The sequence below is a fragment of the Chiloscyllium punctatum genome, chromosome 11 (assembly GCF_047496795.1).
Source record: "Chiloscyllium punctatum isolate Juve2018m chromosome 11, sChiPun1.3, whole genome shotgun sequence".
In the NCBI taxonomy this organism is placed as follows: Eukaryota; Metazoa; Chordata; class Chondrichthyes; order Orectolobiformes; family Hemiscylliidae; genus Chiloscyllium; species Chiloscyllium punctatum.
Genome location: NC_092749.1, coordinates 114,393,048 through 114,465,136, shown reverse-complemented (window position 1 = coordinate 114,465,136; position 72,089 = coordinate 114,393,048). Strand labels below are relative to the sequence as shown.

At 48.7% G+C, this 72,089-nt stretch overlaps 1 protein-coding gene across 1 annotated transcript; it reads left to right on the top strand.

Moving 5' to 3' along the window:
* The first annotated feature begins 17,021 nt into the window (after positions 1-17,021).
* Positions 17,022-47,225, top strand: slc1a4 (solute carrier family 1 member 4). Its single transcript, XM_072581558.1, has 8 exons — positions 17,022-18,127; positions 26,681-26,723; positions 27,523-27,600; positions 28,237-28,403; positions 29,284-29,517; positions 33,127-33,321; positions 39,114-39,248; positions 43,755-47,225. Exons 1-8 carry the CDS (start codon positions 17,592-17,594, stop codon positions 43,987-43,989), a joined length of 1,623 nt encoding a protein of 540 aa, XP_072437659.1. The 5' UTR covers positions 17,022-17,591; the 3' UTR covers positions 43,990-47,225.
* The last annotated feature ends 24,864 nt before the right edge of the window (positions 47,226-72,089 follow it).

The window sequence follows — 72,089 nt, the reverse complement described above, 5'->3', positions numbered from 1 at the left end:
CTTTTTTCCAAAGTGCAAGACCTCGCATTTGCTCACATTGAATTCCATCAGCCATTTCCTGGACCACTCTTCCAAACTGTCTCGATCCTTCTGCAGCCTCCCCACTTCCTCAGTATTACCTGCCTGTCCACCTAACTTCGTATCATTGGCAAACTTCGCTAGAATGCCCCCAGTCCCTTCATCCAGATCATTAATATATAATGCGAACAGCTGCAGTCCCAACACTGAACCCTGTGGGACACCGCTTGTCACCGGCTGCCATTCCGAAAAAGAACCTTTTATCCCAACTCTCTGCCTTCTGTCAGACAGCCAATCCTCAATCCATACCATTGGCTCACCTCGAACACCATGGGCCCTCACCTTGCTCAGCAGCTTCCTGTGTGGCACTTTATCAAAGGCCTTTTGGAAGTCTAGGTAGATAGCATCCACTGGGTTTCCCCGGTCTAACCTACTTGTCACCTCTTCAAAGAACTCCAACAGGTTTGTCAGGCACGACCTCCCCTTACTAAATCCATGCTGACTTGTTCTAATCCGAACCTGCTCTTCCAAGGACTTAGAAACCTCATCCTTAACGATGGATTCTAGAATTTTACCAACAACCGAGGTTAGGCTAATTGGCCTATAATTTTCCATCTTTTGTCTTGATCCTTTCTTGAACAATGGGGTTACAACAGCCATCTTCCAATCATCCGGGACTTTCCCTGACTCCAGTGACTTTTGAAAGATCTCAACCAACGCCTCCACTATTTCCTCAGCCACCTAATGTCAGCTGTCAGTGTAATTGCTCACACCTTCAGGATTATCAAGTGGATGTTGTCTAATTGTAGAGTCACTCTGTATGACGTGCACTGTGTCCCAGGTGTCTATAAGTGCAAGTTGGGTGGTTAGAACCAGTACCTTATACGATGCAAGCAGCTGAAGAGATGAGCTATTTGACCAGATTCACAGGTGATTGGGGCAATGGGGCCTATTCATCAGGTATCACACTGCACTGAAATTCACACCCCATTTTACTCCCCAATGTGATCTCCTTCGATATCCTCTGACTTGGTGGCAGGAGCAGACGAGGCATACACCAGACAAGCAACAGCCTGATATAGTCATTCTGACAGAATCATACCTTAAAGACCATATCCCAGACACCACCATCCCACCAGCAGGACTGACCCAGCAGAGGGGGGTGACACAGTGGGACACAGTCAGGAGAGAGTTGCCCTGGGAGTCCTCATTGTTGACTCTGGAAGTCTGACATGAAGTCTCATGGCTTCAGATTAAACACAGGTGAGGAAACCTCCTGCTGATTACCATATACCGTCCTCCCTCGGTGTTGTTACTCCTCCATTTTGAACAACACTCGGTTAAAGATGAGATCTAATACTGAGGGTGGCTAGGGCTCAAAATGTCCCCTGGGTGGGGAATCTCAATGTCTATCACCAAGAGTGGCTCAGCAGCAGCACTACTGATCAAGCTGCTCAGGTCCGAAAGGACACAGCTGTTAGACTGGGTCTGCAGCAGGTGGTGAGGGAACCAACACGAGGGAAACACATACCTGATCTCATCCTTATCAATCCCCCAGCTGTAGATGTATCTGTCCATGACAGTATCGGTAAGGGTGACCGCCACACAGTCCTTGTGGTGATGAAGTCTTGTCTTCACATTGAGAATACCCTCCATCGTGTTGTGTGGCACTATCCCTGTGCTAAATGGGACTGACTTCAAACAGATCTGGCAACTCAAGATTGGGCATCCATGAGGCACTGTGGGCCATCAACAGCAGCAGAACTGTACTCCAGCACAATCTGTAACCCCATGGCCCGGCATATCCCCCACTCAACCATTACCATCAAACCAAGGGATCAACCCTGGTTCAATGGAGAGTGCAGGAGGGCATGCCAGGAGCAGCAGTGGGTATACCCTGAGGATGAGATGTTAACCTGGTGAAGCCACCAAACAGGACTTACATGGCAAACAGTATAAGCAGTAAGTGATAGACAGAGCTCAGCCCATCCCACAACCAGCGGGTCAGGTCTAAACTCTGCAGTCCTGCCACATCCAGTAGTGAAAGGTAGTGGACAGTTAAACAACTCCATGTCCATCATCCACGTACCTAGATCCCTCAAAGTTGCCACCCAATTTGATAGGGTTGTTAAGAAGGCGTATGGTATTTTGGCTTTCATTAACAAGGGGATTGAGTTTAAGAGCCACGAAGTTTTGCTGTAGCTCTATAAAGCCCTAGTTAGACCACACTTGGAATATCGTGTCCAGTTCTGGTCACCTCATTATAGGAGGGATGTAGATGCTTTAGAGAGGGTGCAGAGGAGATTTACCAGGATGCTGCCTGGATTGGAGGGCTTGTCTTATGAAGAGAGGTTGAGTGAGCTTGGACTTTGCACACTGGAGAGAAGAAGGAAGAAAGGTGACTTGATGGAGGTGTACAAGGTAATGAGAGGCACAGAAAGAGGAGATAGCCAGAGACTCTTCCCCAGGGCAGAAATGGCTGCCATGAGGGATCATAATTTTAAGATGATTGATGGAAGGTCTAGGGGAGATGTCAGAGGTAGGTTCTTTATGCAGAGAGTGCTGGCTGTGTGGAATGTACTGCCAGCAGTGGGAGTAGGGATATTTAAGTGACTGCTGGACAGGAACATAGATGGCAGTAAATTGAGGGGTGTGTAGGTTAAGTTGATCTTAGATTAAGGTAAATGCTTGGCACAATATTGTCGGCCTGCACTGCAGGCACGGGCGGCACGGTGGCACAGTGGTTAGCACTGCTGCCTCACAGCGCCAGAGACCCGGGTTCAATTCCCGCCTCAGGCGACTGACTGTGTGGAGTTTGCACATTCTCCCCGTGTCTGCGTGGGTTTCCTCCGGGTGCTCCGGTTTCCTCCCACAAAGATGTGCAGGTCAGGTGAATTGGCCATGCTAAATTGCCCGTAGTGTTAGGTAAGGGGTAGATGTAGGGGTATGGGTGGGTTACGCTTCGGCGGGGCGGTGTGGACTTGTTGGGCCGAAGGGCCTGTTTCCACACTGTAAGTAATCTAATCTAATCTAATCTAATCACTGTGCTGTGTTCTAACTGACTGGAGGAGGAAGCTCCACACGTCCCCATCCTCAATGATGGCAGAGCCCTGCACATCAGTGCAAACGATAAAGCTGAAGCTTTCACTTCAGCCAGAAGTGCTAATTGGTTGATCCATCTCTGCCTCCTCCATTGGTCCCCAGCATCTCAGATACAAATCTCCAGCCAATTCGATTCACTCCACATGATACCAATAAACAGTTGGAGACACTGGATACTGCAAAGGCTATGGGCCCTGACAATATTCTGGCAATAGTACTGAAGGCTTGTGCTCCAGAACTTGCAGCTCCCCGAGCCAAGCTGTTCCAGTACAGTTACATCACCGGCATCTACCTGACAATGTGGAAAACTGCCCAGGTATGTCCTGTACACAAAGCAGGACAAATCCAACTGGGCCAATTACACCGCATCAGTCTGCTCTCCATTGTCAGTAACATGATGGAAGAGGTCACTGACAGGGCTATCGAACAGCACCTGCTCAGCAATAACCTGCTCAGCGACGCCCAGTTTGGGTTCCCCCAGGGTCACTCAGCTCCTGACCTGGTTCACTGCAGTTGCCATCTCCCTGGCCTGACACTCATCCCTAGAATGTCTGGATAACAAGGACACCTATGTCAGACTCCTATTTATTGATTTTAGCTCCACATTCAACCCCATAATTCCAACCAAACTCTGAGACTTAGCACTCTGCTCCCCCCTCTGCAACTAGGTTCTTAACCCGCAGACTACAATCAGTAAGGATAGGCAACAGCACTTCCTCCACAATAATCCTCAACACCACGGCCCTGCATGTCTGCAAACTCAACCCCTTACGATGCTCCTTATACACTCTCAAACGTGTGGCCAAATTCAGTTCGAATGCTATTTACAAATTTTCTGATGATACCATCATAGTGGGTCAGAACTCAAATGATGACGAGACCGAGTACAGGAAGGAGATGGACAGCTTTGTGACGACATGATCTAAAGACAACAATCTTCCCACCAATGTCAGTAAAACCGAAGGAGTGGGTCAGTGACTTCAGGAAGCAGAGTGGAAGACATGCCCCTGACTGCATCATTGGTGCTGAGGTGAAGATAGTCAGGAGCTTCAAGTTCCTGGGAGTAAATATCGCTAACAATCTGTCCTGGTTCATCCACACCGACTATATCGCCAAAAAAAACCATACCACCATCTCTGTTTCCTCAGGAGGCGAAGGAAATTTGGCATGTCCACAATGACTCATCAATTTTTATAGATGCACCATGGAAAGCATCCTATCCCGGTGCATCATAGTGCAGTATGGCAACTGCTCTACCCAAGGCTGCAAGAAATTATTGAGAGTTGTGAACACAGCCCAGTCCATCGCACAAACCAGGCTTCCATCCATTGACTCTGTTTACACTTCCCGCTGCCCGGGGAAAGCAGCCAAAAGGACCAAAGAACCCCCTCCAACCCCAGTTACACACTCTTCCAGAAAAGGTCGAAAACACATACTGACATGTTTTAAACACAGCTTCTTCCCCACTCTTCTCAAAAGTATCAACAGACCCCTTGTACATCTGAGCACATCATTCCTGATGAAGGGCTTTTGCCCAAAACGTTGATTTTCTTGCTCCTCGGATGCTGCCTGACCTGCTGTGCTTTTCCAGCACCACACTAATTTTGACCCTTGTACATCTGAGTTGATCTTTCTCTGCATCTTCTCTGTAGCTGTAACGCTATATTTTGCATTCTGTTCTATTACCCTGATGTACTTAGGTAAGGTATAATTTGTCTGGTTAGCAAGCAAAACAATTACAAACAAAAATCAAACCACCACAGCCTTGGTTCAAACACGGACAAGAGAATTCCAGAGGGGAGGATAGAGTGACATCACCTTGGCATCGAGGCTGCATTCGACTGAGTTTGGCATCATGGAACCCTAGTAGATCTGGAAATCAATGGGTATTGGGAGGCAAACTCTCCACTGGTCAGAGTTATACCAAACATGTAGGAAGATGGTTGTGGTTGTTGGAGGGTCAGTCATCTCAGCTCCAGGACATCTCTGCAGGAGTTCCTCAGGGTCGTGTCCTCGGCCCAACCATCTTCAGCTGCTTCATCAATGACCTTACCCCACCACCCCCTCCCCTACACCCATCCCAAACCCTCCCCCAGTAAGGTCAGAAGTGGGGATGTTCGCTGATGATTACAGAATGTTCAGTACCATTCGCAACTCCTCAGTTACTGACGCAGCCCATGTTCAAGTACAAGATTTGGATATTATCCAGGCTTGGGCTGACAAGTAGCAAGTAACATTCACACCACACAAATGCCAGGCTATGACCATCTAACCCTAACCCTAACCCTGTCCCCTCCCCCCACCTTGTCTCAGTCCCAACCCTCGAACTCAGCACCACCTTCCTAATCTGCAATCTTCTTCCTGACCTCTCGACCCCCACCCCCACCCCCACCCCCACTCCGGCCTATCACCTTCACCTTATCACCCTCACCTTAACCTCCTTCCACCTCTCGCATTTCCAACACCCCTCCCCCAAGTCCCTCCTCCCTACCTTTTATCTTAACCTGCTTGGCACATTTTCCTCATTCCTGAAGAAGGGCTCATGCCCGAATCGTCGATTCTCCTGTTCCTTGGATGCTGCCTGACCTGCTGCGCTTTTCCAGCAACACATTTTCAGCTCATCTCCAATAAGAGCCTATCGAACCATTTGCTTTTGACATTCAGTAGCAATATTATCACTGAATCCCCCACTATCAACATCTAGGGAGTTATCATTGACCAGAAACTGAACTGGACTCACTACATAAACACAATGGCTACAAGGGCAGGTCAGGGGTGAGGAATCCTGCAGTGAGTAACTCACCTCCTCTCTCCCCAAAAGCCTGTACACCATCTACAAGGCACAACTCAGGAGTGTGATGGGATACTCCCCACTTGCCTGGATGGGTGCAGCTCCAACAACACTCAAGAAGCTCGACACCATCCAGGACAAAGCAGCCACTTGATTGGCACCACATCCACAAACATCCCCTCCCTCCACCACCGACACTCAGTAGCATCAGTGTGTACCATCTACAAGATGCACTGCAGAAATTTACCAAAGATCCTCAGACAGCACCCTCCAAATCCACAACCATGTTCATCTAGAAGGACAAGGGCAGCAGATACATGGGAACACCACCCGCTGCAAGTTCACCTCCAAGCCACTTACTATCTGGACTTAGACATATATTGTCATTCCTTCATTGTCACTGGATCAAAATGCTGGAATTCCCTCTCTAAGGGCATTGTGGGTCAACATACAGACTGCAGCAATTCAAGAAGGCAGCTCACCCCCACCTTCTCAAGTGAATAAAAAATCATTTGCTGGGTAGGCATTGACATGAGAAATTACACTGACAACAGTTCTTGTCTATTGGTCAGACTTGGAATGTGCTTGTATGTACTGGAACTATTACTATTAATAAGGCCCTAGTCTTTGCTGACAGAGAGAGCGAGTATACGCACTGCACACTGTTTCAACTCAGCAAGGTGGGTGACAACCATTTCCAGCTATGTTCTTCAGGGCAATGTCCTAACCAATCAGTGTCAACCTGACTGCTTTCAAATTTAAACAAAGACTGACAGTTAACTGTCAATCATCTTTAACTGGCGCATTCTCCATTACAGCATCTCGACAAATCGTTTTCCCACCAATTGGTACTCTACTCTCATTAACATAAATGTTGGTGTTCCCCTTAAACTGGTATTCATGTGAATTGTCCAGATGAGAGTAAGCTGAAAAGCATTGATAACATGTCCCTTTTACCACAATGCTCAGGATTAATGTTAGCATTTAGTAAGGAAAGAAGCTTGTAAGCTCTGCTAAGGTGAGAACCGTGTTGTGGATCTGGTGCAACCATCCCCATCGGTGAGCCAGAGAACAATGTGCAAAAATCCACAACCGAAAACTCCTGCACAAAAATGAATGAATCGAACAAGGTTTAGAGAAAGTAATGGGATTCAAGATGACATTGTTACTGAACTACTTTATCACGTTAAAACGAAACACACAAAATCATCTCTTTTCTGCAGATGTCCAAGGGGGTGGCTGACCAGGAACAAAGAGTTATTGTGACACGCAGCAACAGTAAGAACATCATCAGGAATAATCACATATTTAATAAACTGGGAAAACTACACTGGAGCAAGTTATCTCCATGGAAACCATGGTACACAGAATCCAGCAGTCTCCTGGGAAGGACCATGCACTGAGCACTGACCCTGTGTCTGTACAGAAGGGCTCATGTAAATACACACTCTTTCAAGAATTCATTAAACAAATTTGGCTTTTTCGAGATTGATGTCACAAAAGTGAAATTGTGAGCTTTATTGCATCAGCTGGTGAGGTGTTGATGAGACTCCTTTGTCTAAATGATCAGACTGAGGTCAGGGATGGGTCCAAAGCTGACAGCTCACTGTGTTTCCATTGCAAGGCTGTGAGGTTTATACACAGAAGCACTTTCACTCTGAAGTCAATGCATCCCCTTAGCTCTGTGTAACCTTTCACCTTCATTCACCACCCGACCTTCCAATGCATCACATTATCTGCAAAGACCATCAGGGACAGTGCAATAATTCTGTAGGTGAGGAAGAGGTAGAGAACTGGGGAAGGGGCTCACTCAGGATGGAGTGGGAGGGGAATTAAAGCACTGTACCCTTCAGTGCCCACCATTGGTGGACATGGTGTGCTCCCTTTCCAAGGACACCCAGGCACAAAGGTAACTGCAGAAGACAGGCAGGCAGTTGGCAGGGATGACCACCCCCTCCACGGCTCGCTGCCTGGACCTGTTTATAACCAGAGCTGAAAATGTGTTGCTGGAAAAGCACAGCAGGTCATGCAGCATCCAAGGAGCAGGAGAATCGACGTTTCGGGCATGAGCCCTTCTTCAGGCTTATGCCCGAAACGTCGATTCTCCTGCTCCTTGGATGCTGCCTGACCTGCTGCGCTTTTCCAGCAACACATTTTCAGCTCTGATCTCCAGCATCTGCAGTCCTCACTTTCTCCTGGTTATAACCAGCCTGGCCAGGCCCAGGAGCAGACCCACAGGGAGCTCCTCCGATCTGCCCTCCCCCCATCTCCTCACTGGATGCCCAAAGATCAGGAGTGTTGGGCTGAATTATGACCAAAGGCACAGTGAAAGGATTTTTTTCTCAGAAAACCAAAGAGGAGGTGCAAATACCCAGAACCAACACAAGGTTCAAAGACTCTCCAGCTCACTGAACCAAATGCCTGTTCCTTTGGGAATAAATATTCAGGTATGTCTGATGGTAATTGACACCATGTTTTGAAGTTACCCTGTTCATGGATATTATTACATACCTCTGAAGCAGGTGGGACTTGAGCCTGGGCCTCGCGGTCCAGGGGTAGTAACACTGCCACAAGAAGGCCCTGAAGATCTGCTCTAGCGGGCCCCAGCTGTGAATTCTTGTTTGCAGTGTCTGAGATCTGCAGCTCGAGCTCCACATTTTTAATCATTTTACCTCCGTTTTTTCAATCCTCTTTTTCCAGGCTGGTCTCCCTGTACTTGATTGTAAGAGGACACTGTTCTGTCAGCATATGCTCTCCTCCAAAAGTCCCATCCAAACAGCGGCTCTTCAAAAATGGATGGAGCAGGAGACCTGACATCTGGCTGTGAATCTGAATCAACACATCACGCTCCATGCAGACTCCAAACATTAGCCCTGTTCCTGTCCCCACAGATGCTGCCAGACCCACTGAGTTTCTCCAGCACGCTCTGATTTTGTTTCAGATTTGCAGCAGCTGCAGTATTTTATTTTCACACTACATTTCCTCTGTCACCCTTTGTGTTTGTGAAGAAGCAACAAATCAGCAGAAAGTAGGAAATGGGAACAAGTTGAAAAGGGGAGCGACGGGGAATAAGTCCCCCGGGAAACCGATAACAGTCTGAAGAAATCAGAATGAGTGTTTTGATGGTGGAACAAGGGGAAAGTCTCATCAGATACTCTGTTCATCCACATGTCTGTCCACAACAAAAACTGGGACATTAACTTACAATCTGTGCAAGAAAAGAGAAATGTTTTAAATGTCAAGGCAGACTTTAAAAAAATCCTATACAGAACTTGAGATGAGTGAAGAGGCGTTTGAGATTGCAAGAGGAAAGTGAACTTAATAAAGTGACATTCTGAAAAGAAAGTGCCAATATTTCACAGTGATCTCCACGAGAGGGCAAAGGGCAGCAGGACATGGGGAGGTGGGGACCCAGGATGATGGCTGTTACAGAGTGGATTACTGACAGAGTACAGAGTTTGTATGACATTGGTGTGAGGCAGACCAGCAGGAGCAGCAGTCTGCCTGTTGGTGGCTTCCAGGTGGGCCCTTGTGCTGAGAAATTCCCGTGCTGGGAAATTCAATCCTTCATCCCAGTTTGAGAAGATGCCAGTGTGCCCTCCTCCCTTGGCACATGTACAACTTGCCACCCAATGACAATGCTGGAAGGGGCTGTGGGTGCGATCGCTATGGAAACATTTGAATATACCTTGGGTTATGATGGAAACACAGAGTCTGTGTGGTTTCTATGGTGATTAGGGACATTGCTATGGAGCAGCAGAATGTGGGAAGCATGTTCCAGTGTGTTTCCCCAACAACCCTCTGCTGCCAGAGCCTTCCAGAAGTTCCACAAACCTGCCCCCTCCCTTGTACAAACAGACAGAATTGGAGCCGAACTAAGCCATTCGGTCCATCGAAACCGCTCAACCCGAACAGCACAGTGGGTGCCCCTCAGCCCATGGACTGCAGTGTTTCAATGTGGCACCTCAACAGCACCTTCTCAGGGCAGCTAGGGACGGGCAATAATTGCTGACCCAGCCAGCGCCACTCCTGGCCTGTGGGTACAATAAGAGAAGTGTTTCATAGTAAGACGCTAGGTATTGTTCTCAATAAAATTGAAAATACCTCTATTGTTTTTTTTCAGGGAACAAATGACACTCTTGCACAAAGTCCCCCAAAGCACTGATCAAGAATTGTGTATAACTGTGGGTAATGTACATCGCTGGACTGTACGATATAGGAGCAGCAGTAGGCCATTCAGCCCATTGTGTCTACTCTGCCGTTCAATGAGATCATGGTGGATCTGATCCCCCTCAACTCCACTTTCCTGCCCTTTCCCGTAACCTTTGCTTCCCCCTGACTGATTAAAAATCGGTCTGTCTCAGTCTTGAATATACTTGATGACCCAGCCTCGACAGCCCTATCTGGTACAGAATTCCATGGATCCACCCCTCTCTGAGAGAAGACATTCCTTCTCATTTCTGCCTTCAACATGCAAATCCCGATGACGCCCTCTGGTCCTAGACTCTCCCATGAGGTGAAATAACCTCTCCACATCTCCCCTGTCTCACGTGTTCCAATAAGGTCACCTCTCATTGAGCACAGGCCCAACCTACTCAATCTCACCTCATAACAGACCCTCCATCCCCGTGATCAACTGAGTGAACCTTCTCTGAAACGGCCTTGAATGATCCTTCCTTAGATAAGGGGCCGGGATGACATGTTAATTGGCCGATCTGAGAAGACAGCCCATGGGGTCAGGTTGTGAAATCGATCCCAGCGCTGGAGACTCCTCCAAACTGAGAGTTGCAAACTATTTGAGGAGATGGTGATGAATGGAACAATCTACCGCCTGGCTGAAGCAGATTATTTGTGGTTTAACAGTTTGAAATAGCAGCATCCTTCCTGTTTTTAACCATTTTAACCATATAAGGTAGCTATAGTAACACAGCAGAAATGTTGCATCATCCTCAGGCATATTACTTGACACTGAATTAAAATGATGATGAAATATCTGCCGGGTCCTAACTGGAAGATCTGAACTAGATGCTGGTAAAAGTCAAACTTACTCATTCATTTGGTTGACATGACATCACAGCTTCAGGATAAAGCCATATCAACAAGGATCCATGTTATGGGATCAAAACTGCACAATTCTCATCAACTGGCACCAATTCCTGAGATACAAACAGTTATTAGCTTCTACAGAGCTTGAGCTTTGCTGAAAAGAAAGATCCATTTTATCAAACCTTTTCATCTTGTACTCTTCAGAAGAATATGCAAGAAGTTTTTCACTGTACCTCAGTACACGTGACAATAAATTCAATTCAATCATTCTCCCACCAGAACTAACACTGAATATGAGTGCTGGCGTTGGAAAGTAGATTTTGATTTTTCAGAGTATTGCCATGGAGGCATGAATGATGAGTATTCATCAGTCAATGATGATTGACAGTTAACTGCCAGTTTTTGTAGAATTTTAAACCAGGCAGGTTGACTCTGGGTGGTTGCACATTGGCCTGGGAAAGTACATGGTGGTGGTGGGGTGAGGGGGCCTGGCTCCTACTTTGTTGAGTGAAGCAAGTGCAGTGTGGATACATACTCTTCCTGTACAGGGCCCTGTAGTTTGCAGCACACACAGGCACACACACACACACAGGCACACACACACACACAGGCACACACACACAAACACACACAGGCACACACACACACACAGGCACACACACACAAACACACACAGGCACACACACACAAACACACACAGGCACACACACACACACAAGCACACACACACACACAGGCACACACACACAAACACACACACACACACACACTCAGACACACACACACACACACAGGCACACACACAAACACACACAGACACACACACACACAGGCACACACACAAACACACACAGGCGCACACACACACACAGGCACACACACTCAGACACACAGACACACACACACACACACAGGCACACACACACACACAGGCACACACACAGATACACACACACATAGATATACACACACACATAGATACACACACACACACACACACGCACACAGACAGACACACACACACATAGATACACACTCACACACACACATACACATACACACAGACATGCCATGCTGAAGCCTGACCAATATTAAATTGATTGTCAGTGTGATTCTTTGCCTACTCAGTCTCCTGCAGCAAATGTTATCCAAATGCAGAATCATGTCTAATATTGGACACCGCATTGTAAATTTTGCCAGGGGTTGAGTGTGGTCAGTACCTTTGTTATTGCCAAAGGGGCCTGCTGGTTGATACCATTGGCCAGTCTTTAGGACAGATAGCCTAGACACTTGGAGCCACACCAGCAGTGAACCTCAGACCCACATTATCAGTGTGAGAGACTTCAAGGTTTGATGGTAACCTCCTGTTGGTGGTGAACACCACTCATATGGCTACTGCATAATAGCAGTGTGAAGCAACTCACTTAAATGTTTTCAGAGACTTTAACCTTTAAGGGCCATTGGAGGTATACTGGGCTCTATTCAGAATCAAACATGGGCCTAAGGGCCAATTGGACGTGTATTTTATTTAGAAACGTTCTTAGATAGAAACTGCCCCCTATTGCACAAAGGTTAAAAGGGGGTTAATCCCTCAAGATTGTGTGGGTCTTTATTGGATTAGAGAGGGAGAGAAATTGTTTTCACTGACAGGAGCGTCACTAAAGGAGGGGGCCACAGGATTTTGTGGAAATTGACAAATATGACGAAATGTGCCTTTAAGAGGGGTTTGCCTGTCCTTTCTTGGGGTGGGGGAGGGGTGCTATGCAGAGGGATGATGTAAACTTGGTGCCAAGGTGTCTGCCCCATGGAAAGCAGAGTAAATAGCTTTGGTTTTATTTTTAGAGAAAGCAAGCATGGGTGGGTGGAGTCAGGCTCACACCGAGCCCAGGGTTTTGGTTTTGCTTTCAGTTGAAGTTGGGGTTTTGGAGTTGAAGCTGCTAGATACAGCTCTCTCTCTCTCTCTCTCTGCTGCTGGATTCACTCTGTCAGTGTTCCTTCACCTGGACTGGGCGGGATAGCAAGCGAAGGAAATCTGTTTTGCCTTTGCCAAGGGTGTGTTTATGGGATGCTGCTATATTGGAACAGTTGATAACTGGTAGTATTATTTTGTTAATTATTTCATTAGAATTAAAGTTATGTCAATCCTTTGTTTGTTTGTGTTTTAACTGTGCGCTAAGAATAACGTGGGTTTTGCTTAAAGCCGAGTAGTGCGACCAATTGAATCATATCTGGAACACAGCATCTTACACTTGCCTTTAGATAACAGTTACGGTCTAACTTATCTGGGGTGGCACGGTGACTCACAGCGCCAAGGATCCAGGTTTGATTCTAACCTCTGGCGATTGTCTGTGTGGTGTTTGCACATTCTCCCCGTGTCTATGTGGGTTTCCTCCGGGTGCTCTGGTTTCCTCCCACAATCCAAAGATGGGCAGGTTAGGTGAATTGGCCACACTAAATTGCCCTTGTGTTCAGGGACGTGTAGGTTAGGTGCATTAGTCAGGGGTAAATACAGGATAATACGGTAGGGGAATGGGTCTGGGTGGGTTACTTTTTGGAGGGTTGGTATGGACTTGTTGGGCCGAAGGGCCTGTTTCCACACTGCAGAGAGCCTATGATTCTATCTCCTTGATAATTTGAGGGGGTTTGGTCTGGCCCCTAACACACCAAAGGCTGGGTGAAATGACACAGTGAGTTGTGGTGATATGGAACGTGCAGTGGGAACAGGACCAACAGGAATGTTTAAAGTGGAATTGGAGAAATATTTGATTACATGGATATCTGAGAATACACTGATTATAAACAGTGGACAGACTGGAAATGAAAGGGTTATTTTTACTGTTGGACTGCAGTTCATTTTTGCTTTTTATCACTTTTCAACCTCCACTGGAAATAAAATTTGGAAGACATTAGTTTTAAAGTTGAATGTTGTCCAAGATAATGACTGTTGTCCTTCATCCTGTAAATACTTGGAACTAAATGATTGGTAAATTGCTTCAGTTTCTAAATCCGTGTGGACACAGTTAGCTCCAGACTCCTGCAATCCTCTGGATGAAAACAATGTAACCTCATCCCCTTCTCATCCTCCCACCAATCAGGTTAAATCCATTCTCCCTAAACACTGACCCCTCCGCTCAGATCCCTCACAGATATCGTTTGCAGGGGTTTGCATCATGCCTCAGAAAAGCACTTTCAAAACTTTCACTCTCTGTCTTCCTCACCAGCATTCACCATTGCCTCAACTTCCTGTTTCTGCTGCCTTTGGGTAATTTCTCCCACTATCTGTTTCTAAGATACAATGTCCCAACTCAGCCCAAAGTTCATAAACACGTCCTTCCAACAGGGACAACCCCCAGTGACTCCAGGTCTCCACTGAGACATAGTCAGAGTTACAGTACACATTGTCTGGGTCACTGCTTGGAGATCTGGGATAACACGAGGAGGACTAGGATACAACAGGAAGTCTGGGATAGCACAGGGAGGATAGGATGCGTCTTAGACAAAACAGATAGAAACTCCAGGCTTTGCAAGAAAGTGCTGGCTCTGAGCACAAAGACACATCACAAGGCCTGTCCATCAGTCTCTTTAGGGGACAGCAGAGGCTATCCCTTCCAGCCTGCCTTCCCAAGAGGGGGCTGCTGGATAATCAGAGACCAGGGAGGGGGTATCCTCATGGGGGGAGGTGAAGTGGGGGCAGGTGTGAAGGATAAATCTGATCAGAGACAAGTTCAGGTCTGTTTCTGAATCACAGCATTGTTACAGCTTACACGAGATCATTCAGCCCATCGTGCCTGCACGGAGTCTTCAAATGAGCAGCTGTCACTAGTGCCAATCTCCTGCCTCTTGCCCATATCCCTTCACACCATTTCTATCCAAATACAGCCTGTTCTCTCCTGATTGCCTCAATCGAACCTCTCTCCACCACATTTCCGGGCCGTGCACTCTAGAGCGTTCCCACGTGCTGGATGAAAAAGTCTTTCCTCACATCACTCTTGCTTCAGTTGCACATCAATTTAAATCTTTGCCCCTCTCATTCTTGTTTTTTTTCTAAGCTGTTTTATATTCAACTGTTACAACTCTAGCATCACAGAATAATTGAGACAATCAGGGAAGAATGAACTTGCACTGTTGTTCCACTTGGAACAGTGGGATGAGGGTTCAAGTCCTAGCTTTCTTTCATTATAGAATCCCTACAGTGTGGAAACAGGCCATTCAGCCCATTGAGTCTTGAGTCCGAAGAGCATCCCACCCAGACCCACCCCCTACCTTATTTCTGTAACCCTGCATTTACCCATGGTTAATCCACCCAAGTCTGCACATCTTTGGACTATGTGTGGAAACCACAGCACCTGGAGTAAACCCACACAGACATGGGGAAAACGTGCAGACTCCACACAGTCACCTGAGGGTAGAGTCAAACTCAGGTCCCTAGTGCTCTGAGCCACTGTGCCACCAAGGTCAATCAATAGCACAGTGTCGCTAACAGAGGTTGCAGTGCAATCATTGTCAAATTATTGGAGATTTGTGAACTGTGACTCCCAATCTCACCTCCTCACTCATCTCTGCAAACCCCTGCAATGGCAACACCTCATTTGTCAAAAGCCTACAAGCAGCCCAGGGAATGGTGCTGTAGTGGGCAATGGCTCTGGAATTATTAACCTACAGACCCAGGTTAATGCCCTGGGGATGTGAGTTCAAAGCCCACTATGGGACCAGGTGGAATTTCAGTTCAATTACAGCCATATAATGACCATCACATCTATCGTCAATGGATATGAAACCCCACCTGCTTTTCTAATGGACAACAAACACTGGACTTGTCAGTGAAAGATTTTTTTTTAAACTGGTCTTTCCTGGAAATTCCAGACAACTTTAAAATGATGTGTGGACAGTGGAAGGGATTCAAACCTACTGCTAGCTTGTACAATTTTCCAGAGGTCCTTCAAGTTATTGAGACCTTCTCTATCACAACTGCCAGGAGGTTCTGGGTTTTCAGAGGCCTCTGCACTGAACCCAGTGAGGGATACTTCAAGCAGCTTCAGTACAACTATACCCAAATATGGAGTCATAGACTCATACAGCGGTACAGCACAGAAACAGGCCCTTTGGTCCAATCGTCCATGTTGACCCAGTTATCCTAAATTAATCTAGTCCCAGTGCCAGCACATATTCTTTTAAACCCTTCCTGTTCATATACCCAACCACATGCTTTTTAAATGTTGCGTTTGTCCCAGCCTCCACCACTTCCTCTGGCAGCTCATTCCATACACGTACCACCCTCTGTGTGAAAAAGTTGTCCCTTAGGTCTCTTTTCTATCTTTCCCCTCTCACCCTAAACCTATGCCCTCTAGTTCTGGACTCCCCCACCCCAGGGAAAAGACCTTGTCTATTTATCCTGTCCATGCCCCTCATGATTTTATAAACCTCAGCCTCCGACACTCCAGGGAAAATAGCACCGGCCTATTCAATCTCTCCCTATAGATCAAATCCTCCAACCCTGGCAACATTCTTGTAAATCTTTTCTGAACCTGTTCACGTTTCACAACATCCTTCCTGTAGCAGTCTGCCGCATTGGGAGACAAAAACAATAACTGCAGATGCTGGAAACCAAATTCTGGATTAGTGGTGCTGGAAGAGCACAGTAGTTCAGGCAGCATCCAACGAGCAGCGAAATCGACGTTTCGGGCAAAAGCCCTTCATCAGGAATAAAGCTTTCCTTCATTATTCCTGATGAAGGGCTTTTGCCCGAAATGTCGATTTCGCTGCTCGTTGGATGCTGCCTGAACTACTGTGCTCTTCCAGCACCACTAATCCTGCATTGGGAGATGCCAATACTTTCTCACACCCCCCCAGTAAATTCCAACTGGTGATGATGACAGACGATGTGTCCCATTCAGGATGGTCTGCATCATTCCCCGAGAGCAAGCAGTGGGTATGGGGTGCAGCCTCTTACTCTGGATTTGCTGATTTCTGTTGGAGTTCAGAGTCAGATTAAGAAGTGGGCAGTGGTAATTTATTTTCTCAGCAATAGCTGAGCTGGGTTGCATCATCTCAGAGCCCCTCCTGCACCATTATCTGAGTTTCCCATCCTGTTCACACACTGCACTTAGAGACAATCTCTGACAGACACTCTCTCTTATTCTCTCTCTCTCTCTCACACACACACACACACACATATTTAGACACACACTCAGAGAAACACACACACACCCTCACACAGATACACACACACACACCCTCACAGACATACAGAAACACACACACACTCCCTCACACAGACACACACTCACACTCTCTCCCTCACACAGACACAGACACACACTCACACTCTCTCTCTCACAGATACACACACTCCCTCACACAGACACACACTCACACTCTCTCCCTCACAGAGACACACACTCCCTCACACAGACACACACTCACACTCTCTCCCTCACAGAGACACACACTCCCTCACACAGACACAGACACAGACACACACTCACACTCTCTCTCTCACAGATACACACACAGATACACTCACACTCTCTCTCACACCCACCCACCCTCAGTCTCTCCCTGACTGTCTTGCAGACTCCGGCCTCAGGCAGATACACCTCCCTGTTGCCCAGACACGGACAGGGCTCTGCCTGCAATGGGGAAGGACTTGGAGGCCGGGCAGCAGCTTGCGAACGGCAGCCGCCGAGGATGCAGCCTGAGCGGCGTGGGGATCCGGCCGAGCCCCGGGGAGAAGCGGCGAGCCCCGGCTAAACTGTGGGCTTTCCTCCGGAGGAACTGCCTGGTGTTGCTGACCGTCTCCGGGGTGTTGCTCGGGGTGGTGGCTGGACTAGCGGCCAGGAAGCTGCAGCTCTCCCGGACCCACATGCTGCATTTAGCTTTCCCCGGAGAGCTCCTGCTCCGGCTCCTCAAGATGATCATCCTGCCCGTGGTGTTCTGCAGCCTGGTAGCTGGAGCTGCTAGCATTGACCCCAGAGCCCTGGGCAAACTGGGGGGCAGAGCCATCCTCTACTTTGCACTGACCACCCTGATTGGATCAACACTCGGAGTCACCTTGGGCTTGACCATCAAACCAGGAGATCAGAGCGGCCAACTACGGCCCATGGACCAACCTATTGGCAGCTCCAGCCTGCCCAACAAAGAGGCAACTGATACCTTCCTGGACCTCTTCAGGTAAGGCACCCCCTGTTCACTCATCGCAGTCTGAGAGGGGGATCTGACTGAAACACACTGGATTGTCAGGGAACTTGCCAAGGTAGATGTGGGAGAGTTTAGGACCAGAATTTGGGGGCCACCGTTTTCATGTCCAGGGAGGAATCTCTTCTGTCAGAGGAGGGGGGGTGAATCTGTGGAATTCGTTACCGCCCAGGGCTGTGGAGGCTGGGTCCTTAAAGGCTGAGATAGATCAGTAAAAGAATCGAGGATGATGAGGAAAAGGCAGGAAAGTGGACGCCAGGATGATCAGATCAGCTATGGTCTCATTGATTGGCAGACTAGACTTGATGGGCTGAATGGCCTACTTCTGTTCCTACCTCTGATGGTCCTCACATTGGGATGCAGCATCGGTGGGTAAAAGATGGTTTCAGGGAGACTAATGGAGGAGTTTAACATCACCAGGGGTTTAGAGAATTCGCTGAGAGTGGGATATAGAGAAAAGCTTGTTTCTGATACAGTTGTTGTAATGTCTGATTGGGAATGTTTTAGCCTCAGACTGTGTGCCTGTCAGAAAATGAACGTTCCTAATATTAAGACTGTTACAACCGTGAGTGGACCATGATGTGTGGGGAGGGTAGATTGAATTTTGCTGCTCCATCTGTAACTTTCACATCAAAATGTTTTGTAATACACTTTTATAAATCTTATGAGTAACTTAATTTTTTTGTGGAATGTAATAAGGAGAAGCAAGTGAGTTGGCAAGTGAGTTAGTAACCAGAGATACTCCGATTAGATTAATAGGCAGGGAAGCTGAGGGGAGTGATTTTGATGTAGCCAATTGTGTTCTGGAACACACTGACTGAAAGGGAAATGGGAATCAATTCAACAAGAACTTTCTAAAAGTGGATTGGAAACGTGGGAAGTGAAAACTGGTGGAGCTCGAGAGTGGTGTGTGGGACAACTGTGACAGCTCTTTCAGAGTGCAAGTGCATGCACAATAGGCTGAATGGCCTCCTCCAGTGCTTACTATTGGAGAAGGGGGTCCACATTTATTAGTTAGGCCTGTAAGTGCTGAAGACGTGTGAGACATCCCCTGCAGTGGGAAGGTGGGATTGACCCAGAGGCAGGCTGCTCATGCTGTTTGTGGATAATTGGTTGTGTTTTTGTTTGTTTTTGTTTTGATTGAAATGACAGTGAATGCACAGGGTTCAGGCTGTCAGTCACTTTGAGGGGAGTATCTGAACAGGCTCTCCCCAGAACTGGAAGTATTGACTGTAATCTCAGGCTCAGGAGCTGGCCTGGCCAGGCAGATTCAACTGAGATCAGTCTTCATTTGGATCTCTTCTCACCCTCAGGTTCACTCACTGTCTCACACTCTGCCTCACCGTCACACTGAGTGTCTATCCCACTATCTCTCACAGCCTTGCTCTCTGTCTCACTCTCTGTCACCCTCTCTGTCTTGCTCACTGACTCACTCTTAGGAGATGATGGCCTAGTTGTATTATTAGACTATTAGATCATTAATCCATAGACCTGGGCAATATCTGAGGACCCAGGATTGATTCCCATTGTTGCAGAGAGCAGATTGGAGTTCAGTAAAAACCTGGAATTAGAAGTCTATTGATGACTATGAATCCATTGTCAATTGTCAGAAAACCCCATCTGGTTCATTAATGTCCTTTAGGGAAGGATATGGCTATCCTTATCTGGTCTGGCTTACATGTGACTCCAGACCCACAGCAATGTGGTTGACTCTTTATTACCCTCTGGGCAATTAGGGATGGGCAATAAATGCTGGCCTAAGCCAGTGATGCCCCCATCCTGTGAGGCTGAGGGGTGACCTAATGGAGATTTATAAAATCATGAGGGGCATGGATAGGGTAAATAGACAAGGTCTCTTCCCTGGGGTGGGGGAGTCCAAAACTGGAGGGCATGTTTAAGGTGAGAGGGGAACTATTTAAAAGGGCCCCAAGGGGCAACATTTTCACTCAGAGGGTGGTGTGTGTATGGAATGAGCTGCCAGAGGAAATGGTGGAGGCTGGTACAATTACAGCATTTAAAAGGCATCTGGATGGGTAAATGAATCAGAAAGGTTTAGAGGAATATGGACCTATTGCTGGCAAATGGGACTACATTAATTTAGGATATCTGGTTGGCATGGACCGAAGGGTCTGTTTCCATGTTGTAATTCTGTATGATGCTATGATTTTAAAGAAAACATCACTGTCATGCTCTCTGTCTCACTCTCTGTCTCTTTCTCTCTCACTCATTGCCTTGTTCACTGTCCCCATCCCTGTCTCTGTCTGACTCCATCTCTGTCTCTGTCTCAGTGTCAGGCTTGGTCACTTGGATTTTGGAAGGAAGTGTTGGAGGTGGAGGGTGATAGACAGAAATGGTCCCAGTATGAGAGGGAGTCTGGCCTTAAAATCACATCGAGTTACCTCAGGAAATGTTTCTTCACACAAAGGGAGGTTGATGTTTGTGACTTGCTGTCACAGAAAGTAGTAGACACTGAGTCTCAGTTAATAATCTTTCATCCTTGTTGGTCACGAGGAGCTGAGGTGTGCAGATGCAGTTAGGTCCCATGTCAGCCATGATCACATTGACAGGATCAAGTAGTTGAGTGGCACAATCCCCATATCCTACACAATGCGGTCTGTTCAGAATTCCAGAAGGGATTTATTTGTGACTGTCTTGTGTTTGTGAAAGCAGCTTCTCTACGTCCCATCCATTCACCTTCCACTTTGGAATAGACAATTCCAATCTTCCTGATGATTAAATTCTCTTGGGGTTCCAAAGGTATTGCCTTTGTAAGTTTTCTTTTGCCTCCTTTTGAGAGTGTTGATGTTCTCAATGCGGTGTTTTTTGTGATACAAATCCAGACAGCTTTGCAATCTAACCAAGATTCAGTTCAGGTTGAAATTCATTTCTTTGCTTTTCAATCTGTCTCTCTGGAATTTAAACTTTTTAAAGATGCTCCTATTAACACATATCATTACTTCTTGATTTGTGAATGTATTTCCATGTACTCTTTCAATCTCTATCCCATTTATCCATTTTCCAAGCATAATGTAACTTTGAAAGTAAAAACAGATGACCAAGTGGGCTGAGTCAGCAGATTGATAACTATCAGATCAATTTACAGGATCTCCTGTTCATTAGAGGCAGAATTTATCCCCTGCCCTTTGATCAGAATTTTACTAATGACAGAGGCCATTATCTGGTCTTTTCGGCCTCCCCAGCTTTTGTAACTCAGTGCCAAGTAAGAGCTGCTGACACACTGAAGGGTGTCCAATGAAGCGTTTTCAGAAGCACATTCACTGAGCTTGAACATGTGCAGTTACTCAGAACAATGTTCTCAAACATCGTGATCAAATGCATCTTATTGATTGGATGTGATGCCCTGACCTTAATGCAGGAGCCAATTAGGTTCACATTGTTTAGTAGCATGGACAATATTCCAAACTTTTCCAACATATGAGATTCCGATTCTGTGTTCGGTTGGCCTTTCTGTCTGGAGTTCTGCAGTAGAATGTAACATTGATGTTTGTTGTAATCATCTGCAGTTTTTCTTAAGAAGACTTTTATCGACGCTATAGCTCTGAAACATGAACTGGAAGTTAATGTTTCGAGTTTAGTACAACTGTTGTTTGGAACTGGTTCCTTCCGTTCCAGAGGACAGTCACATTGAACATGAAATGTGAATGATGTTCCTTTTGGCAATGATGTGGAGGTGTTGGTGTTGGACTGGGGTGGAGAACGTTAGGGGAGAGGGCTCCTGTGGGTGGTGCCTTTGCTTTTATACTCCAGCTGGGGCCTGTTTCTTGTTGTGTCTTTAGTCACCATCGAGACTTTGCTGTGTAAAAGTTGGCATTTATTGGAAAAGATATCCTCATTTAAAATTATTCACTTGGACCCCTGAAATTATGCAAATCTCTACATCTTAATTTCATCCAATGCCTGATTAGTTTTTTGTTGTGTGGGCTTTGGTTGGGAAGGCCAGGGTTTAGGAGCTGTCCTCTAATTGCCCCCTGAATGAGGTGTTCTCTGCTTAAGCCGCTGCAGTCCATGTGATAAGGATTAAGGATGAATCCCCTGGCAGCTACTCTCAGTGATGAGGAGGTACTTGGGTGGACAAAGTTAAAACTCACACAACAAAAGCTATCAGCGATGCTGCCCTTATGTTTGTGGAATCAACACATTTCTCGGGTGTGACAAAAAGTAAACAGTGAGGGAGATACTCAAACTGAGCATGGTGCTAAAGGCAGACACTCTTATCCTCTTAGACAGTGGTTCTATATATAACCCACTGATCCTGTAAATACTGGGTGCTGCATTTTCCCTGTCTTAGCTTTCAATCCCAGTTATCGAACATCTGAATAAGAAAGTGGCCGTTGTTATTTCTGTTTGCCTGTTTTTGGTATCAGTGTTAGTGTTAACGTTTTGCCCTCTCTCTTACTCATTGCCCACTTTGTAACTAGAAGCTGAAGGTGATCCTTTATCATTGTGACACCGCACGGCCTGAGCACAGAACATTCTGCTTTCTTGCTCCAACACTTGGCAGATATTTTGAAATTTATTTCACTTCCTTATATCTAAACTGCTGTCATATAAAACGTCCTTTTTTCCAGCTAAAAGTTCATCAAACTATAAACATAACGGTTGTTACTAAAATCAAATCAGACACCTGGTCCTTTCATTCGTGTAAGTATTCAGAAATGTCCAACTACTATTTTGTGTGAAGGCTTTTGGGAAGTTAAACTGTGCCTCACTAGGAACATTTAAATCAAAATGATTTAAGAAGCATTTATTTATATCTTCTCAACAACAGGTTCATATGTTATTTATGGTGCATAGTCTCAGACATGAAAGGCCTTAACATTGTTTCCCATTGTGCTGCCACGTCTGTATTTTATCTTTAGTTGGGCCCCTACCGTCCCTCTCTGAGGGGAGACAGTGACATGACGGTAATATCACTGGACCCAGTGGTCCAATCACTCTGGGAACATGGGCTCAGATCCCTGCATGGCTCTTGCTGAATTTAAATTCAATTCATAAGATTTGGAATTGAAAACTAGTCTCAGTGCTGGGGATCCTGAAACCAGTGTGGATTATGTAAAAACCTATTGGGTTCACTCCCCCCCTTGAGGGAGGGAAATCTGCCATCCTTACCTGGTCTGACCTACATGTGACTCCAGACCCACAGCAACGTGGCTGACTCTGGACTGCCATCTGAAATGACCAAGTGAGACACTCAGGTCAAGGGCAATTAGGGACAGGGCAACAAATCCTGGCCCAGCCAATGTCACCCCCATCCCATGGAGAACATTTCGAAGTCAGGTATTACCATGTTCCTTAACTTAATCTGGGGCTATAATATGACACAATAAAACCCTGGTCACCAAACTGTGGGAATGGATTGAATAACTGGAGGGCAGTTTGAAGAGTTAGATTCATAATTGAATTTTTCCTTCTTTATCATTGTAATATAGAACATAACTCCACTTTTTCTGCTGTTTCAAATGTGTATACCGTGCAGGGAGGCTGTGAGTGGGTTAAGCTCAAAGCCTTGATCTGAAGTTGTTTTCGCTGTGTGTGAGTGTATTTACAAATACTTTCCCATGGACTATAAAGGAACTTGGTAAATAAACCCGAGAGCAGGCTGCTGGGCTGTGGACAGGTAGAGACACACTCTGGGGCTGCGGGAATGTGTGGAACACAACGGAGGGTACAGTTAACAAATGCATGAAACGGCCCATTCCCCCCTTGCCTATAGGCTGCCTTTAGATTGAGATTTTGGGAACTGCCCTGCTCATTCATGGTTTAATTGTGTTGATCAGCTGGAGCTGAGTTGTGGGATAGGGGTCGAGTTATGTTCTGAGGTGAGCTAGGCCCAGCCAGAATCCATTGGAGGTTAGAAGAATGAGAGGTGACTGCTTTGATAAATATGAGATCCTATAAGACCATAAGACATAGGAGTGGAAGTAAGGCCATTCGGCCCATTGAGTCCACTCCGCCATTCAATCATGGCTGCTGGGCACTTCAACTCCACATCCTGAGAAGATTTGTCGGGGTGACGCTGAAAGAATGTTTCCTCTTGTGGAGGGAGACTCAATCAAGGGGACAATGTTTAAATGGAAGAGATCTCCCAGTTATGAAGGAAATGAGGATTTTGTTTCTCTGAGCTTTGAGCTTTCTTCTCCTGAGAACGGTGAGGAGGGCCATTGAGTATTTTTGAAGCTGAGGTAAAAGATTTTTTCTTGAATGTGGAGTTGAGACTGCATAAGATCAGCCATGGCCTTATTGACTGGCAGAGCAGGTGAGAGGGGCTGAATGGCCTGATTGTATTTAATGTGTATATAGGAGTCAGCTCCTTCAGCAGGCTATGGGAAGGGCTCGGGGGGAATTGAAGGAACAGAAGTGAACTGCGCTCTGAGTCGTATAATTTGAGTTAAGCTGTGATCTGTAAACATTTTAACTCCTTGCTTATAATAACTGCGTCAAGGTCATTGATGTTCTTGCAGCTTTCTCACGGAGTATAGCAACAAACTGTTTCTGATTAAATAGGTTAAAGACTGGCCTGAATTTTCCCACCGAGGTGGTCGGGTGGAGGTTGCTGTAGAAAGCTGTGTCCCCTCGATGTTGTCCTGCCCTGCAGTGAGTTGGACGAGCAGGAGGCTGGTGACATAGCCCAGGCCTCAGAGGAGACGATACCTTCCACAGAGGCAGGAGCCAGTTGAGGCTAATTTAAGACCCTGCTCATTTTAAAATCCCGTCTGCATTGTGCCTTACATACGCAGGGAAGTGCAGCCATTTTGGGGGGGGGGGCGCGGGGAAGCAGTGGTGGGGTGGGGATTGGGGGTTGGGGGTGAGGAGGTTCTTCTCCCAGGAAGGTGAAGATGGAACATCTGCCTTTTCTGGAAAAAACTCTCAAAGACTGCGTACTTCCCAAGGCAGTGAGATAGTTGGAGAAAGACGCACTGAAGCCAGGAGCTGTGGCTGGCTCTGATCCATCTGCTAAAGGTGTGTGACCAAATACAGACACTGCCCCCATGGCAATTACTGACTTAATCCAGAGGAAGGAGAGGTGATTTTACTTTAATTATTCATTCATGGGATGTGGGAGTCACTGGCTGGATGATGCCCAGTGCATCCTGTAGATGGTACACACTGATGCTACTGAGCGTTAGAGGTGGAGGGAGGGGACACTTACGGATCAAGTGGGGGCTGCTTTGTCCTGGATGGTGTCAAACTTCTTGAGTGGTGTTGGAGCTGCACCCATTCAGGCAAGTGGAGAGTATTCCATCACACTCCTGACACGTGCCTTGTTTTTAGATTACATTAGATTCCCTCCAGTGTGGAAACAGGCCCTTCGGCCCAACAAGTCCACACCAACCCTACGAAGAGAGGGTCCACCCCCCCCCCCCCCCCATATTTACCCCTGACTAATCCACCTAACACTTCAGGCAATTTAGCATGGCCAATTCACCTGACCTGCACACCTTTGTGATTGTGGGAGGAAACTGGAGCACCCAGAGGAAGCCCATGGAGACATGGGGAGAACATGCAAACTCCACACCGACAGTTGCCCGAGGCTGGAATCGAACCCGGGTCCCTGGTGCTGTGAGGCAGCAGTTCTAACTACTCAGCCACTGTGCCACCCATGGTAGGGAGTATTCCATCACATTCCTTGTTGATGGTGGGGCAGTGTGCCATCCTAAAGCTTGATGTACATTATTGTTCTCTTTCTGGGTGTTCCTATCACTCTTTTTCTAACCAAGCAGCTTCTAACTGGTTCTAAAGAGGTGTCACTGGACTCAAAATGTTAACTCCATTTTCTGCCAGAACTGCAGAGTTTCTCCAGTAGTATCTGCTTTTTTTTGGCTTCTGAATGAACTAATTAACTTTAACAGTGACTACACATCCAGATAGCCAATAGCCCACCAATGCATGGTCAGTTATATCATACTTTCGGCCATGATATTCTGAGGGCTATTTAACTTATCAAACCCCCTTGTGGCTTGTAATGAAATGTAAATAGTTTCTGGTCATCTTTAGGAAATGTTCTGATTTTGCATTTGGATGAAGGCCCCTAACTTGTGCAATGCTGAAATGAGAAATTCAATATTTTCATTGTATTTTCTGTAACATCTGACTTGAACTGTTTTCGAATGTACTTACAGATAACTCATGAATAAAGTGTGTTTTTGTGAAGAAACATTCTGTTATAGTTACAAGTTTACCGAGGAACTGCGTCTGGAGATTGCAGCCAGAATAATGTGCTTCAAAACTAACCTCACGTAACCTATTTCACAGAACGTTTGCTGCAACTTTCTGACACTTGGGTTGTCTCAGAATAAAATCACTGGGACCCGAAATATTAGCTCTGCTTTCTTTCCACACATGTGGCCAGACCTGCTGAGTTTTTTCAGCAATTTCTGATTTTGTTCCAGATTCTAGTTGTTGCCTAAAAGGAGGCTACTGTTTATTTCTTTTTGCTGCAGATGGTTTGATGAGTAATGATTGGATTGGATTTGCTGTGAAATTGTTGTTTCTTTTTGTTTGTTGCAGGAATCTGATTCCTTCAAATCTTGTTGCTGCAGCTTTCCGCTCGGTGAGAATTACTCCTTTAAAACCTTCAAACTAATCAGGGTCTGACAGGGACATTGGTTAAGAGCTGAAGCAGATGCTGTGCTTTCCATACCTGTGCTTGTTCTCCCTACTGCACCAACCAAACTCTTTATCACACTGCCATTTGTCACCAGGGCACATTTAGTAATTCCAGTTGCTCAGCGTCCATCAAATGTTAGGAAAAGATCCATAATCAAAATAACATTTGGGAAACGCTTCCTTTGCTTGTGTGAATTAAATTGTGGTGATAATCTTTAAACTCCCAAACAGTGAACAAGTCAGAACTTTGACATTCCTGGTGCCAACACAATACACATTGCTGCTAAAAGGACAGGAAGGCTGCTGGCAGCAATGGCCCTGTCTCTTGGCTGGAAGTTCCGGGTTATGGGTCCCACTCCAAGAATTTTCCAGCTGTGCTGATTGGTTGTCAACAGTAAATCCTTCCAGGTGGCTGGACAGCAGGTGGTAAGAGGGGGAGAATGGCCTTCTCAGCTACCCCTGCAGACGGCCATGGTGAATACCACAATGCATTACCCGTAAGCCTGCACCATCCAATGGCAGTGCTCGACCCTATCCTCAGGAGTGGAGACTGGGGAAAAGCCAGGGGACATAGTGACAGGTGACCTCATGGTGACAGGCTCCAGAAGTGGCCAATTATATTTGCCTTTAGTGGAGTTACACAGCTCAGTGTGCTGGTGTTGTTGGTGAATCACACTTGATGCGCAGGTATTTGTTCTGATTGACGAACCATGGCAGGATCTAACACAAGCTTCCTCTCTCAGTATGCCACAGATTATAAATGGGTACATACTGCAGCCCCGGGTGAAAACGTAACATCCAGAAACACAACCCTCGAAAAGGTAAGAGATGTTCAACTCTGGTTGCCAAGAGAGCTCTGGAGTTTGTTCTTATGAACATTTATTTGCAGAGGTACACAGTCAAGCACACACCTCCAAACCCAACCGCAGGGAGAGATGGTGGGGAACTGGAGGAGGTAATAACAGGAGATCTGTGTGATCCCAGGTTTTCACCTTCCACTGCTTTCTCTGACTCACATTTGAAAGTGATCATTGAATCTGCTTCTGTCATGATGCAGATCGCAGTAATTCACCACCCCCGTTAGAGAAATACTTTCTCATGTCAATCCTGGACATCTCTGTCAACTGGGTGAATGCATTTCTTATTCAAGAGCAAAAGCTGCTCCCTGTCTGATGAAAGGAGGTTGGCTGGGGGAGGGTGGGGGGAGACCAGAGTGGGAGGGGGTCTGGGGTTGTCAGGGTGGGGTTGTGCAGACCAGCATGGGAGGGTTGGGTGGGGTTTGGGTGGGGTGGGGTGGGGGGGTAATCTTTGAAAAGCAAACACAGCCATTGACTCCCTGGGGCAGGAATGAGTCAGTTTTAGCATGACCCTGTTTGTGTGAGAGCTCAGTCAGGGTGGATCGTCTTGCTGTGGTTGTCTCTGATCCTGTGGCCTATGTTTTCTGTCTGTGATTCCAGGTTCCAGTTGGCACCGAGGTGGAGGGGATGAACATCCTGGGACTGATCCTGTTTGCGATGACCTTTGGGATTGCCCTTCGGAAGCTGGGCCGTGACGGAGAGCAGCTGATTCAGTTCTTCAGCAGTTTCAATGATGCCACCATGATCCTGGTCTCATGGATAATGTGGTGAGGGTTCAGCAAGGAGCTCGCTCTCACAGACCCTTCCTGAACGGGTTGCTGCTACTGCCATCACTCCCCCCCCACCCAACACACCCTGCCAACATCCCCACAGACCCCCACCCATCCTCACTCCAGCCAATACCCCCCAACACTCCGATCCAATCTTCACCCCCATCAATACCCCCCACACCCCCACCCATCCTCCCCCTCACCCCCTCCCCTCCAACCCACTTATCCTCCCACACGCCACCCAACCTCTCCTTCCCTTCACACTCACCTCCCTCATCTCCCATCCCCAAAACCCCTCACCTCAATCCATCCTCCCCCTCTCACACCCTCCCCATGCCCCAACTCATCCTTCCCCTTCCCCATCCCCCACTCATTCTCCCCTCCTCCTCCACACCCCACCCATCATACTCCCTCCCTTCACACTCATCTCCCTCACTCCCTCACACTCACCTCCCTCATCCTCCACCCCTTAATCTCACCCCACCCCATCTCCCTCACCTTCCTTACATCCTCCCCCTTTTCCCCCACACTTACTTCCCTCACCCCCTCGCCCTAACTCACTTCCCTCCATTTCTTGTCACCCCTTCACACTCATGCCTGACCCCCCCCACCCTCTCACCCAAACCCTCACCTCCCCATACCTTCACCCCTTCACCCTCACCACTCTCACCCAACTCCTCACTGCTCCCCAACCATGTCCTCCCCCTCACCCCTACCCCACACTGCACCCCTAAACCATGCCCTCACCCCGCCCCCTCACCCATGCCCCCACACAGCCCCCCAACCCCTCACCTCTCTGCTCCCCACCCACCATTGTGTGTTTGACTGAGCCCCAGGGTGTCTCCCTGATGCTGACTATCCATCTTGTTTGAAACAGGTACGCCCCGGTTGGAATCCTGTTCCTGGTTGCCAGCAGAATCGTGGAGATGGAGGATGTGGTTTTGCTAGTAACCGGTTTGGGGAAATACGTCCTTGCTTCTATACTGGGCCATTTCATTCACGGAGGGATCATACTGCCCTTGATCTATTTGCTGTTCACTCGCAGAAACCCGTACAAGTTTCTGTTGGGCATTATAACTCCGTTAACCACAGCATTCGGAACGTGCTCCAGGTCTGTGACTCACTGTTTTCTCGTCAATGTGACTTCAAGAGGGGTGGCATGAGGGTGGGGGTTACATATTTTTCCTTATGGTTGGTGAGGTCATCAAGTGACTGCAGTTCCCAAACAGAAGACTAGTCATCAGATTGGTCAAAGAGCTGGGATCTTAACATTGCTTTATATTACAGGGGGTTCAGTCTCATTCCACTCAATCTCTCCTCCCACGTATAGCCGTGTCATTCAGGGAATCAAACAGCCACCTGCTCAAAGGAATTGATTTTCAAAAGGCTTTCACAGACTGGGAGTGAAGAATGGAAGCAAAGTGATCATTGGGAGAGTTCCAGAGAACAGGGGATCACTGGTGGACAATCAGCCCATAATATGAAAGAGAAAATCAGAGTGGGAGCATGGGGGGAGTTGCATTCTGGGAAATCTCTGTGGATGGGACCTGGAACCATTTGGTGATGGGAGCAGTCAGACCTCTAGAGAACAGTGATCTCATGCAAGTCAGTAAGGAAGAATAAGGTTGAAACATTTTGCTCAGAAGAGAGCTATCGAATTCTGGATTGGCTAGAGGGCATGGAATATTGAGAAGGGAAGATTGACCATGAGACTATTTGACAATCAATTTATAGTTTCCATTTGGAACATGTGGGTCACTGGCTGGGCCCAGTATTTATTGCCCATCCCTAGGTACTTTTGAGAAGGTGGGGGTGAGCTGCCTTCTTGAACCGCTGCAGTTGGTGTGCTGTGGGTTGATTCACAATGCCCTTAGGAAGGGAATTCCAGGATTTTGATCCAGCGAAGCAACAGTGATATATTTCCAAGTTCAGGATGGTGAGTGTCCTGAAGGGGAATTGCACGGGGGTGGTGTTCCCATATATCTGCTGCCCCTTGTTCTTCTGGATGGAAGGGGTCGTGGGTTTGGAAGGTGCTGTCTGAGGATCTTTGGTGAATTTCTGCAGTGCATCTTGTCATTCGGGCACACTGTTGTCACTGAGCGTTGGTGGTGGAGGGATGGGGTGTTTGTGGATATGGTGCCAATCAAGTAGACTGCTATGCCCTGGATAGTGTTGTTGGAGCTGCACTCACCCAGGCAGGTGAGAATTGTCGAGACAATTGTGAGTGGAGGTTTCAGTGATGGAGAGTGACAGACATAAGCAATGAAGTGTTCTGTTTCAGACTTGAAGAGATTTTAATTTTCAGGAATAACTAGACTTTTCCATCTTTGGAATTTTACAAGTAGGGAACTTGACCAAAACCTTCCCTTGGGGGAAGTTCTGCGAGTGGACTGTCCTGTGGCAAACTGCTGTTTACTCTGGCCAGCAGCATCGGCAGAGAGAGAGAGAGCAGAGTTTTGGTTCTGAAGAGTCACTGGACTCAAAATGTTAACTCTGCTCTCTCTCTCCACAGATGCTGCCAGGCCTGCTGAGTTTCTCCAGCACTTTCTCATTCTGTTTCTGATTTCCAGCATCTGTGGTTTTTAGTGTTTGTTTTTGTGCTGTTATTATTTTGTGTTATGTGGGAATCGCTGTCACCTGTTAACATAGTCAGCACATTGTAAGCTAATAGTGAAGGGCTTTGCAGAGTTGCTTTTAGCAGATGCGAAGGACATCTGTTAATATTTCCCAGATTTGTGCTGCCATTAGGAAGGTAAATGATAGAACTGACATGTTAATGGACACTCTGCTAATGGAGTATTTGCTTTGCCATCACCTAAAGATTCTGAAATGTTTGCTTAGCCCGGATGGCTTTGGGATAAAAGGTTACAATTAAAAGGATGGCAGAGAAAACCCTGCAGGAGAAGAGTCCGTGTTCATTGTTGTTGGTGTGAACAGTAAAGAGGGAATAGAGTCATCGAGTCATACAGCACAGAAACAGACCCTTCAGCCCAACCAGTCCATGCCAACCATTATCCCAAAATAAACGAGTCCCACTTGCCTGCTCCAGTGTAACACAATTTGTTCATCTCCATCGTGCTGCTCATGGGGAGTTTGTGCTCGGGGCAAAGAGGGTTAGAAGGTGGGGGCAGGAAGGGGGGAATAATTGGGATCAATGAGTGGGAGGAGCTGTTTTGGAAAGGGAGATGGGGAAACCTGCGAGTTAAGGTGAGAGTGATAAACAACGGAGTGGCTCTCATACAGCGTTAATAATAATGCTGGACGAATAATTCCCCGTCATGAGCTCAAATCTCAGCAGTGTAGTTTCTAGACTTTGATTTCAGGTTAAAAGAATATCTGGAATATAATCAAACCCTGTATTTTAACCTCGACTGTAAAATAGTTTGACCATTGTTAAAATTCAACCTCCCTTTAAGGCCTGGTCTGTATGGGACCACACCACCAGGGCTGCCTCTTAATTACCCCAAAACTGGTCAGCACACCACACTGCTGTCTCCAAGGAGAGGGAGATTAAACCAAAAGACTGCTTGGCATTGAACCATCTTAGCTGACCCTGCCAGGCTCCTCCCTGACATTTGGGATTGGTGCCAATGTTGGCAGAGTACTGTGTTCTCAGTAAAATGTTTCTGTTCTGCCCAGTTTCCTGAGTTCTCTGCAGGGATTCCAACTCCTGCTCCATACCTCCGGGCAAAATGAAAGGACGGCAATCGAATCGGTCTTTGCTAGCTGTGGGACACAGCTCCAGGTTCGAGTCCAACTCCAACTCTGGTCAGCCATGGAGGGTGTGTTTGTAACCTGGCCAAACAAGATGATGTCAGCCTGTCGATCTATCCAATCGGCCGATGATAGATGGCAGGAGGGACAGAGAGTCTCTTGGTCAGCTCCTCTGCTTAAGGCAATGACAAACCAGGAGTGTGCACAGAGCAACCTCTGAAACAGGGGCTGTAGAAAAGAAAGACCATGTTACAGAAACCAGACATTTGTTCAACTGGTCTTTGGCCGTGTTTAAGATGCACGTCATCCTGCTCCCACCCTACATTATAACCATGGCAACATAAACCCCTCTTCCTCTGTCCCTCATGTGCTCATTCCAGCCTCATGTTAAATATATCTGCAGTATACAGTATACCCTGACACCTCTCTCTGGGAGCCATGTTCACATTCTCCCCATTCTCTGGAGGAGGGGGAAGAGGTTTCTTCTGAATTCTCCATTGGATTTATTAAGGACTCTCCTTTTGTTAATGGTCCTCAGATGGTTCATACCAGGAGAAGGGTCTCACTTTCTGGGTGATTTTGTTTGGAAGTTGGAGCCAGGATCATTTCAGCCCTGATTGATCAGAGTTAGAGATCACTGCCCCCAGCCCTGGAGGTAAAAACCAGAAGAAAGGTCTCCCTCAACCCTTACTTTCTCTTTCCTCTGTATCTCTCTTTATTTCTCTCTCTCTCTCTCTCTCACTCACATCCTTTCCCAGTAAGAGTCCCTGCAAAACTCTGACCAAGTTGTTCCCTGAAATGTGATTTGGAGTGAAGTCTTTATTGAATAATTGCTCCAGTGACTTGTGACCTTCTACTGCTTGAAGGCACTCAATAAATGCAAGTTGTTACAAAGTGGAATTGCTGAGGCCAGATCCTGAGCCATATGGGTACCATGCTGTGTCCAATAGAGTGCCCTGATTTGGAAGGTGCACGTTTGACTCTCTCTCCTTACGGTACATTGCAGTTCAGCCACTCTACCTTCAATGATCAAGTGTGTGGAAGAAAACAATGGAATCGATAAGAGGATCTCTCGGTTTGTTCTCCCCATTGGAGCTACAGTCAACATGGATGGAGCTGCTTTGTTTCAGAGTATTGCTGCTGTCTTCATTGCAAATTTGAACAGTGTCACCTTGGATGCAGGACAGATCTTCACCATTATGTAAGTATCAAGTTCTCATTTTTTGTTATTTTATGATGATGTGTCAGAGATCTCTCACTCTCTGCCACACTCTCTTTAGTTTATCTGGAGAGAGCAGTCCCTATTAAACTGGTGTGGAGTTCCCCAGGTCCCACTCTAAGAACACAAGCAGAACACTGTATGACCCTGGCACCTACCCTGTGACTGTATGGGCCCTGGAGCCGGCCCTGTCACTGTATGGGCCCTGGAACCCGCCCTGTCACTGTATGGGCCCTGGAACCTGCCTTGTCACTGTATGGGCCCTGGAACCCGCCCTGTCACTGTATGGGCCCTGGAACCCGCCCTGTCACTGTATGGGCCCTGGAGCCGGCCCTGTCACTGTATGGGCCCTGGAACCCGCCCTGTCACTGTCTGGGCCCTGGAGCCTGCCCTGTCACTGTATGGGCCCTGGAGCCTGCCTTGTCACTGTATGGGCCCTGGAGCCGGCCCTGTCACTGTATGGGCCCTGGAGCCGGCCCTGTCACTGTATGGGCCCTGGAACCTGCCTTGTCACTGTATGGGCCCTGGAACCCGCCCTGTCACTGTATGGGCCCTGGAACCCGCCCTGTCACTGTATGGGCCCTGGAACCCGCCCTGTCACTGTATGGGCCCTGGAACCCGCCCTGTCACTGTATGGGCCCTGGAACCTGCCCTGTCACTGTATGGGCCCTGGAACCCGCCCTGTCACTGCAGGGCCCTGGCTCCTGCCCTGTCACTGTATGGGCCCTGGAGCCTGCTCTGTCACTGTCTGGGCCCTGGAGCCTGCTCTGTCACTGTCTGGGCCCTGGTGCCTGCCCTGTCACTGTATGGGCCTGGAGCCTGCTCTGTCACTGTATGGGCCTGTAGCCTGCCCTGTCACTGTATGGGCCCTGGAACCTGCCCAGTCACTGTATGGGCCCTGACTCCTGCTCTGTCACTGTATGGGCCCTGGCTCCTGCCCTGTCACTGTATGGGCCTGGAGCCTGCTCTGTCACTGTATGGGCCTGTAGCCTGCCCTGTCACTGTATGGGCCCTGGAACCTGCTCTGTCACTGTATGGGCCCTGACTCCTGCTCTGTCACTGTATGGGCCCTGGAGCCTGCCCTGTCACTGTATGGGCCCTGGAACCTGCTCTGTCACTGTATGGGCCCTGACTCCTGCTCTGTCACTGTATGGGCCCTGTAGCCTGCCCTGTCACTGTATGGGCCCTGGAGCCGGCCCTGTCACTGTATGGGTCCTGACTCCTGCCCAGTCACTGTATGGGCCCTGACTCCTGCCCAGTCACTGTATGGGCCCTGGAGCCGGCCCTGTCACTGTATGGGCCCTGGAACCTGCTCTGTCACTGTATGGGCCTGGAGCCTGCTCTGTCACTGTATGGGCCTGGAGCCTGCTCTATCACTGTATGGGCCCTGGCTCCTGCCCTGTCACTGTATGGGCCCTGGCTCCTGCCCTGTCACTGTATGGGCCCTGGAGCCGGCCCTGTCACTGTATGGGCCCCGGTGCCTGCCCTGTCACTCAGTGAGAGTGGAGCTGATCTGGCTGTCACCTCAGCTCCACTTCCCTTTCCCCCAACTCCTCCCACAGCCCTGAACCTCCTCACGTCTCTAACCCAGCTTTGACCCAGCCTCCATTGAGAATTCCACAGAGTAATGAGCATCTCAGAGAAAGAAACATCCTCATCTCTGACGTAAAAGGGAGAACTCTTAGTCTTAAAATTTGTCCCAATGTGGCAACGTTCTTCATCAAGTCTCTTCCTCAAATCTTTCCATAAGATAACCTCTCTTTCATCCAATCTCCTGAAGATGCAGCCCAACCTATCCACATCGGAATAACTTTTTAAAAAATTCATTCATAAGGGTGTCACTGGCCAGGCCAGTATTTATTGTCCACCCCAAAGAGTCAACCACATGGCTGTGGGTCTGGAGTCACATGTAGGCCAGGCCAGATAAGGATGGCAGTTTCCTTCCCTGAAGGACATTAGTGAACCAGATGGATTTTTTTTCCATTTTTTGTGTTTTATTAAGCAATTACAAAACAGTTAACATTTACAGCTGTATACAACAGCAATTTTACAAGGGAGAGGAGCAGCAAAACCCAGCCCCAAACCCTACCCTTCAACTAGTTCACAGGGGAAATGAGGACAAACCTCAAATCCCAGTTTAAATATGAAAGGACAGCGACAATGACATTTGTACATGAGACAATCGTGTTACCAGATGGATTTATTTCCTGACACTCAGTAATGAATGAATATTAATGACATCATTAGACTCTTAATTGAATTCAAATTCTACCAGCTGCCCTGGCAGGATTTGAACCTAAATCCCCAGAACATTACCTGGGTCTCTGGATTAAGAGGCCAGTGATAATACCATTAGGCCATCACCTCCCTTTGATTGCCAGTTAACTTCTAATCAATACTAATTTAATATGATGGCCCTCTAAGAATCACAGATTGATACAGTAAATGATGGAACTGTTCAGTCCAGAGATAAAAGAACAATGTTCTAACTTGCTGTATCCCCTGGCCTTAGAAATAATGAACTTCCAAAAAGGAACACAGGCCCTTGCTTTGAAACAAGACCTTTATTTCTCTCTGAGGAATATCCATAACAAGCCTGCTCTGAATTCATTGTGCTGTCCATACCTTAACATGAACCAATTCCTGTTTGCCTGTTGCTCCTGGTCTCCATTGCCTCCCTGTTTGGTACAATGCCTCGATTTTAGACATTTCATCATGTTTCATTCCTCTCCACAACGTTACCCTCCCTAGCTCTGTCATCTCCTCCAGACCCATAACCTTCTCCCACTCTTTACCCCTCCAGTTTGGACCACCTGAGCATCTCACGATTCCCATTGCTCCATTGTTGGTAGCTAGGCCCTCAGCTTCCTGGCCCCAATCTCAGGATGTCCCATCCCAACCCTATCTACCCCACCACCTCTCCGTCACTTTGCAAAATTAACGCTGATTGCAATGTCCTCAAATTTATATTTCGTTTGATTCTGGTCTCCTTCCTATTGGAAAGATGTTGTGAAACTTGAAAGGGTTCAGAAAAGATTTACAAGGATATTGCCAGGGTTGGAGGATTTGAGCTATAGGGAAAGGCTGAACAGGCTGGGGCTGTTTCCCTGGAGCGTCATAGGCTGAGGGGTGACCTTATAGAGGTTTACAAAATTATGAGGGGCATGGATAGGGTAAAGAGGCAAAGTCTTTTCCCTGGGGTCGGGGAGTCCAGAACTAGAGGACATAGGTTTAGGGTGAGAGGGGAAAGATATAAAAGAGACGTAAGGGGCAACTTTTTCACGCAGAGGGTAGTACATGTATGGAATGAGCTGCCAGAGGATGTGGTGGAGGCTGGTACAATTGCAACACTTAAGAGGCATTTGGATGGGTATATGACTAGGAAGGGTTTGGAGGGATATGGGCCGGGTGCTGGCAGGTGGGACTAGATTGGGTTGGGATTTCTGGTCGGCATGGACGGGTTGGACAGAAGGGTCTGTTTCCATGCTGTACATCTCTATGACGCTATGATTCTGTGACTCCCCAGAGGTGCCTTGGAATATTTAGGTTAAAGGTGATATATGAATGCACATCATTCTTGTTTTATGAAAACACAAAGCCCTGGAGAAATTCAGCCAGTATGTTATTGTCTGTGGAGAGAGAAAACAGCATGGCTTCTTCAGAGCAGCTGGTATCTTCAGTTTCTTCATTGGCCTGAGGGAGAGTCACTGAACTTGAGGCATTCACTCTGTTTCTGTCTCCACAGATGCTGCCAGACTTGCTGAGTTTCTCCAGCACTTTCTGCTTCAGGGCCCATAAGGACCGACCTGACCTCCCAGTCACCGCCCATTTTAATTCCCTTTCCCCCTCCCTTTCCAACATGACCAACCTTGGCCTCCTCCATTGCCACAACGATTCAGACCGCAAATTGCAGGAACAACACCTCATCTACCACCTGGGCAGATTACAGCCCGGAGGACTCAACATTGAGTTCTCCAATTTCAAATAACCTTCCTTCCCATCCCCCGACTTCCTTCCCAAACCCTCCCCCTCCCTTCCATTCCTCTGATCGACCCTTTCTTCCAGCTACCAACTGGATTCATTCCTCCCATCGACCAACCAGGACGTACCTACCACCTGTACCACCTGTCACTACCTCACCACTCTGCCCCTCTCCACATCCATAACCCTCCCCCCCCCCCTCTTTATGTGCAACTCCCCTTTATCCACACCCCCAGTCCTGAAGAAGGGTTACACCTGAAACATCAGAATTCTCCAGCTCCTGATGCTGCCTGGCTGCTGTGTTCCTCCAGCCTCCTGCCTGCCTACTTTACAATGTTGGAAGCAGGTGGTCATTGAGTTGGACAATGTGACAAACTGCTTATGTCAGGAGCAGGGTTAGAGTCTCAACCCCGATTACAGCACGAAATCAGAGACAGCAATGTGATATAATTGCACCTCATTTGTCTGAAAGCTGATCCAGTATTTGCTCATCTCCACAAATCAATTGTCATTTTTTATTTGCGTCTCCACATTAATCAAACCGAGAGCTGATGCTAATTCAGCAAATCCCTCTCCTGAGCATTAAAGGTGAATCAGACCAGCCTCACTTCGACAGTTCCCAGGCAACAATAGCAGAGTCCCTCTCCGTTTTCCCATCAGTTTGTGCTGCAGCACACGGTCCTCTATAAACAAGAAATCTTTCCAATTTGGACAGAGCCTGCTGACCAGTGGGTTTCACCTGCCGCTGTGTTTGCAGTGAAGTTACATACTCAATCAATTTCTACACACACTCCATTAATTTTTGCATCATCCCAGAGGTTGGGGATATTTGGTTCAATGAATCTGCCATTCCTTGTAAACTCTGTTGGTTAAACCATTCCTCCTCATCCACCTTAATCTGACCTGCAGCTTGTGACAGAAATAACCATCTCCTCATCCTCCAACCCCACTCCACTGGCCTCCAGCTGCCTGCAGTTTGCTTTTATCCTATTCATCAGAACCAGGGACTCTCTTCCAGTGGCTTCTCTTCCTGCTCCATCTGATGCCCCCTGCCTATATTTCATCTACATGTAGCCCATCAGCAACACCACCAGGTCCAGGGTTAGCTTCCCACACGTACTTTGACATATACCACCACCTCTGTCCATCCCTCTGCTGTGCCCTACATTATCCAACTGCATATCCATTTTCCTCCACTTTGGTTAAACAGATAGTTCCATCAAATAGATATTGGGAAGACTGAAGGCATTGTCTCTGGTTCCTGCTCCAAATGTCTCCATTCCCCTGTCCCCAGCCAACCTAACCTCTGTCTGAAATAGCTTTGAGAGCCACTCAGTATGAGGCAACTAGAGATGGACACCAATACCCACCTTACCAGTGCTGCCCACATTTGTGGAATTCTATCCCACAGAGGAGTGTTGTGGCTGGGTCATTGAGTATATTCAAGGCTGAGGCAGGCAGGATTTTAATCAAGAAGGGAATTGAGGGTTATGGAGGAAAGGCAGGGAGTGGAGTTGAGGATGGTCAGATTAGCAGTGATCTTATTGAAAGGCAGACCAGGCTCGATGGGCTGAATGGCCTAACTCTGTTCCTATGGCTTATGGTGTTTGGGGAGCAGGGTAGACATGAGAGAAAGTGGCAGAAGGATCAAGCGATGGGTGAGATAAAGAGGGGATGGGAGTGGGGCAGAAACAGAGTAGGTGGCCAGAATGGCCTGTCTGTAGAGTCACTGCAGCGAGATGATTGGTGAGAGAGTGTGATTATTGTTGAAGTGCTGCTGCTTGTAATGACAGATTGACGGCTACAGCTTCGAGTGTTGGAGCAGCTGGAATTCCAGCTGGTGCTGTGCTGACTATCGCCATCATCTTGGAAGCTATTGGACTCCCCACCAATGACCTTTCGCTCATATTAGCCGTTGACTGGATTGTGTAAGTATAAAAGATCTCACTATCAGCCACAGTCCATTTTTTTAGCAAGTCGTTTATGTAATATGTAAATGTTTCCTTGTGTTTGGGACCTCGCATCCTTCATTCAGATGCGGTCCCGGGAATGATGGGAAAGTAGGGATGGACTAATATCCTGGAATTGCTGACATGTGGATATTTTCCAAACTGGAGAGTTAATTGGATAAATGTGTTACTTCCTGCTCAGTGAGCAGGGAGCTTCATGGCTTGGCCTCACGTTAATCCCATCAGACAAGTTGCCACCCAGGAACGTTCACTGTGTAGCAGACGCTCATAAGCCCGAGGTAGTGGGCTGGAACGCTCAGACCTGGGGTATTAACTCACAGGAGCCCCCTTCCCCCACCAACCCTCCTCTTGCTGACTCCACTTGTTCCAAGCCAAGCAACATTTTCATTTCAAAATTCTTCTCCCTGTTCTCACATTCCTACGTAGTCTCCCCAGCTCTGTAACAATATTCGATTCCCCACCCTACCCCATCACGGAGATTAACCCCCCCCTTCCAACTCTGAATCTTGTGTGTTTCTAATTCCCATGGCTTTGCTGTTAGTGGATGTTCCTTCAGCTGCCTAAGCCCTAACCTGGGGAATTCCCACCATAAACCTCTCCACCTGACTGTGCCACTGAAGGGGAAGGGGAGGAACTCACTCCCACTTGCTCAGGGGCAATTAGGGATGGGCAATAAACTGTTAAAGTCCCTATTTGTTACGGCTCAGGGAATCCCTGATGTACTTGACCTGTAAACCTCTCTTGGTGCATCCCAGAGATCATTCTCTGTGGTAGTCTGGAATATAAAACTCTTGCAGGCAGTTTAGTTTAAATTATTATCTTTATTTACCAATGGCATTAATATTACACTATAACATGGAAACCTATGAGCCAGGCTTGAGTTAAGGTTCTAAAACCATTAGCAGAGTAGCGGAGCCAGCTGTTACCCCTAACAGCTCTCTCAGGGTACTCTCCTTATTGCTGCAAACAGGCTGTCTTCATACGGAATTTGATATTAAAATTCCAAAACGCCACATGTCCTTAATCAGATAAGCGGCAATAAAATGACAAAAGTTTGCAGAGGAAGAGAAACTCATTGACAGGTCTGTGTACGCTTGGCTAATTAAGATATAGGCACGTCAACGTGGGACACCATGATCCAGCCAGGTCCCAAATGGCCGATTGCTTTGGCTCGATAACCTTCCCTTTTAACACTACATCGCAACGAGGGACTAGTCTGAACTATGTGGAAAAGGTCATGAGGTAACCTCGCTCAGCTAACATGTGCAGTATCACTGTCCTACAAGATGGTTTTTTCTTTTAAAATCATCTTAGATTCCCAAAATACAAATTAAATTCATAACATTTCTGGATCTCGAGCTCCTGGGAACAACACACAAACATTCAATCCATGACAAACAAGTGTATGCACAAATCAGACCACAGAGCGTTAACATTTCCACCAGCCTCCGTCCTCTCTCTCTCTCTCTCTCTCTCTCTCTGTGGCCCTTGAACCCTTCAGTCAGTAAATGTAATTTACAGAAGAATGTTTCCTCTCTCCCACTCACACATGAACATCTTCCAACTTTCTTACTATCTCAGTTTCGGCCTCCGTGTTTTCCCAGCTTGTAAGGGTGATGAGACATTCACCTTCCAGAACAGTCAAGACGAGGGAGCTGAGCTTCATAAATTCAAACCTGCTCAGTGTGGTATACATGAACGTGTATCAGGAATGTTCTATTACGTGCATATTTGGCTTATTAAATTACAAGTTCTTTTTCTATTGAGTATGAGTTTTGTTAAGAGTCTTCAATATAAACCAGAAATTTAGTTATCCAACAGCCAACTGTGAAATGTGCGCAGCGTCCAGCCCCTGGGGCGAGAAGGAAATTCTTGATGAAGGGCTCCTGCCCGAAATGTTGATTTTCTTGCTCCTTGGATGCAGCCTGACCTGCTGTGTTTTTCCAGCAACACTCTAATCTTGACTCTGATCTCCAGCATCTACAGTCCTCACTTTCGCCTTTTTATTTTTAAGACATCCCTTAAAACTTTCTCCAACCTGAATATCTCTTTCTGGTACACTTTCAAATTTTATTACTTTGAAGGTGCTACGTAAATGCAAGGTGAGGTTGTTGTCTTTGGAAGGAGGGATTTGAGACATGGCAGTGTAGACTTACATTGGAGCCCTCCTTTTACTGACTATGCATTATCTCCTCCTACATTGCTCAGACAATAGGAGCTGAACTTTGGGGATAGTACGTTCTGTTTCTTGTTTGGGTTGTGGGCTTGTTATCCCAAGGTAGGATTTGTTGCTTATCCCTAACTGCCCTTGAACTGAGTGACTTGTAAGGGACATTTCAGAGGCCCTTTTATTGCTCTGGGTCTGCAGTCATATGTAGGCCAGACTGGGAAAGGACAACAGATTCCCTCCCCTAAAGAATATGGGTGAATCTGATGGGGGGTTTTTTTTGACCGTGGTTACATGGTCATCATTGGGATAGCTTGTTATTCCAGATTTAATACTGAATACAAATTTTCCCAGCTGCTGTGTTGGGATTTGAATCTATGTTGGCAGAGTGTTGGCCTTGGTTCTCGATTCCTAATTGACTACTACCCCTCCTGTGGTTTTAACTGGGAGTGGGAATACTCCTGGCTAGAGATTTCCAAGAAACAAAATAATAGAGTTGGGAATATTGGTTTCAAAGCAACAAGAGCTTTATCTCAGGCCAGATCCAGAGAGACTGAACTGTTTCATACCTCAGGAAGGATATACCACCGTGAAGGTTTACCCCTGGGTTACAAGAGTTAAACAAGGAGATCAATCCAGTATTGTTTTCTGTAGAATGTAGATGGTTAAGAGGTGGTTAAATTGAGTTTTCAAGATTTAAAAAGGGGACAGAAAGTGCAAGGAGGGGGTTTTCAATCACTGGGATATTCAAGACTAATGCTGAGGCTGAATATTTGAGCCAGACCTTTTGGGATTGAAATGAGGAAACTCTTTGATGCACAAAGGGTGGTAGACCTTTTGAATTCCCTCCGACAAATGGCAATTATCACTAGATCAATTGTTCATTTAAAATCTGGGGGTGGTAGACTGTTGTTAACCAGAGGGTGCTGTGGGATCATAGAATCCCTACAATGTGGAAACAGGCCACACAGACCCTCTGTAGAGTAATTCACCCAGACCTGTCTCCCCACCCTATTATTCTACATTCCCCCCAGATTAATCCACCCTGACCTGCATATCTTTGGACTGTGGAAAGAAGCTGGAGCACCTGGAGGAAACCCACACAGACATGGGGAGAATGTGCAAACCCCACACAGTCAGTCACCTGAGGCTGGAATTGAACCCAGGTCCCTTCTGCTGTGAGGCAGCAGTGCTAACCACTGAGCCACCGTGTCGCCCATATATTGGGATATTGGGGCAGTTTAAGAAGCAGTGGGTGAGGTGATGGCTAAAGGCAGTTTAATTTCTGAAATATTTCTTCAGAGGGAGGTATCTCATTGCCCTTTATTTAAAAATGCCCAACCTTTGACAATAGCCTCTCACTGAGCCAGGCATTCGGGGGCTTGACATCCCTGACATTCACAAACAGAAACAGAAATTGCTGGAAAAGCTCAGCAGATTTGGCAGCATCTGTGGAGAGAAATCAGAGTTAACATTTCGGGTCCGGTCACCCTTCCTCAGAACTGACTTGCAGCATCTGTAGTTCTTTTGGTTTTTATCCCAGACATTCAACCTTTTCTATCAGCCAGGGCTCCCTGATTGGGCTGCTAGTCTGGTCCAATCAGGAAACTGCTATTCTGTGGGTCTAGCTGACTGACCCCCATCACTATCGCTAGAGTGTCCAGAAAAGGAAGATTCTGGAAAAGGAACTCCAGGCTGCTGCTTTGTGGTGTGACTGAGACAGTCAGCCGAGTGTGGAGTCACTTCAGTTACTGACACCCCAGCGAGCCACAGGAAGTCCTGGACAATCACCAAGATCCTCAGAGATTATTGGCAGCTTGACTTTGGTCAACATAAGAGTGTCTTCACTTCTGATTGGCCCCTGAATAATGCACATTGATGTTGAGCTGACCAAGGCCCTGGATAGACCCCAGTTTGTGCTGGATGAGGCCACTCAGCTGGGGTGATAATAGGGGCAGTGCAGGGGCTGTCATTCTCCTGAAAAGCCATGATCTCATTGGATGATAGAGGGGGCTGAATGGCCTCATCCAGCTCCTGAGGAATGTTCCGTGTACCCCAGCTACACAGTGCCCCTAGCTGGAAGGCTTACCTGAGGTAGGATTTTGGGTAATGCCATCTTTGAGCTCAGCCTTGGTGGCTTCTGCACTGAGACAGAGGTTTGGGCACCTCTTACCCAGAACAGTATCTGAGAGTTAGTTTCCCCCCTAACAGAAGCATTGGGGGGGAGGGGGTACAGGGTTGTAGAGCCCCTCCCCCCCTCACACTGTACACTGACTGATGGCTGTGACTGTGAACAGGGACCGGAGCTGCACTGTGGTCAACGTCGAGGGAGATGCTCTAGGAGCAGGGATTCTTCACTACACCTGCCTTTCCGAACTGGATCCAGTGAAACCAGAACTGACGGATGTGAAAGTTGAAGCCGTAGCTAACCCGAGTTCCGAGGAAGAAACCTCTCCCCTGGTCTCTTACACTAAACAGCTGTCAACTCCTGCCAACACCATTGATTCAGAACCAAAGGAATCTGTACTCTGAAGGCATTAAAATACTTCTACCTGTTTCAGAAACCCCTTTTCCATCTGAACGCTACCTTCACGTGGGAAGAATAATCTCCAGTGTTAATGGTTGATTTCTAATTATTTAATGTGAGTGTTGGTGTCAGTTACTTAGTCATCTTCAAACCAATTATTTTGCAATTATTTAAGTAAAGATCCAACATTAATCAGCAGGAAGCATCCCCAACCAACGTTCCATGAGTATTAGATTCAGACATCATGGAAACAGAGGGAGCCGCCCAGGATCTCAGTTATCCATGACCTTCCTACAACATATAATGTTTAAAAACTTCAGTCACGTTTAATCTTTCTTAATTGTCCTGATACCTTTTCCTATTTAAATGTTCATAGAAAAAGAGATAAGGGTATTTGAAGCCTTTCCTTCTGTTGTGGCGGAGACAGGAGGTTTCACATGTTCTGTTGTCACACTGGGGCAGTATTATGTTGCCATTTACAGTATCCTGTATGACTTGTAATGAATGTGTTAGTGTGTCAGTTGCTGTAAAAGTTTTGCAAATATTTTGATGTTCATGGTCTCTGTTACATAACCCTCTTGGAGACAATGCTTTATTTGGTTTGACCAGGACTAGAGGAGAGTTGACCGTTTCACTGAGACACCGGGGGATCTGGAACTTACTGCTTATATAGATAGAGGCAGAAACTCTCACCTCTTTGTAAAAAGAAAACCACTTGGATATGCAGTTAGTGTCAGGCCCAAGAGCTGAAGGTGAAATTAGTTTGGATATCATAAAAATGACAGACCAAGTGGCCTCCCACTGCACTGTGAGTTTTCTCTGTTTCTCAATGTTCATTTCAGATGGGCTTTGAGATGTTGTTTTAACCTGCTTAACCCTGTGCCTTAATGTTCACTTCCTCTGCCCTGACCATACCTCTCCAACAAACCCATGCTGACCAGTAGCTGAGGTGCAGAGATGTGTGTGTGAGAAATTCCCACAAGCTGAAAGATAATATGGTCACAGATTGGAAAACGGTAAGGGTTTTTGCCTCACCCACTTGGTGCTGCTTGTGTTTCTCTGGTCTCAGGTGCAGAGACCAGTTGGAATGGTTTCCTAAGCAATTAAATGGTGGAAATTCTGCATATAAAGAAAGGAACGGGCAGTTGTTTCCAAGAGACTTTACTGTACCTTTTACACAAATTATTCATCTGTCAAATTTATTCTTCTGAATGTTTTTTAAAGAAGTAATTTCCTTTTGTAAACACCCTGATTAAAACACTGAGAGTAAAAGGCATGGGCAATGTGCTGACCAAGCGTTTCACAACAGTTTTGGAAGTTGGAGAGTAACTGACTAGACTGTACCTCACTGCTGGTGATGTGATCACTAACATACAGCTTGTTACACAATGTTCCTGGGAGAGTTTTGCTTTGAAAGACACATTTTGCAACACAGTTTAGCATTCTCCTCATCAACAATAACAGTTAACCCAGGTACACGTCCATCACCATGGGGATGTATTTCGTTGGTAGTCTCACCACCTCACTGAAAACGATCTGAAAGATCAGCTTCCTAAAAGGGTAGTCCATTCCAAACTCGGGATCCAATAACCATTCTCCATGTGCTTAGATAGAACTTGGTTTCAGCATACATGTACCTACTAACGTCCGTGCTGACTTCATGTCAAAGCACATTGCAGAATTGGCAGAACTAATCTCTGAAGGAATTAAACAGTAAAGCAGTTTTCCTGAGGAACCTTAACAAAACTTTATCCAATGAAGTAATTGTATTCTGGGTAACTCAATGTCATTGGATAACAGTGAGAAAAATTTCCTTTTCAAAACTTGATTTGCATTCTGACGTGATTGTGATATGGTGTAGAAGTGTTCGGTTGAGATGAATCAATTACAGTTTCTTTTGAACTGATGTTCTTTTTGTTTTAAAGAAGGTGGTTTGATTTACTGTACATGTTACTAAATATCTTTATCCTGTATTTTGCCTGGACCAACTGAATCATGTTAATTCCCATCCTGATCTTCAAATCAAGGCCTCATCCCACTCCATACCCAGCCCAACCCAACCCCAAAACAACCCAACCCCATACAACCCCATCACAACCTAATACAACCCCATACAACCACATCACAACCTAATACAACCCCAACCAACCCCAATACAGCAGAACATGACCCAACCCAACCCCAATGCAACCACAACACAACCCAATACAACTCCAACCCAACCCAACCCCAATACAACAGAACACAACCCAACAAAACCCCATACAACCACATCACAACCCAATACAACCCCAACCCAACCCAACCCAACCCAACCCCAATACAACAGAACAAGACCCAACCCAACCACATCATAACCCAATACAACCCCAACCCAACCGGACACAACAGAACACGACCCAACCCAACCCCAATACAACCACATCACAACCCAATACAACCCCAACCCCAATACAACAGAACACGACCCAACCCAACCTCATACAACCACATCACAACCCAATACAGCCCCAATACAACAAAACCACAACCCAACCCAACCCGAATACAACCACAACACAAATCAACCCAACACAATCCCAGCACAACCCCAATACAACACAACGCAACACAACACAACACAAATGCTACCCAACCCCAACCCCAACCCCAACACAACCCTACCCAAACACAACCACAACACAACCCAATACAACCCCCGCCCAATTTGGTACAATACAATACAGCCCTGACCAGCCAAAGCAGCATAATCTAACACAGTAACACACAGTAGAGATAACATACTTGCAGCTGGACCATGTCACTTTCCTGTTTCTCCAAGTCAAGAACCAGGAGACAAGTGCGCCCATGAAAAGAATTTCAGACTTCAAGCGATTATTTCATCTAAGCACAGTGGCCTTATTTCCAACTCTTTTTGATAATGTTAATAATAATGCTGCAGCTCCAAACGTTATTTAATCACCTTAACTCTTCACAGAGTGACAAGAACAATGAGAGTTTACACTTGTTACCATGACGAGTGGGGATTGAGCTTTCTCTAGTTTGTTTAAATGATATAATTTAATCTTGTCCTGATGTAAAGTATTGCTGATAATGTCTAATCTAATAATGTCATAGATTCTGCTAAGAACCGTATTACAAATGCTGTGAATTTAAATTACTGACTGATATTGATGTAAACTGAGTTTTTGCCAAACTGGATTGCAATGTTCTTTGAATAAAGTTAATGCTGTCAATGTGCCATTTTTGTGTTTTTTTTAACACTAGCCCTCCTGTAGCCATGCTGGAGTTTGTATCTTCTCAGACTTTTCAGCTTCTCCCAAGTTTAGGTGGTGAAACAGAATTATATCCAGACTATCCAGGGCAGGGAGTGACGGAGATAGGGAGGGGGCATAGGGGGCTGGTGGAGGAGGTGACGGAGATAGGGAGGGGGCTGTAGGGGGCTGGTGGAGGAGGTGACGGAGATAGGGAGGGGGCATAGGGGGCTGGTGGAGGAGGTGACGGAGATAGGGAGGGGGCTGGTGGAGGAGGTGACGGAGATAGAGAGGGATATGGTGATGGAGGAATTTGAAACAAAAATGAGCATCCTGAATGTAGACAAGGGACAGAATATGGGATGTATGTCCCGATATTGATTGCAGCCAGATAGCTTCTCACGTACACACTGACACTGACCCCCCCCTCCTCCTCCCCCCCACCCCCACCCCCCAGCTTCCCCAACAACTTGCTCCAAGAGGCAGAGAGGACAATGGAAGGAATTCCAGAGTTTCGGATCCTGGTACCTGTAGACATGGCCACCAGTGTTGGAGCGATTAGGGAGAGGCTGGGAGTCCCCGTTATTTTGGATATTACAGAGAAATTTATCAACAAGGGCATGGGCTCGATCATCCTTTTGGACCCCTCAAAGTTTTACATAATCTGGAGGAACTTACTGTTTGTAAATTCATTCACCGGATGTAGGTGTCACTGGTTAGGCCAGCACTCATGGTCTATCCCTGATTACCTAGGGGGCAGTTGAGAACCAACCACATTGCCGTGGGTCTGGAGTCACATGTAGGCCATACCAGGTGAGGATGGCAAATTGCCTTTCCTGAAGGACATGACATTAGTGAGTCAGTTGACAATGTTTTCATGGTTATCAGTATGTTCTTAATTACAGATATTCTTCACTGAATTCAAATTTCACCAACTGCTGTGATGGGATTTGAACTGGGATCTGGGACATCAGCTGGGTCTCTGGAGTAAAAGTCTAGCAATAACACCACTAAGCCATCCATCACCTTCCCCTGACTCGTCTCTCAGCTAAATCCTGTGCAATTGGGGGAAGTGAAGCCAGGGAATTGTGATACCTTTGGTCATAATTCAGCCTAAAACTTCTGATCTTTGGGCACCCAGTGAGGAGAGTGGGGGGGAGGGCAGATCGGAGGAACTCCCTGTGGGTCTGCTCCTGGGCCTGGCCAGGCTGGTTATAACCAGGTCCATGCAGCGGACCCTGGATGGGCAGAGTCATCCCTGCCGACTGCCTGCCCCTCTTCTGCAGTTACCTTTGTGCCTGGGTGTCCTTGGAAAGGGAGTACCTGGTCCTGATGGCTTTAGACAGAGGTGGACACCACGGGAGATACAGCGCTTGAGTTTCCCCTCCAACTCCATTCTGGTGTAGCCTCTTCCCCCCTCTCTCTCTCCCAGCCTTTGGTGGAGTGCATTGGCTGGGAAATGAATCAATTGGAAAATATGGCTGATTTTCCAATGGTGGGTAACGAGTAAACATTACCACAAGCCATTTCGCCGGTGGGGGGTAGGGGGGGGAGAAAGAGAAACTCAGTTGTATGTAAGAACATTACTAGATTTAAAGAAGAAAAATGAAAGCAGAAAGGGAGTCCATGAGGCTCAGGTTGAAGTCCCACCTGCTCCAGAGGCACGGAGAAACATCCCTGAACAGGGTAATGAGGAAAATATCTGAAAGCAAATCACACTGAACTTTTGATCTTGTGCTCTGCCGACTTGATATCAGTGTATTATCCGAATGTCCTGCTGTTTCCGTTACCCTCAGGGTGTCTGGGAGCTAGCCTTAGCTCAGCCTGTTCCAGATGTGGAGCAACCTTTTGATACGTGTGAACAAAACAGGTCGCCAGGTATTTTCTCATCAACCTGTACGGAGATATTGCGACACCTCTGGAGCAGGTGGCACTTGATCTCAGGCCTCCTGGCTCAGAGGGGGGGGGGAAACGCTACCACTGTGCCACAAGGGCCCACTTCACCAGTTTTTTAAAACATTATTTATACACAGAAGTGTCATTGCACACAACCAAGTGACCTTCCCAGTACCACAATCACTGTGACTGTTTCATCATTGTGTAAGCTATCCAGCACCAGCAGTTTTTACTATGCAGCCAATTCAATGTTGACATGTCAATCCCATTAAAGGCAATACTAACTCACAAAAGGGAGGGGGAAGAGGGGAAAGAGGGATAGGAGCAGACCGTATGGGAAGGTATTTAATTGCGGGAGGGGAATTACAATGCTATTAGGCAGGAACTGGGGCACCTAAATTAGGAACAGATGTTCTCTGGGAAATGCATGATAGAAATCTGGAGGTTGTTTTGGCAGCACTTGTTGATGGTGTTAGAGAGGTTTGTCCCACTGAGGTAAAGAAGGGATGGTAGGGTGAAGGAATCTTGGGTGACAAGGGATGTGGAATATCTAGTCAAGAGGAAGAAGGAAGGTTACTTAAGGTTGAAGATGCAAGGATCAGACAGAGCTTTAGAGAGTTACAAGGTAGCCAGGAAGGAACTGAAGAATGGATGTTGGAAAGCTGGGAGGGGGCATGAAAAAGGTTTATGGGTAGAATTAAGGAAAACCCTAAGGTGTTTTACATTTCTGTGAGGAACAAAAGGATGACCAGAGAGAGGGTAGGGCCGATCAGGGATAGTGGAGGGAACATGTGCCTGGAGTTGGAGGAGGTTGGGGACATCCTTAATGAATACTTTGCTTCAGTATTCACCACTGAGAGGGACCTTGATGTTTCTGAGGACAGCATGAAACAGACTGATAAGCTCATACAGGTTGATGTTAAGAAGGAGTATGTGCTGTAAATTTCGAAAAGCATAAGGATAGATAAGTCCCCTGGGCCAGACAGGATTATGGTTACTATGGAAAGCAAGGGAAGAGATTACTGCACCTTTGACGATGATCTTTGCATCTTCACTGTCCACTGGAGTAGTACCAGATGATTGGATGATGGCAAATGTTATTCCCTTGTTCAAGAAAGGGAATAGGGATAATCCTGGGAATTACAGATCAGTCAGTCTTAAGTCTGTGGTGGGCAAAGTATTGGAGAGGATTCTGAGAGACACGATTTATGATTATTCAGAAAACCATAGTTTGATTAGAGATAGTCAGCATGGCTTTGTGAAGGGCAGGTCGTGACTCACAAACGTTACTGAATTTTTTGAGGATGTGATAAAACACAGTGATGAAGGTAGAGCAGTGGATGCGGTGTACATGGGTTTTAGCGAGGTGTTTGGTAAGGTTTCCTGTGGTAGGCTCATTCAGAATGTAATGAGGTATGGGACACAGGGAAACCTGTCTGTCTGGATACAGAATTGACTGGCCCACAGAAGACAGAGGGTGGTGGTAGATGGAAAGTATTCAGCCTGGAGCTCAGACCAGTGGTGTCCCGCAGGGATCGGTTCTACGACCTCTGCTCTTTGTAATTTTTATAAATGACTTGGATAAGGATGTGAAAGGGTGGGTTCGCAAGTTTGCCGATGATATGAAAGTTGGTGGACTTGTGGATAGTGTGGAGGGCTGTTGTAGGTTGCAATGGGACATCGACAGATGCAGAACTGGGCTGATAACTAGCAGGTGGAATTCAACCTGGAAAAGTGTGAAATGATTCACTTTGGAATGTCAAATTTGAATGCAGAATACAGGGTTAAAGGTAGGATTCTTAGCAGTGTGGAGGAACACAGGGATCTTGAGGTCCATGTCTATGGATCCCTCAAAGTTGCCACCCAAGTTGATTGGGTTGTTAAGAAGGCATATGGTGTGTTGGCTTAGCAGGGGATTGAGTTTAAGAGCCACAAGTTTATGCTGCAACTCTAGAGAGCCCTGGTTAGACCACATTTGGAATATTGTGTTCAGTTCTGGTTGTCTCATTATAAGGAAGATGTGGAAGCTTTAGAGATAGTGCAGAGAAGATTTAACAGGATGCTGTCTGGGCTGGACGACATGTCTTATGAAGAAAGGTTGAGGGAGCTTGTGCTTTACTTGTTGGAGAGAAGAAGGATGAGAGGTGACTAGATAGAGGGGTACAAGATGTGGAGGGGCATAGATGGAGTAGTTAGGTAGAGACATTTTCCCAGGGCTGAAATGTCTATCATGAGGGGTCATAATTTTAAGGTGATTGGAGAAAGGTTTAGGGGAGATGTCAGAGGTCGGTTCTTTAACTGAGAGCGGTGGGTGTGTGGAATGCACTGCCAGCAGTGGTTATAGAGTCAGAGACATCGAGGACATTTAAGCAACTCTTGGATAGGTACATGGGTGACAGTAAAATGAAAGATATGTAGGTTATTCTGATCTTAGAGTAGGATAAAAGGTTGGCACAACATCGAGGGCTGAAGGGCCTGTAATGTACTGTTCTACGAAATGCAGTTGGACAGGGTGATAAAGGCATTGATGAAACAGCACATGATCCCTCTCCGAGGACATCTGGGCTCAAACATAACCAGCTTCGAAACCTTTTTATTTACCTCCACAAGAGGGCCCCCTGCAGTCAACCGAGGTTATATTTTAATTATTTTTGTAAGACAGAAAATTGTAGATGCTGTTTGAACAGACTTTATTCTTACGAATGCATTTTATTTTCTCCACCAGCAGGAAAACACTCGTGTGGTCAAATGAATATTTACAAGCGACGCCTGTTAACATTAAAAAGTGAGGGAGAGAGGGAGGGGACTGAATGAGAATGGAGTGGGAGGGGGGAATAAACCACTGTATCCCACCCCCCCCACCCAGTGCCCACCCCTCTCTAAAGGCCCCGAAAACATTAGTGAACATCACATGATCATCAGTTCTTTTTAAACTGTTTTTCTAATCAACCTGTTCAAAGATATTATTACACACCTCTGGAGTAGGCCTCCTGGTCTAGGGGTGGGGACACTACCTCCGTGCCACATTAGGGCCTTTAAAAGAATTGAATCAATAAATCGATTGCACCTGGGGGTTAAACTATCTTTCCCAGTTTCGAGGTTTTAAAATTCTCAAACCTATTATGCAATCCTTCCAAAACTGAACTGTCTCCTGTCTCACAACTCCTCCACACACCCCAACCCTCCAGGATCTTTGTACTCCATCAATCCTACCTCCCTTTTCAGGAATCCATCCACCACTGGCTGTGCCTGCAGCAGTCTGAGCCCTAATCTCGGGAACTCTCTCCCTAAAGCTCTCCGACTCTCCCTCCTTCCCTCGCTCCATTTTTAAGGTGATCCTTTGACTTTTACACTGTGGTGAGATATTCAGCCAACTCCCTACGTGGATCCTGTGGATGTGTACTTCACTGAGAGTCACTGCTGTGTTAAACAGGACAGAGCGACAGAGAGTCTCACATCAAACAGCCAATGCTACAACAAACAGCATCCACTTACTCAGAAATAGAAATGGAATTTTGCGGAAGGGCCACTCGATCCGAAACGTTAACTCTGATTTCTCTCCACAGATGCTGCCAGACCTGCTGAGTTTTTCCAGCAACTTCTGTTTTTGTTTCTGATTTACAGCATCTGCGGTTCTTTTTCAGTTAATATTTACTCAGGAAGCCTGAAGGGTGTTTGTTGCTTTCTCAGTAACTTTGCAGGGTGTTGGTGACATAGTGGCCACATCAGAGCAGTGACAATGCACAGGCCCAGCTGAATGTTTAAGGGACCAACTGCTGAACGTTCCCTTTATTTCTGACAGTGTTGTTTTGGGATAGAAATATTTCATATGCTGGAATCCAAAATAGATACACAGGAAGTTGGAAGAACACAGCAAGCCAAGCAGCATCAGGAGGTGGAGAAGTCAATGTTTCAGGTGTAACCCTTCTTCAGGGCTGGGGCTGGGTGTAAGGGGAGCTGCAGACTCACTGAGTGTTTTGGGCAGATTCGCCATTGCCTACCCCTCACCATCCCCTCGTTAGCTGATTCAGGGTGTAACAGGCCTTTCCTGTGCTGTCTCAGCAGCAGAGAGGGGGGCAGTGCATATCACTCTGAGTGCTGCACACAAATCCCAGCTGCTCTCCCCCCCCCCTCCCCGTCCCCATCCCTGTCCCCTGCCCCCTCCACCCCAGACAGCCTGCAGCCAGGGGGCTCCCAGTCCCTGCAATGGTATCCTGAACAGAGACCCCCAGATAGCTCCGATCACCCCTCACTTCAGCTACATGCAGCTGGGGCTGTTGCTGCATGGGGTGGTTCTAGGGGGGGGGGGGGCGGCAAAGAGGCCTCTATTTTCTCTTGTTGCCCGCCAAAGTAGGCCACAAAACCAGTCCCAGTCAGAACTGCGGCCACGGCACAGTGCACGAAGATAGATGGTCAGTCATCTCCTTCCCCCCTACAGGAGTAAGTGTCATCACCTCCTGCTCCCTCAGACTCACAGGGACCACCACTCATTCTGACACTGTCATTGCAGGCACCCCTCACCTAGACTCATCAACAACAGCTCCCACGATAGACTGCAGCATGGCCTTTACCCAGCTCACCCTCTCAGACCGCTCGGCCTTTACCCAGCTCACCCTCCCGGACCACTCGGCCTTTACCCAGCTCACTCTCTCAGACCGCTCGGCCTTTACCCAGCTCACCCTCCCAGACCGCTCGGCCTTTACCCAGCTCACTCTCCCAGACTGCTCGGCCTTTACCCAGCTCACCCTCCCAGACCGCTCGGCCTTTACCCAGCTCACCCTCCCAGACCGCTCGGCCTTTACCCAGCTCACCCTCCCGGACCGCTCGGCCTTTACCCAGCTCACCCTCCCGGACCGCTCGGCCTTTACCCAGCTCACCCTCCCGGACCGCTCGGCCTTTACCCAGCTCACCCTCCCGGACCGCTCGGCCTTTACCCAGCTCACCCTCCCGGACCGCTCGGCCTTTACCCAGCTCACTCTGTCAGACCGCTCGGCCTTTACCTAGCTCACCCTCCCAGACCACTCAGCCTTTACCCAGCTCACCCTCCCAGACCGCTCGGCCTTTACCCAGCTCACCCTCCCAGACCGCTCGGCCTTTACCCAGCTCACCCTCCCAGACCGCTCGGCCTTTACCCAGCTCACCCTCCCAGACCGCTCGGCCTTTACCCAGCTCACCCTCCCAGACCGCTCGGCCTTTACCCAGCTCACCCTCCCGGACCGCTCGGCCTTTACCCAGCTCACCCTCCCGGACCGCTCGGCCTTTACCCAGCTCACCCTCCCGGACCGCTCGGCCTTTACCCAGCTCACCCTCCTAGACCACTCGGCCTTTACCCAGCTGACCCTCCCAGACCGTTCGGCCTTTACCCAGCTCACCCTCCCAGACCGCTCGGCCTTTACCCAGCTCACTCTCCCAGACCGCTCGGCCTTTACCCAGCTCACCCTCCCAGACCGTTCGGCCTTTACCCAGCTCACCCTCCCAGACCGCTCGGCCTTTACCCAGCTCACCCTCCCAGACCGCTCGGCCTTTACTCAGCTCACCCTCCCAGACCGCTCGGCCTTTACCCAGCTCACCCTCCTAGACCACTCGGCCTTTACCCAGCTCACCCTCCCAGACCGTTCGGCCTTTACCCAGCTCACCCTCCCAGACCGCTCGGCCTTTACCCAGCTCACCCTCCCAGACCGCTCGGCCTTTACCCAGCTCACCCTCCCAGACCGCTCGGCCTTTACCCAGCTCACCCTCCCAGACCGCTCGGCCTTTACCCAGCTCACCCTCCCAGACCGCTCGGCCTTTACCCAGCTCACCCTCCCAGACCGCTCGTCCTTTACCCAGCTCACTCTCCCAGACCGCTCGGCCTTTACCAAGCCCACCCTCCCAGACTGCTCGGCCTTTACCCAGCTCACCCTCCCAGACCGCTCGGCCTTTACCCAGCTCACCCTCCCTGACTATGAGACTCTCACTGAGCTCACCCTCCCAGACCACTAGCCCTTCCTGACCTTTACATGTCGTCTGGAGATCTCACCACAAACACTTCCTCCATCCACCTCCATCAAACCCAACTCCTTCCGAGGTCTCACTGCAGGAACAATTGGTCCAGCCCCTGAACTGGAGTCAGATGTCCCCCCACCTTGGCCCCACTATGGGCTGGGCCTTCTGTCTTTCAGAAGCACAGGCAGTGTGTTGGTAATGAGATGCTGACACTGTAGATGTGACACTGAGGTAGCACGATGTCCTGCAGTGACATATCCACCTCCTTGACCGTCCATTCCCCTCCCACAGTCACGACCTCTCCATCTGCACTAAAGGTGAGGCACAGACACTATCTGGCTCCAGGAATCACCAGGTGAGTGAGTGTTTGGCAATGAAGCTGAGGGCCATTGGATTGCTCCTGCGCAGATGTATCAATGCCCCCCCCAGTCCATTCACACGGAGCGAGCTGGCAGCCGCAAGTCCCCTGAGCTGCAGGGTGGTATCCCAGAGGGCTGATGTGGGGCCTGAGAGCGGGCATTCTGGTGTGGTGAGGCTGGTGGTTAGCTGATGCCAATTTGGGTAGACAAAGGGAGGAAGAGTAAAGTGTCTGTGGAGTGCGCAGGGATGTTGTAGTGAAGACAGAGGTGGATAAAGGTCTGAATAAGGGAGAGGAGAGATACTGCTGATGGGTACCTGCTCTCCAAACCATGACCCCCACTCCTCCCAGGCTGGGAATTGTCAGCATGGCTCCCAGGGAGGGAGAGCAGGCTTGGAAACTGCTGGGAAAAGATGTGAGTCAGACCAATAACGAGATACAAAACGATTGAAATAATGTGGTCCCCAATCATTCATGAGGTTCAGAACTCACCTTCTAAACCCTAATGGGAAAAATTGGAATGTTTTTTCTCAACATCAAGAGTTTAATTTGTCCACAATGATCACGTTTTCCCAACTCTCTCACCATTGCCCACACTTCTCAAGGAAGCAGAAAATTGTAGTCACAGGTTCAAACCCCACCATGACCCTCTGGATTGATAGCTCCCCTCTGTAATAGTGACCATGAAACTGTTATTGGTTATTGTAAAAACCCATCTGCTTCACTGACGTCCCTGAGGGAGGGAAATCTACCGTCCCCTTACTTACTCTGGTCTATGTGACTCCAGGCCCGCAGCAATGCGCTTCAGGTCAAGGCCAATTAGACAATATTCCACAAAGAAGTTTTAAATGCTGCATTTGGGAAAGGAGCTAAGCAGCGACAGGGGCTTACCAGGACAGGGGCCTACCAGGACAGGGGCCTACCAGGACAGGGGCTTACCAGGACAGGGGCCTACCAGGACAGGGGCCTACCAGGACAAGGGCCTACCAGGACAGGGGCCTACCAGGACAGGGGCCTACCAGGACAGGGGCTTACCAGGACAAGGGCCTACCAGGACAGGGGTCTACCAGGACAGGGGCCTACCAGGACAGGGGCTTACCAGGACAGGGGCTTACCAGGACAAGGGCCTACCAGGACAGGGGTCTACCAGGACAGGGGCTTACCAGGACAGGGATCTACCAGGACAGGGGTCTACCACGACAGGGGCTTAACAGGACCTGTATAAGGACCTCGAGGAAAGGTCAGGGCTCTTTACTTTCAAAAGAAGACTGAGGAGTGAGAAGACCATAAGACATAGGTGCAGAAATTAGGCCATTCAGCCCATCGAGTCTGTTTCACCATTCAATCATGGCTGATAAGTTTCTCAACCCTATTCTCCTGCTTTCTCCCCATAACCCTTGATCCCCTTGATACTCAAGAACACATCCATCTCCAAGTTAAATATATTCAGTGATCTGGCCTCCATAGCCTTCTGTGGCAATGAATCCCAGAGATAATGATAGTGATCGATCACAGAACAGCCAAGAAAATGAAAGGATCTTAAAGGGTAGATGTAGAGAAGATGTTTCCACAAGGGCCCATTGATGCAAGATGATCACTGATAAATCCATTAGGCAATTCAGAAAAAGTGTGTATGGAGCATAAATGCTATCATAGACCAGTTGGGCCAAATGGCCAGTTTCTGTGTTATAGGCTGGATGTACTGTGAAGAATGAGAGTTGCCTCATTATCCTGTTGAAAATGTGTTGCTGGAAAAGCGCAGCAGGTCAGGCAGCATCCAAAGAGCAGGAGAATCGACGTTTCAGGCATGAGCCCTTCTTCATTATCCTGTTGTCCTGTCAGTGGGGTAGCTGAGAGAACAAAACTAATTTATAACATTAGGGTAGGGAGAAATATAAATCTCTTATTCTGCTTAGTGCAAGGGCAGAGTTTGCTCCGAAGCTTAAAAATACGGGGTAGACCATTTAGGACAGAGATGAGGAGAAACCTCTTCACCCAGAGAGTGGTGGCTGTGTGGAATGCTCTGCCCCAGAGGGCAGTGGAGGCCCAGTCTCTGAATTCATTTAAGAAAGAGTTGGATAGAGCTCTCAAGGATAGTGGAATCAAGGGGTATGGAGATAAGGCAGGAACAGGATACTGATTAGGAATGATCAGCCATGATCATATTGAATGGCGGTGCAGGCTCGAAGGGCTGAATGGCCTACTCCTGCATCTATTGTCTATTGTCTATTGAAACATGTGCTTGTGTTTACACACGTGTGTGCATTTTTATTACCAGGTGTGTATGAAGAGAAGGTTTGCACACAATTATCATCATGTATAGCTGTGTGTGTGAGAGGACAGGAGAGGCACAATGAATTGGTTGATGGTGTTTTATTTAGTGCACATGGAAGACAAATATCTAGGTTTAATGAACAAGATTTTACTGGACTGCATTTGTTCTTGCATTGTGAAAATTTGTCCTTGAAGTTTAACAATGATAATTGGAGAAAGAATTAGACAAAGATATGTTGAGTTGTTACAGATGTATAACTTGTTGAGTTACCATGGAACAGTATTAAATTTCTTGTTTTAATTTTGCTCAAACAAGTCACATGACAAAATATAACCAATTGTAGGAGGGAAGAAATAATTGGATGGAATGCATGGGATTTTTAAGTAAACTTGGTCACTAGTGCAATTAGGAAATGGAAAATGAATGTAATGAGAAATCTCACAATTATTAACGCGTTTAGATTAGGTGTCATGTCCTTCTCTTTAAACACATACCTGTATCATAAGTCATTCCTATTGAGAAAAGGAATGTAGGATTCCTGAGACTGCACGGCCGGAGGGATTTTCAACGTCTAATTATATTTGAAGCAAACTGATGGAATACAGACTTGATTTAGACCTGGAGTAGGATCGAGAGAGAGAAAAAATATCAACCTGAGAACAATCTTCAATAAATATTTATTTGTAAACAAAACCATTTACAAATAGACAATGAAAATGCATTTGATCACTAACACGTTAACAGAAGTATTGCTGATATGTAACATTGACAATGAAGCTGTGAGATTTACACAAAGCCTATACTGGCACCAACGAGTGACAATCAGGGACCAGGAGGACAATCAGGTATGTTAAAGGAGTGAAGACAGGAGTGCCACAAGGGCGGGTTCTGTTACCACAATTATTCAGTCTTTACACTGAGCAAGTACTTGATGTACTTCCAGGGTAAACATTGGAGGCAAGAGCATAATAAACCTGCAGGACACTGATGACTACACTGAGAAATAGAGAGGTCCCTGTGAAGTCCAGTGGAAATAAAATCTAGAGGTATGGAATTTGGAGTATGGACACTTAAATGACAAAAAAGGTTGCGGTTTGAAGAAACACATTGGAAAACACGAGAGTAAAGACTGAAGTGGACGGGACCATATAGTTATAGAGTCATAGAATTGTACAAAACAGAAACAGACCCTTTGGTCCAATTCACTCATGCTGATCGGACGTCCTAAATTAATCTAGCCCCATTTGCCAGCACTTGGCCCATATCCCTCCAAACCCTTCCTTTCATATATCCATCCAGATGCCCTTTAAATGCTGTAACTATACCAGCCTCCACCACATCCTCTGGCAGCTCATTCCATACACTGCACCACCCTCTGCATGAAAAAGTTGCCCCTTAGATCCCTTTCAAATCTTTCTCCTGTCACCCTGGCCTATGCCCTCAAGTTTGCTGATGACATCACCATAGTCAGTTGAATCTCAGATGGCAACAAAACAGGTTACAGATGGGATGTGGAAGACCTGGAAAATAGTGCACTAAGAACAACCTAGCCCTCAACGCTGGCAAAACCAAGGAACTCATTATTGACTTTCGGCAGGATGTTACTCATGCCCCCCCTACACATTAACAGCACAGAGGTGGAACCAGTGGAGAATGTCAAGCTCCTGGGAGTGGTCATCCACAACAAGCTTTCTTGGGCTCTTCATGTGGACGCACTGGTTACAAAGGCCCAACAACGTCTCTTCTTCCTCAGGCAGCTGAGGAAATTTGGCATGACGGTGAATACCCTCGCCAACTTTTATAGGTGCGCCATCGAGAGCATTCTGTCTGGATGTATCACTACCTGGTATGGCAACTGTACCATTCAAGATCGGAGACGGTTACAGAGAGTGGTGAACTCGGCCCAGACAATCACAAAGGCCAACCTCCCATCTATAGAATCCATCTACCAGGCCCGCTCTCAAGGAAAGGCCGCCAGCATTCTCAAAGATCCATCCCACCCTGGCAATGTTTTTCTACAACCTCTACCATCAGGGAGAAGGTACAGAAGCCTGAACACATGCACCATGTGGTTTCGCAACAGTTTCTACCCTACTGTTGTTAGGATACTGAATGGACTCACAAACTCTTAACATTTGCCTGTGCCTGTGTTTTTGTTTTTGCTGCTGTTTACCTATTATTTACTATGTATGTTAATTAACTCTGTGACCTGCCTATTGCTCAGAAGATAAAGCTTTTCACTGTGTCTCGGTACACGTGACAATAAATTCAATTCAATTCAATTCTGGACTCCCCCTCCCTTTCAGGGAGCTATGAAACTGCACTCCAAGGTCTCTTTGTTCAGCAACACCTGACCATTAAGTGTGTAAGTCCTGCCCTGATTTCATAGAGAATGAGTCTTTGGATGTGGAGGATGGTGGGATGGAAAGTGAGGACAAAGGGAACCTGATCATACTGTTGTCACCTTCAAATCAGCGCTGATGCCTTGGCTTCCTACCCACTGTGGTTGACAGGGCCCTCAACCACATCCAACCCATCACCCATACCTCTGCCCTTGCCCTTCCCCTCACTCCAAACAGTGTGATCAGGTTCCCTTTGTCCTCACTTTCCATCCACCATCTGCCACATTCAAAGACTCATTCTCTACCAGATCAGGGCAGGATTCACACACTTAATGGTCAGGTGTTACTGAACAAAGAGACCTTGGAGTGCAGCCGTCCCAGCCCTTCCCCCTTCCTATCCCTCCCACCAGCGTTAATGTGGAGGTTCTGGTGTTGAACTGGGAAGGACATGGTCAAAAATGCCAAGCTTTTGTAGCCTCGCTCCAAAGGGGCAGTGCTCCGAAAGATTGTGATTTCAAATAAACCTGTTGGACTGTACCCTGGTGTCGTGTGATTTTTGATCTCATCACAACAGCGTGATTGGGTTCCACCTTGTCCTCACTTTCCATCCCACCAGCCTCCACATTCAAAGCATCATTCTCCACCATTTCAGACAACTCCAGCAGAGCACCACGCCCAACCACATCTTCCCCTCACTCCCCCTGTCTGTATTTAGAGTCATAGAGTCATAGAGATGGACAGCATGGAAACAGACCATTCGGTCCAACTCGTCCATGCCGACCAGATATCCCAACCCAATCCAGTCCCACCTGCCAGCACCCGGCCCATATCCCTCCAAACCCTTCCTATTCATATACCCATCCAAATGCCTCTTACATGTTGCAATTGTACCAGTCTCCACCACATCCTCTGGCAGCTCAGTCATATACGTACCACCCTCTGTGTGAAAAAGTTGCCCCTTAGGTCTCTTTTACCTTTCCCCTCTCACCCTAAACCTTTGCCTCTAGTTCTGGACTCCTCGACCCCACAGAAAAGACTTTGCCTATTTACCCAATCCATGCCCCCTCATAATTTTGTAAACCTCTATAAGGTCACCCCTCAGCCTCCAACGCTCCAGGGAAAACAGCCCCAGCCTGTTCAGCCTCTCCCTATACCTCAAATCCTCCAAACCTGGCAACATCCTTGTTAATCTTTTCTGAACCCTTTCAAGTTTTACAACATCTTACCGAAAGGAAGGAGACCAGAATTGCAGACAATATTCCAACAGTGGTGTAACCAATGTCCTGTACAGCCGCAACATGACCTCCCAACTCCTGTACTCAATACTCTGACCAATAAAAGAAAGCATACCAAATGCCTTCTTCACTATCCTATCTACCTGCGACTCCACTTTCAAAGAGCTATGAACCTGCACTCCAAGGTCTCTTTGTTCAGCAACACTCCCTAGGACCTTATCATTTAGTGTATAAGTCCTGCTAAGATTTGTTTTCTTAATCTAGAGATGAAGGTTAATGCTCCAGGCTCAGAGATCCAAATCTCACTGTGGGATCTTGTGGAATTTATATTGAATGAATAAATCTGGAATTTATCATTGGTCACAAAGCTGGAAACCTAAAATTTAAAAAAAACTGAAGACACTGGAAATAAATAGCAGGTTTGTCACTGTTTGTAGAGAAAGAGAGTTGAGTTCCTGGCCTTTCATGAGAACTGGAAAAGATGAGAGCTGAGTGCAGCTTCATGCTCTCACCAGGACCTTGAAAACTTCATTCATTTTGCCTCCAATTTCCACTCCTCTATAACTATTGTCCATTTGTGACATTTCCCTTCCTTTCCTTGACCTCTCTGTCTCCATTTCAGGGAATAAACTGTCCCCTGCCATCCAGTTCAAAGCCAGTGACTCCTGTAGCGATGTTCACTCCAGCTCCTCACACCCCCACATCCTGATAGGACTCCATCCCATTCCTCCATTTCCTTTGCCTACCTTGTACCTGTTCGGATGATGCCACCTTCAAAACCGCACTGCTGTCATGGCTTCCTTCTTCCATAACCGTGGTTTCCCACCCACTGTGGTTGACAGGGCCTTCAACCACATCCAACCCATCACCCATACCGCTGCCCTTGCCCTTCCTATCCCTCCCACCAGCGTTAATGTGGAGGTTCTGGTGTTGAACTGGGAAGGACAGGGTCAAAAATGCCAAGCTTTTGTAGCCTCGCTCCAAAGGGGCAGTGCTCCGAAAGATTGTGATTTCAAATAAACCTGTTGGACTATACCCTGGTGTCATGTGATTTTTGATCTCATCACAACAGCGTGATTGGGTTCCACCTTGTCCTCACTTTCCATCCCACCAGCCTCCACATTCAAAGCATCATTCTCCACCATTTCAGACAACTCCAGCAGAGCACCACGCCCAACCACATCTTCCCCTCACTCCCCCTGTCTGTATTTAGAGTCATAGAGTCATAGAGTTGACGGCACAGAAACAGACCCTTCGGTCCAACCTGTCCATGCTGACCAGATATCCCAACCCAATCCAGTCCCACCTGCCAGCACCTGGCCCGTATCATTCCAAACCCTTCCTATTCATATAGGATAGGCACCTATTCTGATGCCTTTTAAATGTTGTAATTGTACTAACCTCACAGGAATTGTTCCCTCTGGAACACCCTAGTCCATTCCACAATCACCAACACCACCCCCTCTCCATGGCACCTTCCCATGTAACCGCAGAATGTACAACACCTCCCCTTCCCCTCTTCCCTGCTCACCACCCAAGGACCTAAAGAGTCTTGATTAGATTAGTTTACTTACAGTGTGGAAACAGGCCCTTCGGCCCAACAAGTCCACACCGACCCTCCGAAGAGCAACCCATTTCCCTACATTTACCCCTTCACCTAACACCATGGGCAATTTAGCATGGCCAATTCACCTAACCTGCACATCTTTGGACTGTGGTAGGAAACCGGAGCACCCGGAGGAAACCCACGCAGACACGGGGAGAATGTACAAACTCCACACAGACAGTTGCCCGAGGCGGGAATTGAACCCAGCGCTGTGAGGCAGCAGTGCTAACCACTGTACCACTGTGCCGTCTTTCCAAGGGAAGCAGCATTTCACCTGGACCTCCCCCAGCTGTGTATTGTAACTACTGCACCCAATGTGGCCTACTCTCCATTGGAGAAACCAAACGCAGACTGGGTGACTGCTATGTTTAACACCTCCAGTCTGTGGGTAAGCATGACCCTGACCTTTCCACAGTAGGTCATTTTAACACAGTGTCCTGCTCACATGCCCCACATGTCTGTCCTCTGCAAGCTGCAGTGCTCCACTGCATCACAGCACTAATTGGAGGAACAACATCTCACCTTCAGACTAGGCACTTTACAAGCTTCTGGACTGAATACAGCGCTGAGTTTAACACTTCCAATTGTGAACCAGCTCCCATTTCTTCGTTCTCCTTGGACTGGTTATCATGTCCTCCCCTCCCCCATCCCACTTACTGTCCTTTCCAGTAAGGACAGTAACACTCCATCGTTCTGCCATTCTCACATTCCCAACACTTAATCTGAACTACCAACATCATTTCACCATCAGCTTCCTACACCCACTACACCCATAACTCCACCCCTCCCAAACTAGACCTTCGATGCTGTCCCCTCCATGCTTCACCAGCTTTGACAAATTATCTAGATTCAAACGTTCGCTCTCTCTCTCTCTCTCTCTCTCTCTCCGTGGTTGCTGTCTGACCTGCTGTGATCTCCAGCATTTGTTGTTTCCAGGACAGATTCCAGCATTTGCATCGTTCCTAGAATTGATCACTTTCAAATCCCAGGATTTGCCCCTCTCTAGCTGGGATTTGCCTTGCGTTGTACTGGGATTTGCTCTGCTGTGAGCTGGGACTTTCCCCTCTCTGTGCTGGGTTTGCCTCACTATATGCTGGGATTTGCCCTTTCTGTGCATTCCTCTTTCTCTGGTGGGATTTGCCCCACTTTGGGCTGGGATTTGCCTCTCTCTCTCTGTGCTGGGGCTGACCCCTCACTGTGCTAGGACTTGCCCATCACTGTGCTGGGATTTGCCCCTCTCTGTGTTGTGACTTACTTCTCTGTGTGCTGAGACTCGCCCCTCTCTGTGCTGGGATATGTCCCTCTGTGTGCTGTGACGTGCCTCTCAGTATGTGCAGGGATTTGCCCCTCTGTGTGGTGGCATTTGCCCCTCTCTGGGCTGGGGTCTGCCCTCACTGTGCTAGGTTTTCCCCTCTGTGTGCTGGGATTTGCCCTGTCTGTGCTGGGATTGACCCTCACTATGGTGGGATTGGACCCTCATTGTGCTGGGATTTACCTGTGTACTGGGATTTGCCCTGTCTGTGCTGGGATTTGTCCATGTCTGTGCTGGGATCTATAAGACACTGCCCCCTGAGAGTAGTGAGTTCTCTGATTGGTCGCTGGGATGTGTAACGGCCGACGTTATCGCGTGTCTATTGGCTGCCGCAGCTCTTGCCCCGCCCCATCCTTCTGTTACGTTTTCCTCGAATGAATCTGCTCCGGAAGCGGCAGATCCTCAGAGAGAGAGAGAGAGAGGGGCAATGGAGAGAGTGATCACAGTCATAGAGATCATTGTAGGAGCAATCATAGAGGGAGGGAGATCACAGAGAGAAAGATATCACAGACACAGAGATCATAGTGAGGTCACAGAGTGAGTGACCATAGAGAAAGTGATCATAAAGAGAGATTGTGATCATAGAGAGACCAGAGTGAAAGGCTGACCATCACAGAGTGAAAGGCTGACCATCACAGAGTGAAAGGCTAACCATCACAGAGTGACTAGTGACCATCACAGAGTGAAAGGGTGACCATCACAGAGTGACTAGTGACCATAAGAGTGACCAAGAAAGAGAGTGAACAAAGTGACCATAAGACATAGGAACAGAAATTAGGCCATTCAGCCCACTGAGACTACTCTGCCATTCAATCATGATAAGTTTCTCATCCCCATTCTCTCCCTGTAACCCTTGGCCCCCTTGATACTCAAAAACCTATCTATCTGTGTCTTAAATATACTCAGTGGCCTGGCCCCCACAGCCTTCTGTGGCGGTGAATTCTACAGATTCCCCACTCTCTGGATGAAGAAGTTGCTCCTTATCTCCGTTCTCAAAGGCCTTCCCTTTACTCTGAGGCTGTGCCCTCGGGTCCCAGTCTCTCCTACCAATGGAAACACCTTCCCAACATCCACTCTGTCCAGGCCATTCAGTGTTCTGTATGTTTCACTTAGATCCCCCCCTCATCCTTCTAAACTCCATCGAATATAGAACCAGAGTCCTCAAACGTTCCTTTTTCATTCCTGGGACCATTCTTGTGAACCTCCTGTGAACATGTTCCAAGGCCAGTGTATCCTTTCTAATGTATGGGACCCAAAACTGTGCACAGTACTCTTTCTGCAGAGAGAGTGGTTATCAGAGGGTGACCAGAGAGAGTGGCCAGAGAGTGGCCAGAGAGAATGATGAGAGAGTGACCAGAGAAAGTAGTTATCAGAGAGGGAGCAGAGGGAGTGAGGGGGGTGCTGAGCCTCCGGGGGTGAGGAGTGGACTGGGCCTGGGTGGGGGTGGGGGTGGGGGTGGGGGTGGGGGTGGGGGTGGGGGTGGGGGTGGGGGTGTGGGTGGGGGTGGGGGTGGGGGTGGGGGTGTGGGTGGGGGTGTGGGTGGGGGTGTGGGTGGGGGTGGGGGTGGGGGTGTGGGTGGGGGTGTGGGTGGGGGTGTGGGTGGGGGTGGGGGTGGGGGTGGGGGTGGGGGTGGGGGTGGGGGCTACGTACTGAATGAACACTTTGTAATGGAGAGTAAGGAAGGTCATGCCCCCACTCACCCCAAGGCGGGGGCGGGGGCGGGGGCGGGGGCGGGGGCGGGGGCGGGGGCGGGGGCGGGGGCGGGGGCGGGGGCGGGGGCGGCGATGGAGGATGAGGTAATTGCCCCTTCCTGAGGTAGGGAGGTGGGGAAAGGGGAGGGATTGAGGAGTCTATGGTCACTAACCGTGGCCGATCATTGTCTCCGGGTGGAATGGGGGTGAATGGCTGTATTCCTGGACAAGGAGCTGCTCCTCAATCACAGCCACCAGATCATGGGGGATCCAGATCATGGGGGATCCAGATCATGGGGGATCCAGATCATGGGGGATCCAGATCATGGGGGATCCAGATCATGGGGAGGGGAGTGTTCCCTGTCTAGCATCCGGGGATGCAATGTTGTTGAGGCTGTGGGTGTGGGGGCTGTGGGTAGTGTGGGTGTGGAGGGGGGGGGGATATGTATGTGGAGTGGGGGGTGTGGAGGTGATGTGTCGGGGAGGTGTTGTGTGGAGGGTTTGGGGTGTTGTCTGTGAGGATGCGTTGTGGGTGTGTGTTTGAGGGTGTGGGGTGGGTGTGCATGTGGATTGGGGGTGGGGGTGTGTGGGTTGGTTGGGATGGGGGGGTGCATTGAGTGTGTGTGTGGGGAGGGTTGTGTGTGTGGGGATATGTGTGGGTGTAGTTTGAGTGTGTGTGTGGGGTGAGGTGTGTGTGCATTGGGGTGGGTGGGGGTGTGGGTGTAGGGGTGTGGGTTGAGTGTGTGTGGGGGGGTGGGGTGTGTGTTGGGGTGGGTGGATGTGGGTGTAGGGGTTTGGGTTGAGTGTGTGTATGTGGAGGGGTGGGGTGTGTGTGTATTAGGGTGGGTGGATGTGTGTGTATGTTGGGGTGGGTGGGGTGGGTGTGGGGCTATGTGTTGGTGTGGGGGGTGTGTGTTGGTGTGTGTGGGGGTGTATTGGGACGGGTGTGTGTGTTGGTGTAGGTGGGGGGTGTGTGTTAGTGTGGGTGGGGGGATGTGTGTTGGTGTGTGTGTGTGTGAGGGTGGGGTGTGTGTGTGAGGGTGGGGTGTGTGTGTGAGGGTGGGGTGTGTGTGTGGGGATGTGAGTGGGGTGTGTGTGGGTGGGATGTATGTGTGTGTGTGGGAAGGATGTGTGTGTGTGGGGGGGGATGTGAGTGGGGTGTGTGTTGGTGTGGGTGTGCTGTGTGTGTTGGGGTGTGATTGTGTGTGTTGGTGTGGGTGGGGGGTGTGTTGGTGTGGGTAGGTTGTGTGTGTGTTTTGGTGTGGGTGGGAGTGTATGTTGGGGTGTGGGTGTGTGTGTTGGTGTGGATGGGTTGTGTATGTGTTGGTGTGGGTGGGGTGTGGGTGTGTGTTGGTGTGCGTGGGGTGTGTGGGTGGGGTGTGTGTTGGAGTGGGTGGGGTGTGTGTTGGAGTGGGTGGGGTGTGTGTTGGTGTGGGTGGGGGTGTGTGTTGAGGTGTGTGTGTGTGTGTGTGTGTTGGTGTGGGTGGAGGTATGTGTTGGTGTGGGTGGGGGGTGTGTGTTGGTGTGTGTCGGGGTGTGTATGTTGGTGTGGGTGGGGGTGTGTGTTGGAGTGGGTGGGGTGTGTGTTGGTGTGGGGGTAAGTTGGTGTGGGTGGAGGTGTGTGTTGGTGTGGGTGGAGGTGTGTGTTGGTGTGGGTGGTGGGTGTGTTGGTGTGGATGGGGAGTGTGTTGGTGTGGGTGGGGCTGTGTGTTGGTGTGGCTGGGGGGTGTGTGTTGGTGTGGGTGGAGGTGTGTGTTGGTGTGGGTGGAGGTGTGTGTTGGTGTGGGTGGGGGGTGTGTTGGTGTGGGTGGGGGGTGTGTTGTGGGTGGGGGGGGTGGTGTTGTTGTGGGTGGGGGGGCGGTGTGTTGGTGTGGGTGGGGGGGCGGTGTGTTGGTGTGGGTGGGGGGGTGTGTTGGTGTGGGTGGGGGGGTGTGTTGGTATGGGTGGAGGGTGTGTGTTGGTATGTGTCGGGGTGTGTTTGTGTGTTGGTGTGGGTGGAGGTGTGTGTTGGTGTGGGTGGGGGTGTGTGTTGGTGTGGGTGGGGTTGTGTCGGTGGGGGGTGTGTGTTGGTGTGGGTGGGGGGTGTGTGTTGGTGAGGGTGGGGGGGTGTGTTGGTATGGGTGGAGGGTGTGTGTTGGTGTGTGTCGGGGTGTGTGTGTGTGTTGGTGTGGGTGGAGGTGTGTGTTGGTGTGGGTGGAGGTGTGTGTTGGTGTGGGTGGGGGTGTGTGTCGGTATGGGTGGGGGTGTGTGTCGGTATGGGTGGGGTTGTGTTGGTGGGGGGTGTGTGTTGTTGTGGGTGGGGGGTGTGTTGGTGTGGATGGGGGAGTGTGTTCGTGTGGCTGGAGGGTGTGTGTTGGTGTTAGTGGAGGTGTGTGTGGGTGGGGGGGTGTTGGTGGGGGGTGTGTATTAGTGTGGGTGGAGTTGTGTGTTGGTGTTGGTGGGGGGGTGTGTTGGTGTGGATGGGGGGAGTGTGTTGGTGTGGGTGGGTGAGTGTGTGTGTGTTGGTGCGGGTGGAGTGTGTGTGTTGCTGTGGATGGAGGGTGTGTGTTGGTGGGGGTGCAGGTGTTTGTTGGTGTGGGTGGGGGTTGTGTTGGTGTGTGTGGGGATGTGTGTGAGTTGATGTGGGGGTGTGTGGGTGGCGGTCTGTGTGTTGGTGTGGGTGGGGAGTGTGTGTTGGTGTGGGTGGGGGGTGTGTGTTTCTGTGGGTGGGGGATGTGTGTTGGTATGGGTGGGGTGTGTGTGTTTGTGTGGGTGTGAGTGTGTGTGTGTGGGTGGGGTGTGTGAGTTGGTGTGGGTGGGGCGTGTGTGTGTGTGGGTGGGGTGTGTGAGTTGGTGTGGGTGGGGCGTGTGTGTGTGTGGGTGGGGTGTGTGAGTTGGTGTGGGTGGGGCGTGTGTGTGTGTGGGTGGGGTGTGTGAGTTGGTGTGGGTGGGGCGTGTGTGTGTGTGGGTGGGGCGTGTGTGTGTGTGGGTGGGGTGTGTGAGTTGGTGTGGGTGGGGCGTGTGTGTGTGTGGGTGGGGTGTGTGAGTTGGTGTGGGTGGGGCGTGTGTGTGTGTGGGTGGGGTGTGTGAGTTGGTGTGGGTGAGGGGTATGTGGGTTTGGATGTGTGCTGGAGTGGGTGGGGAGGTGTGTTGGTGGGGTTTGTTGGTGGGAGTCGGGTGTGTGTGTTGGTGTGGGTGGGGTGTGTGTTGGTGTGGGTGGGGGGTGTGTGTTTCTGTGGGTGGGGTGTGTGTGTGTGTGGGCTGTGTCTGTTGGTGTGGGTGGGTGTGTGTGGGTGGGGTGTGTGTGTTGGTGTGGGTGGGGTGTGTGTGGGTGGGGTGTGTGTTGGTGGGGTGGGGTGTGTGTGGGTGGGGTGTGTGTGTTGGTGGGGTGGGGTGTGTGTGTGTTTGTGTGTGTGGGCTGTGTCTGTTGGTGTGGGTGGGGCGTGTGTGTTGGTGTGGGTGGGTGTGTGTGGGTGGGGAGTGTGTGTTGGTGGGGTGGGGTGTGTGTGGGTGGGGTGTGTGTTGGTGGGGAGTGTGTGTTGGTGGGGTGGGGTGTGTGTGGGTGGGGTGTGTGTTGGTGGGGAGTGTGTGTTGGTGGGGTGGGGTGTGTGTGGGTGGGGTGTGTGTTGGTGTGGGTATGTGTTGGTGTGGGTGGGGGATGTGTGTTGGTGTGGGTGGGTGTGTGTGTTGGTGTGGGTGAGGGGTATGTGGGTTTGGATGTGTGCTGGAGTAGATGGGGAGGTGTGTTGGTGGGGTGTGTTGGTGGGAGTCGGGTGTGTGTGTTGGTGTGGGTAGAGTTGTGTGTTGGTGTGGGTGTGGTGTGCGTTTTGGTGTGGGTGGGGGGTGTGTATTGGCGTGGGTGGTGTGTGTTGGTGTGGTTGGGGGTGTGTGTTGGGGTGTGGGCGAGTGTGTTGGGGTGGGTGGGGTGTGTGTGTTGGTGTGAGTGGAGGGTGTATGGATGTGTGTGTGTTGGTGTGGGTGGGGGTGTGTGTTGGGGTGTGTGTGTGTGTGTTGATGTGGGTGGGGTGTGTGTGTTGGTGTTGGTTGGGTTTGTATGTTGGAGTGTGGGTGTTTGTGTTGTGGGTGGGGTGTGTGTGTTGGTGTGGGTTGGGGTGTGTGTGTGGAGTGTGTGTTGGTGTGGGTGGGGGGTGTGTATTGGTGTGTGGGTGGGGGGTGTGTATTGGTGTGTGGGTGGGGGGTGTGTATTGGTGTGTGGGGGGGAGTGTGTGTTGGTGTGTGGGGGGGAGTGTGTGTTGGTGTGGGTGGGGTAGTGTGTGTTGGTATGGGTGGGTGGGGGAGTGTGTGTTGGTATGGGTGCGGTGGGTGGGTGGGTGGGAGAGTGTGTGTTGGTATGGGTGCGGTGGGTGGGTGGGGGAGTGTGTGTTGGTATGGGTGGGGTGGGTGGGGGAGTGTGTGTTGGTATGGGTGGGGTGGGTGGGGGAGTGTGTGTTGGTATGGGTGGGGTGGGTGGGGTGGGTGGGGGGAGTGTGTGTTGGTATGGGTGGGGTGGGTGGGTGGATGGGGGAGTGTGTGTTGGTATGGGTGGGGTGGGTGAGTGGGTGGGGGAGTGTGTGTTGGTATGGGGGGAGTGTGTGTTGGTATAGGTGGGGTGGGTGGGTGGGGGAGTGTGTGTTGGTGTGTGTGTTGGTATGGGTGTGGTGGGTGGGTGGGTGGGGGAGTGTGTGTTGGTATGGGTGGGGTGGGGGAGTGTGTGTTGGTATGGGTGGGTGAGTGGGGGAGTGTGTGTTGGTGTGGGTGAGTGGGGGAGTGTGTGTTGGTGTGGGTGAGTGGGTGGGGGATGTGTGTTGGTGTGGGTGTGTGTTGGTGTGGGTGGGGATGTGTGTTGGTGTGGGTGTGTGTTGGTGTGGGTGTGTGTTGGTGTGGGTGGGGGTGTGTGTTGGTGTGTGTCGGGGTGTGTGTGTGTGTTGGTGTGGGTGGAGGTGTGTGTTGGTGTGGGTGGGGGGTGTGTGTTGGTGAGGGTGAGGGGGTGTCGGGGGGGTGTCGGTGGGGTGTGTGTGTTGGTGTGGGTGGGGGTCTGATTTGGTGTGGATGGGAGGGTGTCGGTGGGGGGTGTGTATTGGTGCGGGAGGGGTGTGTGTGTGGGGGTGTGTGTTGGTGTGGGTGGGGGGGTGACGGTGGGGGCTGTGTGTTGGTGTGGGTTGGGGGTGTCGGTGGGGGGGTTTGTTGGTGTGGGTGGGGTGTTTGTGTTGGTGTGAGTGGGAGTGTGTGTTGGTGTGGGTGGGAGGTGTCGGTGGGGGGGGTGTGTGTGTGTGTTGGTCTGAGTGGGTGTATGTGAGGGTGTGTGTTGGTGTGGGTAGGGAGGTGTCGGTGGGGGTTGTGTGTTGGTGTGAGTGGGTGTGTGTGTGTTGGTGTGAGTGGGAATGTGTGTGTGTTGGTGTGGGTGGGGGTATGTGTGGGTGGGGGTATGTGTCAGTGGGGGGTGTGTGTTGGTGTGGGTGGGTGTGTGTGTGTTGGTGCGGGTGGGGTGTGTGTTGGTGCGTGTGTGTGTTGATGTGGGTGGATGTGTGTGTTGGTGTGGGGGTGGGATGTGTGGGTGTATGTTGGTGTGTGTGTGGGGGGGGTGTTGGTGTGGGGGTGTGTGTGTTGGTGTGGGGGTGTGTGTGTTGGTGTGGGGGTGTGTGTTGGTGTGTGGGGGTGTGTTGGTGTGTGTGTGTTGGTGTGGGGGTGGGGTGTGGGGGTGTGTGTTGGTGTGGGGGTGTGTGTTGGTGTTGGTGTGTGGGGGGGGGTGTGTTGGGGTGGGTGGTGTGTTGGGTGTGTGTTGGGGTGTGGGTGTGTGTTGGTGTGGGGGTGTGTGTTGGTGTTGGTGTGTGGGGGGTGTGTGGTGTGGGGTGTGTGTTGGTGTGTGGGGGTGTGTTGGTGTGGGTGTGTGTTGGTGTGGGTGTGTGTGTTGGTGTTGGTGTGTGTGGAGGTGTGTGTTGGTGTGGGGGGGGTGTGTTGGTGTGTGTTGGTGTGTTGGTGTGTGTTGGTGTGGGGGTGGGGTGTGTTGGTGTGTGGGGGTGTGTGTTGGTGTTGGTGTGGGGGTGTGTGTGTTGGTGTTGGTGTGTGGGGGGTGTGTGTTGGTGTGGGGGTGGGGTGTGTTGGTGTGGGGGTGGGGTGTGTTGGTGTGTGGGGGTGTGTGTTGGTGTTGGGGTGGGGGGTGTGTGTTGGTGTG

Bases quoted from the DNA above. Each gene is read 5' to 3' on its own strand.
- slc1a4 (XM_072581558.1), top strand. From the start codon at position 17,592: ATGGGGAAGGACTTGGAGGCCGGGCAGCAGCTTGCGAACGGCAGCCGC. The intron at 28,404-29,283 runs GTGAGGGTTCAG...TGTTTGAAACAG, and splicing joins CTGGTCTCATGGATAATGTG to GTACGCCCCGGTTGGAATCC. The intron at 29,518-33,126 runs GTCTGTGACTCA...GGTACATTGCAG, and splicing joins GCATTCGGAACGTGCTCCAG to TTCAGCCACTCTACCTTCAA.